General features: G+C 40.2%; 3 protein-coding genes across 3 annotated transcripts; all 3 read left to right on the top strand.

Annotated features, from left to right (window-relative positions):
* Window positions 1–25,433: 25,433 nt before the first annotated feature.
* On the top strand, window positions 25,434–31,376 carry LOC107777394 (putative galacturonosyltransferase 14). The gene is made up of 6 exons (XM_016597403.2): window positions 25,434–26,425; window positions 27,435–27,490; window positions 27,618–27,773; window positions 28,001–28,591; window positions 29,668–29,970; window positions 30,419–31,376. The coding sequence occupies exons 1-6, from the start codon at window positions 26,197–26,199 to the stop codon at window positions 30,698–30,700; spliced, it is 1,617 nt and encodes a 538-aa protein (XP_016452889.1). The 5' UTR covers window positions 25,434–26,196; the 3' UTR covers window positions 30,701–31,376.
* An 859-nt stretch (window positions 31,377–32,235) lies between these two features.
* LOC107777393 (membrane-anchored ubiquitin-fold protein 2) lies at window positions 32,236–35,130 on the top strand. The gene is made up of 5 exons (XM_016597402.2): window positions 32,236–32,617; window positions 33,022–33,316; window positions 34,221–34,385; window positions 34,591–34,681; window positions 34,767–35,130. Exons 2-4 carry the CDS (start codon window positions 33,184–33,186, stop codon window positions 34,644–34,646), a joined length of 354 nt encoding a protein of 117 aa, XP_016452888.1. The 5' UTR covers window positions 32,236–32,617; window positions 33,022–33,183; the 3' UTR covers window positions 34,647–34,681; window positions 34,767–35,130.
* An 18,533-nt stretch (window positions 35,131–53,663) lies between these two features.
* LOC107777392 (chaperone protein ClpB3, chloroplastic-like) lies at window positions 53,664–60,904 on the top strand. The gene is made up of 10 exons (XM_016597401.2): window positions 53,664–54,267; window positions 54,851–55,069; window positions 56,509–56,746; window positions 57,026–57,221; window positions 57,379–57,433; window positions 57,524–57,674; window positions 57,932–58,240; window positions 58,752–59,017; window positions 59,181–60,107; window positions 60,279–60,904. Exons 1-10 carry the CDS (start codon window positions 54,031–54,033, stop codon window positions 60,603–60,605), a joined length of 2,925 nt encoding a protein of 974 aa, XP_016452887.1. The 5' UTR covers window positions 53,664–54,030; the 3' UTR covers window positions 60,606–60,904.
* Window positions 60,905–72,089: the final 11,185 nt, after the last annotated feature.

Genomic DNA, 72,089 nt, shown 5'->3' with positions numbered 1-72,089 from the left:
CTCTTTTTTTCATCACATTTCTCTTCTATTTATAGAATTTTTTTTTGGAATTTTCAGGTTTTTATTTTTTATTTTTTATTTATTGTTTTATTTTTAATTAAAAAGAATTTCCACTTCCAATTTTTCTTATTTTTTTTAAAAAATAATTCCCCACTTTCCTTTACTTTTATTTTTTAATATCTCACCTTTTTTTACTTTTAATATATTTAAAATCCCACTTTTTTACTTTTCTTTTTTTATTTCCCACTTATTTTACTTTTCTTTTTTTATTTCCCACTTACTTTTACTTTTTTTAAATAAAAAAAATCAGATACCCTTACTTTTATTTTTTAATTCCAACTTTATTTTACTTTTTATTTTTTAAATTTCCACATTCTTTTACTTTTATTTTTTTAATTTTTCACTTTTTTTTACTTTTTTTATTAAACAAGTTCTACCTACTTTTACTTTTATTTTTTAATTTTATACTTCTACTTTTCCTATTTTTTAATTCCCATCCAAAATTTAATAATAATAATAATTAATTTTTATTTATTTTCGGTTTTTAATTCATTTTATTTAAAAATAAAGATAAAAATAATAATAAAAATAATACTAATAGTAATAATTGACCTTTTAAATTATTAATAATTTTTCTATATATATAAGTGTAACAAAGGTAAAAAATATATATTAAATATATATATATATATATATATATATATGTAACAAAGCTAAAAAATATATATATATTAAATTTCTGGAAATATTTACATAGTAGAAGGTGATAAAAATTCAAATATAGTCAAAAATTAGGTGCTCACGGGGAGTTCTTGGAGGGAGGGAGCCGAGGGTCTATTGGAAACAACCTCTCTACCCCAGGGTAGGGGTAAGGTTTGCGTACACACTACTCTCCCCAGGCCAACCTAGTGGGATTATACTGGATTGTTGTTGTTGTTGTTTATTTCAATTTCAATCTGATTTATCATTTTGTATCAAGCTAGATCACGTATCCTTAAAACAACGTAAAAATTTAATTGTTATTCGATTTTGAGGGTAAACAGTTTGGTGCCCACCGTGGGGCTAAAGATAACAATGGTTATTTGATACAAATCTCCATAACACATATTACTTTACGCTTGCTCTTTGAAATGTCTCTGATTTCAGGTTAAAACACAAAATGTCGAACTCTCAATCAGCACCCCTACATGTTGACAACGAGTCCGGTTACCACGGTGAAAATAACAACGTAGCACCCGGTAATGAGGTACCGCCCGCTGATCCCTTTGAGATTCTGGTCGTAGACCCAATTGACGCTAATTCACATATGGCTATCGACTCAAACTTGCCAACTGACCCCGAGAATTACGTCCATGGTAGAGCCCGATCGGCAACTCAAAATACATAAAACATTGGAGGGGACATGATCAGTTTACGGGTGATCTTCAAAATGTTGCAGGTTTAATAGGCGGTGATAGCTCAGTTACAGAACCAAAGCCGAGCACCGAGCAGAGTTGAACCCGATCCACTCGGAAAGTCACCCGCATGGATGAACCGATCGCAGAAAGGTCGAATGAACATGAATCAGAGGCTAACCCTGAGATCATAAAGATTCTCGAAGACTTGACAAAATGGATGGAATCAGGGGAGAAGAAAATCGAAGCTAATGGCAAGAAGGTAGAAACCTACAATTCCACGGTAGACCAGATTCCAGGAGCACCACCGATATTGAAAGGCCTGAATTCCAAGAAGTTCGTGCAGAAACCTTTTCCTCCGAGCGCGGCTCCGAAGCTGATCCTTAAGAAATTCTGCATGCCCGAGATTACTAAGTATAACGAAATGACCGACCCAAATGAGCGTGTGACCTCTTACACATGTGCCATCAAAGGGAACGATTTGGAGGATAATGAGATCGAGTTTGTCCTATTGAAGAAGTTCAGAGAGACCTTGTCAAAAAGGGCTATGATATAGTATCACAACTTACCTCCTAATTCTATTGATTCATTTGCTATGCTTGCGGATTCTTTCGTGAAAGCACACGCCAGGGCTATTAAGGTTGAAACCAGGAAATCGGACCTTTTCAAAGTAAGTCAGAAGGACAACGAGATGCTTAGGGAGTTCGTGTCCCAGTTTCAGATGGAACGGATGGACTTACCGCCGGTTGCTGATGCTTGGGCTGTTCAAGCTTTCACTCAGGGACTCAATATTCGAAGCTCGGTGGCTTCACAGCAGTTGAAGCAGAACCTGATAGAATATCCGATCGTTACTTGGACCGACGTGTATAACCAGTATCAATCGAAAATCAAAGTCAAAGATGATCAATTTGGGGGCCCTTCGTTGTTCGTTTATCCTGTCATAACTGTTGATAGAACCAAGAGAGACATCGACCATGAACCAAGATCGAGTAGGGATCGCTAATAACCGTGCAATATGGACCGAAGAGGTAACAGATCTAGGAGAAATCTCATAAGAGGCGAAAGGAGAAACGATCGAGATCAACACAGTCGGGGACTCATGAGTGAAAATGGCTTCGACAGGCCTGTCGGGTCTAAGGAAGCACCGAGATTATCAGAATACAACTTTAACATTGATGTTGGCGCCATCGTATCAGCCATCGGACGTATCAAGGACACCAAATGGCCTCGACCATTACAGTCCGATCCGTCCCAGTGGGATCCTAATCAGATGTGTAAATATCACGGCACTCACGGCCATAGAACAGAGGATTGCCGAAAATTGAGAGAGGAAGTAGCCCGATTATTCAACAACGTGCATCTTCGATAATTCCTGAGTGACCGAGCAAAAAAAAATTATTTTAGCAATAGGGATTCTAACAAGCAGGACGAGCAAGAAGAACCTCAACACGTCATTAACATGATTATTGGTGGGGTCGATATTCCTCAGGGGCCGATTTTGAAATGCACCAAAGTATCCATTAGAAGAGAGAAACAGACTCGAGATTACATACCGGAAGGAACCTTCTCTTTCAACGACGATGATGCGGAAGAAATCGTGCAGCCCCACAATGATGCACTGGTAATATCTGTACTCATGAATAAATCTCGAGTTAAATGTGTGTTAATTGACCCAGGTAGCTCCGCCAATATCATCCGATCGAGGGTTGTGGAGCAACTCGGTCTATAAGACCAAATCGTGCCTGCAGTCTGAGTTCTAAACGGGCTCAACATGGCGTGTGAAACCACTAAGGGCGAGATAACTTTACCAGTAAACACCGCCGGGACCATCTAGGAAACTAAATTTTATGTGATCGAAGGAGACATGAGGTACAACGCTTTATTCAGAAGTCCATGGATCCACAACATGAGGGCAGTGCCCTTGACACTGCACTAGGCACTGAAATTCTCAACACCTAACGGAGTCAAAACAGTAAATGGTGAACAACCGGCTGCCAAGGAAATATTCGCGGTTGAGGAGGTGATACCGGCATCTACAATCTCAACATCGAAGGATCTGAACCAAATGGTAAAAAATAGGGCCAAATAGCAATCACTGATACCAACCTCGGCAGATTCGGACAAACGAGGGAAAGGCGAGGATGATGATTATGGGGTTCCTAGAGCTTTCATAGCCCCCGATGATTCCGACGCCACTAAATCAACGGTCGAGGAGCTGGAACAAGTCATATGAAGAGAACACTTGCCCGATCGAAAGGTATACCTGGGCACGGGGTTAAGCTCCGAGCTCAGGATAAAACTCATTCAATTTTTTATAACTAATGAAGATTGTTTTGCTTGGTCCCATCTTGATATGACAGGGATCCCATCGGAGATAACCACTCACAAGCTAAGCCTGGACCCAAAATTCCATCCGGTCAAATAGACGATGAGGCCCCAGTCCTAGGTCAAACATGCTTTCATCATGGACGAGGTATCTAAAGTTCTTAAAATAGGGTCCATTCAGGAAGTTAAATACCCAGATTTGTTAGCGAACATAGTGGTAGTCCCTAAAAAAGGGGACAAATTAAGAATGTGTGTAGACTATAAGGATTTGAACAAGGCGTGTCCCAAGGACTCTTTTCCTATGCCCAACATCGATCGCATGATCAATGCCACGACTGATAATGAGATCCTCAGTTTTCTCGATGCCTATTCCGGGTACAACCAAATACGGATGGACTCGGATGATCAGGAAAAAACCTCCTTCATCACAAAGTACGTCACATACTGTTATAACGTGATGCCATTCGGATTAAAAAATACGGTGCCACTTATCAACGCCTAGTAAACCGGATGTTCGAGGAACAAATAGAAAAATTAATGGAAGTTTACTTGTCAATGAGTTTTGGAGGAACTTAAACGGTACTTATCGAGCCCACCGCTGCTTCACACACCAAAGGTAGACGAACAACTATACTTGTACTTGGTAGTTTCGAAGATAGCGGTAAGTGGAGTCCTGGTCCGGGAAGAGCAAGGTACGTAATTTCCAATTTACTATGTTAGCAGGACCCTAGGTGAGGCCGAAAGTAGGTATCCTCACCTACAAAGACTGGCGCTCGCTTTGCTAAGCACCTCTAGGAAGCTAAAACCATACTTTCAGTGTCACCCAATATGTGTCGTAACTACTTACCCGTTGAGGAACGTTATGCATAAGCCCGAGCTCTCGGGCCGGTTGGCCAAATGGGTCGTGGAAATAAGTAGGTACAATATTGAATACCGACCGGACCACCATTAAGTCTCAAATTTTGGCAGACTTTGTGGTCGACTTTACGCCGACCCTAATACCCGAGGTCGAAAGAGAGTTATTAATTAACTCAAGGACCTCCTCGGGAATCTGGACCCTCTTTACGGACGGCGCCTCAAACACAAAAGGGTTCGGACTTGGCATCGTATTGAAGCCACCAATATGCAATGTAGTTAGACAATCTATTAAAACTGTGAAATTGACTAACAACGAGGCCGAATATGAGGCCATGATTGCAGGCCTTGAACTAGCCAAAAGCTTGGGGGCAGAAGTGATCGAAGCCAAGTGCGACTCCCTCCTTGTGGTAAACCAAGCTAATGGAACATTCGAGGTCAGAGAAGAATGAATGCAAAGATACTTGGACAAGTTGCAGGTAACATTGCATCGGTTCAAAGAATGGACTTAGCAACACGTACCCCGGGATCAAAGTAGTGAGGCTGATGCCCTCGCTAACTTAGGGTCATCAGTCAAAGACGAAGTTCAATTTGGGGGCAGTCATACAACTTATGAGATCGGTAGTGGAAGAAGGTCGTGCCGAGATTAACTCAACTAGCCTAACTTGGGACTGGAGAAATAAATATATAGAATACCTGAAGACCAGAAAACTGTCGTCAGATCCAAAGGAATCGAGGGCCCTACATACAAAGGCAGCCTGGTTTAACCTATCCGAAGACAGAGTGTCACGCCCCAAAATCGAGAAGCGTGACCGGCGCTCAACCGAGTGAACCCGACCGAGCAAACCTCTTAAATTTCCTTATACCCAAACTCATCCATGAATAAAGAGGAGATGCACTCCGTTAATTAAACACTGAAGAGATATTATTAACGACTCTCATTTCATTTTCATTAGCACCTTCATTCATAACTTCCAAAATATTACAAGTTTATAGATATAATGAAAACCATGTTTGCCAAATACCAACATTTCTAGTTCAATTCCCCACATCAAACACCACCCACAACCTATCTACGGAGCCTCGAAGTACAACAGAAGAGAAGTATGGAAGTGCCGGCAACAAGGCCCCGGCTATACCTCAAAACACAATGTACAACTCAAATGACATCAGGCCCGGAATAGAGTAGAGCTCACCAAAACCTGCTGAATAGAGAGTGACTGCGAACGAGGACCAAAGCTGGCCGCTGATGAACCACCTGCATCCATTAAAGATGCAGTGCCCCCGGCAAAAGGGACATTAGTACTGTCATGGGCGGCTTTCTAGCCATGCCCCATGACCCCTTGGACGCGTCCCGTGGTGTCCTGGCAAGCTTCCCAATGCCCATCGCCACGGTCGGCCCTGTGGTCTCGGCAGCTCCAAGTGACAAGTGCGCATATGCCTCTGTCGCCCCACCGATAGCCATCGCCAGCGCCCAGCTACAGGCAGATGCCAACAACACCGCGCACGCAGACAATGCTGCGCGTGCAGACCCTGATGCTAAAGACAAAGTTGCTGCCAACGGACTTGTTTCTGCTTTGTAGAATACTAAGTCTTTTTCATTGTAAATATAGAGTAGTTTTACTGCATTTATTTTAAGTGTGATTTTCCAGCTTTCATAGGTCTAGTCATGTAACTTTGTTTTTTTTAAGCATTATTAAGGGGGACCAAGCAATCAAACTTTCAAGCAAGCAAACAATTCTCTGTACTGGTGTCCCTCCCCTCCCCCCCCGACACCGTATTGTTTTTCTGTAATAGTTTTGATTCAATGCAATCAAACTTTCTTTCATTCTCAATTCTCTTTTGTGCTCTCTCTCTCTCAATTGATCACGACATTGGTTTTCCCGTATGGTACTGACAATCTAGTCTAGCGTACGGAGGGGACCTCAGTTGGCGAACAGCAATCGCACTGACATCGGTTGCTTAGCCTTACGTCGCCCTTCCAAGGAACTTCAGGAAGGCGCCGCGTAATAGTACATATGGAATAGTACTAGTATGTAAAGCTAATTGTCCTCTTTCAAAATAGAATGCCAATGTAAGAAAGAGAAAACCATGAAAACAACAATCAACAATCAATAATATTCAAATGCCAAGTTAAAACATAATAATTTCCAAAATATAAAGATAACACTGTGAAGTGATAATCAAAATATGATGATAATATTATTTTTGGTTGCGAGATCTTTAGCACCGATATACCACTGTTCATAATACCAATACCACTGTACTTTTAGCACGGAGTCTGATCACGACCCGATCGGCTAGGTCATCTCATCCAAGGCATCAACCACAATCACAGTTTCAATTACAATTTCCAGCACAATCACCACCATGTATGCGGCATGGAATCCGATCACGACCCGATCGTCTAGGCCATCTCACCACAATGTCGTATGGATCGACATCATCCTTTTTTATCAATTATCTCATCCCAATTAAGGGGAATAATTTTATTACGTGAATCTCATTCTAAATAAGGGGAATAATTCTATCACATCAATCTCATCCTTAAGGTGAATAATTCTATCACATCAATCTCATCGCAAATAAGGAGAATAATTCTATCACATCAATCTCATCCTAAATAAGGGGAATGATCACAATCCACTCCTACGCCGGCATGTGTAGTTTCGGGGCTAGGTTATTTCAACCTACCCTTCCTCGGTGACTATCGATATACCCAAAAATATTTTTGATTTGCATATAAAGGAAACAACAATACAAATGCATTTACCTCATAACTTTTCATACCGTATATAGCCTCATTGGTACTTTCAACCACTTACAATATCATTATTTCATTGGCTCTCTTGTCCATACATATGATTCATCATTCATGGCACGATAACCATATTTCATATTCCACACTTTTATTTTTTTCTTTCATGGATCATCATCATAAATATCAACAAATAGAATATTCCGAAAATCACAACTTTAGATTCATTAGTAATGAAGACTTTAAACACAATGGATTTCATTCCACAAAATGGAGTAAAATGATTGGCAATCAAAGCACAAGTTAAAATCATAAACGAGTAACACATCATTTATTCTTGAGATACTTTTCCCCAAAAAAGGGACAATACACAATTTCAACTCATGAATATATAGGAGTTCAAAACACGTTGGAAATATACAAAGCATAGCATTAATTGAAACAACCACATTTGGGCATGATTTGAGTACATAAGCTTTTAGGCATATCTATTTTCGAAGTCAATTTGGAACAGTTGAATCAAGACTCATTTATTAACCTTTCTCACGTCATTTCATTTCATTGGCACCATTGGCCACAAGTATAACTTTCATTCTTGGCACGGTGGCCACACTTTATATCACCAACTCTCTTCTTTCACTTTCGAGCTTCTTTATATATTATCAACAACAAGGCATTTCAAATCAAGACTTTAGGTACACACCACATATGAGCAATTTAGAGTCTTAAGCATATCGAGTTTTTCTCATACAATTTGGCATACTAGCTTTCATTTGGAACACGACTCCAAGCCATAACATTTTAATACACAAACCATACTTTGAACATATATCTTTCGACATAAGGCTCATTAAGAATAGTCAAATTTATAAGATATAACTCGGAACATAGAAATTAGGAACTTGAGCCAACCATACTTGAAACTCACGGGAACATCATGGAATTCAATCCTAAGAGAGTAGTTTAGCCAACATACCTCAAATTCGTCCCTTAATGATACTACAACGATCCACTACACTAAGCAACTTCAATCTACAATAACAACATCCAATGGGACCAATATTAGTAACAAATTTCATAATTTAGGCCATTTAGGCACTTTATCAAACACCTAGTAGGCATGAATCTCTACATCTCTTAACCATAGAATTAGTTCATCCAACTACTACCATTTACCAACAATTTATCCCACCATTATTCTTAAACAATTCTTAACTTCCAACATCACATACATGACCATCCACACCCAACCAACAAAATTCTATCAAATAATCACCATAGATTAGTTGGAGATGGTAGACATACCTCTTGTAGTGAGACTCTTAAAAATCCTAACTTGTAGGGTTCTTGACCAATTTGGGGATTTGAATGGAAATCTATGGATCTTCAAGATTAATCCTTGTTAATATAGGTGTTTAGGAGTAGTAATCAACTCAAAATACTCCAAAAACATTACCTTGGTTCATGGGAGGGAAGTGTTGGACGGATTTCCCTTGATATGCAAGCCCTATCTCAAAGAAATGACTTAGACCCTCTCTCTACCCGGCCTTGGGGGTATTTAATGGGATCCTATGTGCGCGATCGCACACATGGACAAGTGACCGCACATCTGGTCGCGCACCTGAGGCAGAATACCCTCTAATATGTACGGCCGCACATCTAGGCGCGCATATGGCATAGGTCTGGTAAAATAGCCATAACTTTCTGTAGAAATATCCAAATGACGAACAATTTATGCGTTGAAAACTAGACTCAAAGGGCTTTAATTTGATATGTAGATCACCTCCTAAGTCTTTATAGTTTGGTAGCAACATGCGTTAGAAGTAGGATCTTGTACGAATTGAGACATCCTTTCCGCTTAATGTATCCAACTTGTTCCACACAAATTCTTTCCATTCACAAAACTCCTTAGTATGTTCCAATACACCTTAAACATATATTTTCATTTCAAAATGATGTGGTTCTATCCCATGGGTCTCCTTTAATACTCGAATACGTTATTCCCGAATATCGTTGGATCACTTTAAAATCTTAAATCATTAGGAAATTTGTAACGGGGCCTTACACGGAGCCTTGTTCAGAAGGACATTCGATGGCCCACTCGCGACATTTCTAAGACCAGGGTACACCGAGTACGTTTTGAGGGAAATCTATAAAGGCACCTGTGGAAACCATTCATGTGCCGAATCATTGGTTTGAAAAGTTATCAGAGCCGGCTATTACTGGATCGATATGGAAAGGGATGCAAAGGAGTTTGTACGAAAATGTGATGAATGTCAAAGACACACTCCGATGATTCATTAGCCCCGGGAGCTGCTGCATTCGGTTTTGTCACCATGGCCGTTCATGAAGTGGGGAATAGATATTGTCGGCCCCTTTCATGGGCACCTGGTAAGGCTCAATTTATATTATTTATGACTGACTACTTTTCTAAATGGGTGGAATCCCAGGCATACGAAAAGGTCAGGGATAAAGAAGTCATCGACTTCATTTGAGACCATATCATATGCCGATTTGGAGTGCTGGCCGAGATTGTGTGCGACAACGGGAAACAATTCATCAACGGCAAGGTAAACAAGTTTCTCGAAGATCATAAGATCAAAAAGATCCTATCAACACCCTACCACCCCAGTGGGAACGGTCAAGCAGAATCTACCAACAAAACCATACTCTAAAACCCCAGAAAGAGGTTAACTGATGCCAAAGGAAGATAGAAGCGAATCCTGCCCGAAGTCTTATGAGCATACCGAACGACCTCGAAGTCCAGTACCGAGGGCACCATGTTCTCACTAGTATATGGCGTCGAAGCTCTAATACCGATCGAAGTCGGAGAACCAAGTCTCAGGTTCCTATATGGAACCAAGAAATCATACGACGAGGCTATGAACGCGAGCCTAAGTTTAATGGATGAAAGGCACGAAGCAGCCCTTGTCCGATTGGCCGCCCAAAAGTAGTGAATCGAAAAGTATTATAATGACGGGCCAACCTTCAACACTTCAATGTCAGGGACATGGTACTAAGGAAGGTTACACAAAACACCTGAACCCCAACGAAGGGAAGTTGGGTCCGAACTGGGAAGGCCCTTATCAGATTATTGAGATTACCGGTAAAGGATCATACAAACTCGGAACGATGAACGGTGAGCAACTACCGAACAACTGGAAAATAGCTCACTTGAAGCGATACTACTGCTAAGGTACGACCCCATTCATTTCCTTTTATTTATTTACATTATGAACTAACACTTGCAGGGAATCATCAAAGAACGATACAACCTTTAGGCATGAAAGCACGCATTGCACTCCTTTTCCCTTGAACCGGTTTTTGTCCCAAATGGATTTTTCGGCAAGGTTTTTAATGAGGCAACAAGTAAATCGTGCTAACTTAGAATTGAAGGTCGATTACGAACAAGTATCGAAGAACACAACAGTATTCGAGGCCTCTCTTCAATAGGCCCCGAACACTGGGGGGATCACCCTCGGTTAACGACTTTAGAAAGGAAGAAAACTTTATGATTGAAGGTCACGACTTGATTGATAGGATTTACTATAAGGGCCAAACGGTCACATGAACCGTGCCCGCATAGACTACTCGAGCCCTGGCACAAAATTTGTACACATGTGTAACTATCACGCATAAGAATAAAAGTTTCTACCTTGCAGATAAATATCTTGTCCTTTAAAAGTTTCTCTTTTTTATCTTAAGGAATTTCTTACATTCGATCCCCTAAAGGTATCGAGCCCAAGGGATGCCTTTATCCGGGTTTAAACGATTACTCCCAATCAGAGGCTGCCGTCCGAAAACAAACTCGGACGACTCGGATTATCGGAGCCCGGGGGCACAAAGCCTATTTGGCGTTGCCCGAATTATAAGGCTACGGCCATTCTGGGAAATCGAAACCCGAGGACACGAAGTATATTTGTCATTGCCCAAACTCTAAAAAGCGACGACTAACCCCGTTCGGGGATCGTTATCTAAGGCAAGTCCGGATAAATCGAGGTGACAAACCCATTGGGAAATACCCGAACTAAAAAGGCTACAGCCATACTAAAACGGCTCAGAGACGTCCGAGACCCGTAACAAAAAATAAGGCCTTCAAAATTTTATAACCGGTTCTAAAGGCTACCCTCGGCAAATTATAATCTAAACTACTTTGCAAAAAGGTTTTCGGTAATACCGAACCCTCACGATGCCTTAAAATGAAATAATGTTGAAGGCAAGGTTTGTTCGAACCTCTGAACGTAACCTAACTATTTCATGCTAAGGCATTTCGATCTTTGCAAAGATAAGTAATAAAGCAAAGGGAAAATTCAAAAGTCGTTGAAGGGAAAAAGCCTTATATACATATCAAAAATTCTTTTTACAAGGGCCAAACAGCCCCGATGCAAATTTTTACAAAGGCCGAACGACCTCAACAAAAAGGTAATACAAAAAGCAAAAAACAAAAACATCTAAAAAGGGCCTAAGTGGCCTAGTCTTTGTCGGGGACTGCATCATCACCTTCGGGGTCTCTGCCACCCTCGGACTCGCCCAATTCTTCAGACTCCTCGGAATCTTCCTCCTCGTGATAGGCCAACTTCCTGGCCTCAACTTCGAGCACCTTGGCATTCTCGATCTCAGCCGATAAATCAAAACTCTAAGCGTGAACTTCCTCGAGGGCCTCCCTTCGGGATTGCCGCTTCATGTCGTTTCTCGTAATCTACTCTCCGAAAAATGAGGGGACTATCTGTATACGATCGAAATCGAGATCGCCTACGACTTGGTAGATTAGGTTTGGAACGTGGATGTCACGACCCAGAATTACCACCTTCGGGACCGTGATGACGCCTAACATTTCACTTGCTAGGCAAGCCAATGCTAGAGGATTCTTTAAACCAATTTTTAGTCAATTTCAATAGCAAAATCAATTAAGATAAATAGATGCTAAAACTGAAATGCGGAATAACATAAAGCCCATCATATTTGATACAATACAGAGCTGGAGTCACAACTCATGAACTTCTAAAATTTACTACAAACAAAGTCTGAAAGAAAATACAACTGTTTTGAATGAAAAGAAACAGTAAAATAAGGAAACTAGGAAGGGACTCCAAGGTCTGCAGACGCCAGCATATCTACCTTGAGTCTTCGATAAGCAAGTCCGGACTACCGAGTCTCACGATCTGCTAGGGCCGGTACCAAAATCTGCACAAGAAATGCATAGTGTAGTATGAGTACAACCTTCGTGAAAACATGCTTTTAACCAGTGAAAACAACTAAACACAATGAAGAAAATTATACGGCATCACCCTTCGTGCTTTTATTCTCAACCTAACAATGAAATAATAATACTGCACGACATCACCTTTCGTGCTTTTACTCTCAGCCTCACAATATAAATCAATAGATACGACACGGCATCACCCTTCGTGCATTAACTCTCATAACATGGCACGACATCACCCTTCGTGCATTAACACTCACAATATGGCACGACATCACCCTTCGTGCATTAACACTCATAATATGGCACGGCATCACCCTTCGTGCATTAACCCTCTCCCTTACCACATAACAATGAACAAGTAATAGTAGGGAGATAGAATCAATAAGAACAAGTCTTACTTCAACAATGGTTCCACAATACCAATCTCAACTTTGGAATCAATACTAAATTATCATAAAAGCCCGTAAACACGATAAGAACGATCAATTTAGTAAGTAACTAGTCTAAGCATGGATAACAAGATCAAAGTAAGCAATAAACTACAAGGAACAAGTCCCCACCTGCATGCTTAAACTCGACAAAAATGCATAAGTACTCGTCACCTCACATATACATTGTACCCAACATCTAAACATGTAGCAAATAGACAAACAAGTCCTAATCCCTTAAGTCAAGGTTAACCACGACACTTACCTCGCTCCCAAGGTCCACTTCAAAGCTCAATCACAACTTTGCCTTTCAAACAAGCCTTCGAACCAATAGAATCTAGAAAATTACCAACCAAACGATTCAAATTAAGCCTTAGGAACTACCCACGATTGCAAAGGATTCAATTTAGGTAATTATTGAAAAAGTCAACAAAAGTCAACTCCCGGACCTGGTTGGTCCCAACCCGAAATTCGGACCAAAACCCGATTACCATTTCAACCCCGAGCCCGGTTATATAATTTGTTTTGAAATTCGACCTCAATTTGAGGTCTAAATCCCCATTTTACAAAAATCCCTAATTCTACCCAAAACCCCCAATTTCCACCATGAAAACAGAAGATTTTTGGTTGAAATATTAGGAAGCATAGTGAAAGATTGAAATAAATTAGTATAGAATCACTTACCAATGATTTGGGGAAGAAAGGTTCTTCGAAAAATCGCCTCTAGGGTTTCTTGTTTTGAAAATTTGAGAGAATGAACCAAAATCCCGTCTAAGTCCCATTTTGATCAGCTGCACATGTCGCATTTGCAACCCGGGGTTCGCAAAATGCGAACCCCGCAAATGGGAAGAATCAATTCGCAAAAGCGAAGTCCTCCTATCTCTGCTTTCATCGCATTTGCGATGACTTGTTCGCAAGTGCTAACATTGATCTTCCGTATTTGCGACCAAGCCTGCCCCAGCCCCACTTCGCAAATGCGAAGTATTGTTCGCAAATGCGAACTTTCGCATCCCCGCAATTGCGACCTCTTGATCGCAAATGTGAACTAATGCTGACCCAGGTACTCTTCACAAATGCGAAGAATTTGCTCGCAAATGCGAGCGTGTAAGGATTGGGGAATAACACTGATCTCGCAATTGCGAGATCAGACACCAATTACCAGAGATTGCAGAACCAGTTGAGTTTTCTAAGTCCAAACCACTCCGTAGCCTATCCGAAACTCACCCGAGCCCTAGGGGCTCCAAACCAAACATGCACACAAGTCTAAAAATATCATACGAACTTGCTCGCGCGATCAAATCGCCAAAATAACACCTAGAACTATGAATTTAGCATCAAATCAAAGAAAATTTTCAAGAAAACTCATGAACTTCTAATTTCACAACCGGACATCTGAATCACGTCAAAATAACTCTGTTCTCAACAAATTTGATAGACAAGTCATAAATATAGTATTGGACCTCTACCGGGTTTCGGAACCAAAATACGGACCCGATATCCAAAAAGTCAAACATTGGTCAAACATTTCAAAGTCATTAAGCCTTTAACTTTCAAATTTTAACAAAGTGCGATAACTCGAGCTAGGGACTTCCGAATTCGATTCCGAGCATACGCCCAAGTCCCAAATCACGATACGGGCCCACTGGGACCGTAAAAATATGAATCCGAGTCCGTTTGCTGAAAGCGTTGATCAAGGTCAACTCAAATAGATTTTAAGGCAAAATTTCCATATCTTTTCAATTTTTAACATAAAAGCTTTCCGGAAAAACACCTAGACTGCGCATGTAAATCGAGAAAGGCTAGAACGAGGTATTTAAGGCTTCATAGCGCAGAATTAGGTTCTAAAACATAAGATGACCTATCGGGTCATCACATTCTCCACCTCTAAAATAATCGTTCGTCCTCGAACGGACATAGAAAAGTACTTGGGCTGGTGAAAAGGTGGGAATATCTACATTGCATGTCCGACTCGGACTCCCAAGTAGTTGCCTCAATGGGCTGACCTCTCTACTACACTCGGACTGAAGGATAACTCTTCGACCTCAACTGACGAACCTGCTGGGCTAGGATAGCCACCGGCTCCTCCTCGTAAGTCAAATCCTTGTCCAACTGGACAGAGCTGAAATCTAACACGTGGGATGGGTCGCCGTGATACTTCCCGAGCATGGACACATGGAACACCGGATGAACTGCTGATAAACTCGGTGGCAACGCAAGCCTGTAAGCCACCTCTCCCACTCTCTCAAGAATCTCAAAAGGCACGATATACCTAGGGCTCAACTTGCCCTTCTTTCCGAACCTTATCACACCCTTCATGGGTGATACCCGAAGTAACACACTCTCTCCGACCATGAATGCAATATCACGAACTCTACGGTCGACATAACTCTTCTGCCTGGACTGAGCTGTGCAAAGTCGATCCTAAATAATCTTGACCTTATCCAAGGCATACTGTACTAAATCTGTACCCAACGATTGAGCCTCCCCCGGCTCGAACCATCCAACTGGCGATCGACATCGCCTACCATATAATGCCTCATAGGGAGCCATTTGAATGCTCGACTGGTAGTTATTGTTGTAAGCAAACTCCGCAAGTGGCAAGAACTGATCCCAAGAACTTTCGAAGTCTATAACACAAGCGCGGAGCATATCCTCCAATATCTGAATAGTGCGCTTGGACTGTCCGTCCGTCTGAGGATGAAATGACATGCTCAACTCAACCTGCGTGCCCAACTCACGCTGTACTGCCCTCCAAAAGTACGAGGTGAACTGCGTACCTCGATTAGAAATGATAAACACATGCACACCGTGAAGATGGACGATCTCGCGAATGTAAATCTCTGCCAACTGCTCCGAAGAATAGGTAACTGCCACAGGAATGAAGTGCGCTGACTCGGTCAACCTGCCCACAATGACCCAAACTGCATCGAACTTCCTCTGAATCCATGGGAGTCCAACAACGAAATCCTTAGTGATACGCTCCCACTTCCACTCAGGAATCTCTAACTTCTAAAGCAAACCACCAAGGCTTTGATGCTCACACTTTACCTGCTGACAATTTAGAAACCGAGCTACATATGCAGCTTTGTCCTTCTTCATTCTCCTCCACCAATAATGCTACCGCAAGTCCTGATACATCTTGGCGGCGCCTGGATGTATAGAATATCGAGAACTGTGTGTCTCCTCAAGAATCAACTCACAAAGTTCATCCACATCAGGCACACAAACACGACCCTACATCCTCAAAACTACATCATCTCCAATAGTAACCTACTTGGCACCACTGTGACGCACTGTGTCCCTAAGGACAAGCAAATGAGGGTCATCATACTACCGCTCCCTGATGCGCTCAAATAAGGAAGACCGAGCAATTGTACAAGCTAGGACACGGCTGGGCTCCGAAATATCCATCCTCACAAACTGATTGGCCAAAGTCTAAACATTTGATGCAAGCGGTCTCTCTTCGACTGGAATGTACGCAAGGCTGCCCATACTCGTTGCCTTTCTACTTAAGGCGTCGACCACCACATTGGCCTTCCTGGGATGATACAAGATGGTGATATCATAGTCTTTCAATAGCTCTAACCACCTCATCTGTCTCAAATTGAGATCTTTTTGCTTGAACAAATACTGTAGGCTCCGATGATCCATGAAAACCTCACACGACACGCCGTAAAGATAGTGCCTCCAAATCTTCAGCGCATGAACAATGGCTGCCAACTCTAAGTCATGGACAGGGTAATTCTTCTCATGAACCTTCAACTGCTGCAACGCATATGCAATCACCCTGCTATCCTACATCAATACTGCACCGAGCCCAACACGGGATACATCATAATATACCATATAAGATCTTGAACCCGTGGGCAACACCAACACCGATGTTGTAGTCAAAGCAGTCTTGAGCTTCTGAAAGCTCTCCTCACACTCGTCTGACTATATGAACGGGGCACCCTTCTTGGTCAACCTGGTCAATGGGGCTGCTATAGATGAGAACCCCTCCACAAATCGACGGTAATAGCCTGCCAAACCCAAGAAACTCTGGATCTCCGTGGCTGAACTGGGTCTAGGACAGTTCTGAACTGCCTCAATATTCGTAAGGTCCACCTGAATGCCCTCTTCTAATACAACGTGCCCCAAAAAAGTGACCGAATCCAACTAAAACTCGCACTTTGAAAACTTAGCATATAACTGGCTATCTCTTAGAGTCTGAAGTACAATCCGAAGATGTTGCTCGTGCTCCCCTCGACTGCAGGAGTAGATCAAGATATCATCAATAAACACAATCACCAAGAAGTCCAAGTAGGGATTAAACACTCGGTTCATCAAATCCATAAATGCTGCTGGGGCATTTGTCAACCCAAAGGACATCACCTAAAACTCATAATGCCCGTACCGAGTTCGAAAAGCTGTCTTAGGGACATCGGATGCCCTAATCCTCAACTGATGGTAGCCAGACCTCAAATCAATCTTCGAGAATACTTTGGCACCCTGAAGCTGATCAAATAAGTCATCAATCCTCGGCAATGGATACTTGTTGTTGATGGTGACCTTGTTCAACTTCCAATAATCTATGCACATCCTCATCGATCCATCCTTCTTCTTCACGAACAACACAGGCGCACCCCAGGGCGAGACACTAGGTTTAATGAAGCCCTTATCAAGCAAATCTTGCAATTGCTCCTTCAATTCTTTCAACTCTGGCGGGGCCATACGGTACGACGGAATAGAAATGGGCTGAGTGCCTGGAACCAAGTCAATACAGAAGTCGATATCCCTGTCGGGTGGCATCCTCGGCAGGTCTGCAGGAAATACCTCTGGAAACTCGCGGATAACTTGTACTGAATCCATGGAAGGAACCCCCGCGCTAGAATCACGAACATAAGCCAGATAAGCTAGACACCCCTTCTCGACTATACGACGAGCCTTCATATAAGAGATAGCCCTTCTGGTAGAATGGCCAGGTGTCCCTCTCCACTCTAATCGAGGCAACCCCGGCAAGGCTAAGGTTATCATCTTAGCGTGACAATCCAATATAGCGTGATAAGGTGACAGCCAATCCATACCCAAGATTATATCGAAATCTACCATATTGAGAAGTAGAAGATCTACACTAGTCTCAAGATTCCCAATGGTGACCACACATGAACGATAAACGCGGTCTACAACAATAACATCTCCCACATGCGTGGACACATACATAGGAGCACTCAAATAATCACGAGGCACAACCAAATATGAAGTAAAATAGGATGACACGTAGGAATAAGTAGAACCCGGATCAAATAGAACTGAAGCATCTCTACTGCAAACTGAAACAGTACCTGTGATAACAGCGTCAGATGACTCAGCCTCAGGCCTGGCTGGAAAAGCATAGCATCGGGGTTGAGCCCTACCACTCCGAACTACATCTCTAGGACGGCCCCTAGTTGGCTGGCCTCCACCTTTAGCGGCCTAACCTCTACCTCTAATGGCCTGACCTCCACCTCTAGCTGCCTGACCCCTACCTCTAGCTGGCTGAGCGGGCGGTGGAGCACCCGCTGTCGGGACCATGGCACGAGAACCCTGATGCTGTGAACTGCTCGATGCACGAGGGAAAATTTTTAGCAATGTGCCTCAGATCACCACAAGTATAACAGGACCTCGGCTGCTGTGAGTGCTGACCCTGAAAATGACCCTGTCGACCCGAATAACCACCCTGAAAACTCTGGAGCGGAGGTGCACTAATAGGAGCTGGTGGTGCACTGTAGGATAGCTGGTCGGAATAAGGCATATGAGGGCCACGACCACCTGAAGCACTGTGGGATGCTTGGAGTGCTGAATGAAATGGCATGGGAGGATGGCCTCTACCAAAAGTACCCATGCCTCCAGACGAGGCACCGCTAAACCCACCAAAATGACGAGGTCTCTTGTCAGACCCCTGACCTCCCCCATGTGCAAGAACCATCTCGACTCGCCTGGCAACATTGGCAGCCATTTGAAAATAAATATCACTCCCGGTCTCCTTAGCCATCTGCAACTTGATAGGCTGAACAAGTCCCTCAATAAACCTCCTCACCCTCTCTCGCTCAGTAGGAAGCAGAAGAATAGCATGACGGGCTAGATATACAAAACGGGTCTCATACTGAGTGACAGACATACTGTCCTGCTGGAGACGCTCGAACTGCCTGCGAAAATCCCCTCTCAGTGTGACAAGAAGGAACTTCTCAAGAAATATCTGAGAGAACTGGTCTCAAGTAAGAGCAGGCGACCCAACTGGTCTGGTCGATACAAATCCTTCCACCATCTCTTGGTGGAACCCGTCATCTGAAATACAACAAAATCGACCCCATTGGTCTCAACTATCCCCATGTTCCACAGAACCTCATGGCAGCGGTCAAGATAATTCTATGGGTCCTCAGAAGTTGCACCACTGAAGTGAACTGGAAAGAGCTTGGTGAACTTGTCCAACCTCAATAAGCCCTCAGAAGACATAGCTGGTCCATCGCCGGCCTGTGCCGCAACAACCGGCTGATCTACTCTAACTGGCGGGCCCTGATATTGGGGAGCCATCTGCTCCGGAGCGGGAGTAGTGAGGGTTTGTGCTCCTCCCCCAGCCTGAGAGACGGTTGGTGCCATGGGAAATGTACCGGCCTGGGCCACACTCTCCGTAAGGCCCACCAAACGGACCAAAGTGTCCTGAAGTACTGGGGTGGCGATGAACCATTCCGGGACCTGAGCTGGTCCTACAGGAACAGTCTGGGCTGGAACCTCCTCGTTAAACTCTACATGAGGCTCCACTCTTGGTGTTGCTGCTCGAGCTCTGGGCTGAGCTCTGCCCCTGCCTCCGCCTCTGGCACGGTCTCGACCTCGACCTCTGCCCTCGTAGGAGCTGCCACTGGGGGCTCTAGCTGCTGCTCAGCTGAAGATGCAGTACGTGTTCTCTCCATCCATGAGAGAACAAGAGTAGAAGAGTTCAATTAGCAATGAGAGAACAAAATCGCACGACATAGAAGAATAGAAGTGAAATTTGTTCCTAAATTTCATAGCCTCTGGGAGATAACTACAGGCGTCTCCGTACCAATCCTCCAAACTCTACTAAGCCTTCTCGTGACTTGTGAGACCTAGGCAACCTAGTGCTCTGATACCAACTTGTCACGACCCAGAATTCCCACCTTCGGGACCGTGATGACGCCTAACATTTCACTTGCTAGGCAAGCCAACGTTAGAGGATTCTTTAAACCAATTTTTAGTCAATTTCAATAGCATAATCAATTGAGCTAAATAGATGCTAAAACTAAAATGCGGAATAACATAAAGCCTATCATATTTGATACAATACAGATCTTGAGTCACAACTCACGAGCTTCTAAAATTTACTACAAACAGAGTCTGAAAGAAAATACAACTGTTTTGAATTAAAAGAAATAGTAAAATAAGGAAACTAGGAAGGGACTCCAAGGTTTGCAGACGCCAGCAGATCTACCTTGAGTCTCCGATAAGCAAGTCCGTACTGTCGAGTCTCGCGATCAGCTAGGGCCGGTACCAAAATCTGCACAAAAAGTGCAGAGTGTAGTATGAGTACAACCGACCCCATGTACTCGTTAGTGTCGAACCTAACCTCGACGAAGTAGTGACGAGGCTATGACATGACACCTACATAATAAACTTGTGCAGATAATAATATATGTACAAGAAAATAACAATAACAGCTAAACATGTACTATTGGGAGGGGGACATGCTAAAAGGGCACAAGATGTAAGAGATATAACGGAAATGATAACCCGAACAGGCAACATGCTTTTAACCAGTGAAAACAACTAAACACAATGAATAAAATTGCACGGCATCACCCTTCATGCTTTTACTCTCAACCTCACAATGAAACAATAATACTGCACGACATTACCCTTCGTGCTTTTTCTCTTAGCCTCACAATATAAATCAATAGATAAGGCACGACATCACCCTTCGTGCATTAACTCTCATAATATGGCACAACATCACCCTTCGTGCATTAACACTCACAATATGGCACGACATCACCCTTCGTGCATTAACACTCACAATATGGCACGACATTACCCTTCGTGCATTAACACTCACAATATGGCACGACATCACCCTTCGTGCATTAACACTCACAATATGGCACGGCATCACCCTTCGTGCATTAACACTCTCCCTTACCACATAATAATAATAGCAGGGAGATAGAATCAACAAGAACAAGACTTACTTCAACAATGGTTCCACAATACCAATCTCAACTTTGGAATCAATACTCAATTATCACAAAGGCCCGTAAACACGATAAGAATGATTAATTTAGTAAGTAACTAGTCTAAGCATGGATAACAAGATCAAAGTAAGTAATAAACTACAAGGAATAAGTCCCCACCCGCATGCTTTAACCCGACAACAACGCATAAGTACTCGTCACCTCACATATACGTTGTACCTAATATCTAAACATGTATCAAATAGACAAACAAGTCCTAATCCCTCAAGTCAAGGTTAACCACGACACTTACCTCCCTCCCAAGGTCTACTTCAAAGCTCAATCACAACTTTGCCTTTCAAACAAGTCTTTGAACCAATAAAATCTATAAAATTACCAACCAATCGATTCAAATTAAGCCTTATGAACTACCTACGATTGCAAAGGATTCAATTTAGGTCATTATTGAAAAAGTCAACAAAAGTGAACTCCCGGGCCCGCTTGGTCCAAACCCGAAATTCGGACCAAAATCCGATTACCCATTTACCCCCGAGCCCGGTTATATAATTTATTTTGGAATCCAACCTCAATTTGAGGTCTAAATCCCCATTTTACAAAAATCTCTAATTCTACCCCAAACCCCCAATTTCCACCATGAAAACACAAGATTTTTAGTTAAAATCTTAGGAAATGTAGTGAAAGATTGAAATAAACTAGTTTAGAATTACTTACCAATGATTTGGGGAAGAAAGGTTCTTCGAAAAATCGGCTATAGGGTTTCTTGTTTTGAAAATTTGAGAGAATGAACCAAAATCCCGTCTAAGTCCATTTTGATCAATTGCAGATGTCGCATTTGCGACCTGGGGTTCACAAATGCGAACCCTGCAAATGCGAAGAATCAATTCGCAAAAGCGAAGTCCTCCCATCTCTGCTTTCATCGCATTTGCGATGGCTTGTTCGCAAATGCGAACATTGATCTTCTGCATTTGCAATCAAATTGATTGCAAATGCGACCAAGCCTGCCCCACTTCGCAAATGCGAACTCTGGCCTCCCCGCAATTGCGACCTCTTGATCGCAAATGCAAACTCATGCTGAGTCAGGTACTCTTCGCAAATGCGAAGAATTTGCTTGCAAATGCAAGCCTGTCAGGATTGGGGAATGTTCGCAAATGCGAACACTGATCTCGCAATTGTGAGATCAGACACCAGTTACCAGAGATTGCAGAACCAATTGAGTTTTCTAAGTCCAAATCACTCCGTAGCCTATCCGAAACTCACCCAAGCCCTCGGAGCTCCAAACCAAACTTGCACACAAGTCTAAAAATATCATACGAACTTGCTCGCGCGATCAAATCTCCAAAATAACACCTAGAACTATGAATTTAGCATCAAATCAAAGGAAATTTTCAAGAAAACTCATGAACTTCTAATTTCACAATCGGACGTCCGAATCACGTCAAACCAACTCCGTTTCTCACCAAATTCGACAGACAAGTCATAAATATAGTATTGGACCTGTACCGAGTTCTGAAACCAAAATATGGACCCGATATCTAAAATGTCAGACATTGGTCAAACATTTCAAAGTCATTAAGCCTTTAACTTTCAAATTTTAACAAAGTGTGATAACTCGAGTTAGGGACTTACGAATTCGATTCCGGGCATACGCCCAAGTCCCAAATCACGATACGGATCCACGTGACCGTCAAAATATGAATCCGGGTCCGTTTGCTCAAAATATTGACCAAAGTCAACTCAAATGGATTTTAAGGCAAAAATTTCATATTTTTTCAGTTTTTAACATAAAAGCTTTCCGAAAAAATACTCGGACTGTACACGTAAATCGAGAAAGGTTAGAACAAGGTAATTAAGGCTTCATAGTGCAGAATTAGGTTCTAAAACATAAGATGACCTACCGGGTCATCACAGTGGAAACCAAGGAATGAAGATCGACCTCGAGTCCCACCGAGCTAGGACCCGAGGTCGGAACGCCTGCCTTCGACTAGCGGTGAGTCCGATGTCGACCTTAGCCTCGAACGAGCTTGGAGAGACATTGTTGAGATAACTAACAAAAGACTGAAATATCCGTGACCGGTCGGATATTGCGGCAGGAATCTCGGGATGTATCAATAAGGAACCGGCAATCAGCAAATTAAGAGATTTTTTTACCTTCTATAGAATTGTACCTAAAGTAGGACTCCTCTACTATATAAATGTGGTGTGATAATTCATTGAACACATTGTAACATACATCCCAAAGTAATATATTGTTATTTTTAGTTCTTATTATTATCTGATCATTCTGTTCTAATATCGATAAAAACACTTTTGGCTCGAGGGCGGCTAACCTTCTAAGGCTCAGACTGTTCAACTTGTGCGGTTTGCATTTACTTTCCCATTGTTTATTTCAATTTTAATCTGATTTATCATTTTATATCAAGTTAGATCATGTATCCTTAAAACCATGTACAAATTTAATTGTTATCCGATTTTGAGGGTAAACAATAATGTAATTTAATCAATTATAACAGTTTAGTTATTCTATTTTTATTATATTATCAATTATTAATATTTATTTTATCTTATAAGCGACATAATTATATAAAATATTTTTACATTAGTCATAAGTTAGAAAATGATAAACGATCCTCAAGATGCCGCTTAGCGCTGCATTATTGACATAAAGATTGCCGACACAAAAATTCAATGGCAAGAGTCCTATTAATGCATCGTGCCTTACACGACTAATTCTTCTTCTACGTTCAAGGTTGCATCACTGAATAGTACAGAATGGACTACTACCGCCAAATAAATAAATAAATTTAATAACAGAAAAACGCCGTTTAGTTTTTACGTCATTTGTTGGGGGTGCCGAAAAATTGAATTAGGCCGACTTAGTTTTCGTTTGATATAGTTTTATATTGAACATAAAACAAACAAATGACATATAAATATATTTATTCTTATAAATAATTTTTTAAAAATTTATTCTAGACATATTCATGATCCTTACTTGAAACATAATGCTCTATTTAATATGACTATTATATTGGATTATTTTTTCTTTATTAATATGTTTAATTCTGACATGTATGGTCACTTGACTCTTAGCAAGTGTTGTTTAAATACTTTACTCTAATTGTTCTTTTGTATTTGCAAGCCAAAATTTATTAATCCTCGTATAGCTTTTCCAATTTTGAGTACTATATTATAGACCTTCCTAAATTCGAAACATAAGACAGAGAAGGAATAAAAATATTGATTCTTCTTCCCGTCCTTAACCTATGTTTAAGTTTCATACTGAGTTCCCGTCTATATTAAAAAAAATATACTCCGTAGTTATTTTATTTATTCTTTACAATTATTAAAATGTGGTCTAGGCTTGAAAGAGTACATGAATATTTTACTGTGGAGAGATTTTTTCACGTTAAAATATTTCAATAGATCATAAATTAAATAGTCAATTCTCTCAAATTTTGCTACACATGCATTTACTTATGAAAAGTTTATCCATACTTTTAGTAGACTGCAACTATATTTACGTGGCAAGATTTTTTAAAAAGAAAATTAACAGAAACAAAGAGGTCGAACAAATCGAGTTATGAGCACCCCATCAATTGAAAAGTAAATACAGAGTATAGGCATTCGAGAAAGAAAAAGAATAATAATTAACATATACTCGATGTACGTAGAATATAGTATGCTTTGCCAATCATTTTCTTAGCTTAGTGCCTCGTATTATTCAGATCCACATGAAAAAAGCGAAAAAGTGAGCATCTCTTATTAATCATCTTAAAATACAACTCCAAGTAAGCAACCCTACTACGCACTCCGTTCAAGTTTATTATAACTCGTTCCAAAATGAATGATCATAAATTTTAAATTTTTTTATTTTTTCTTAAATTCCGTGCTCAATCAAATAAATAAATTAGAATGAAAAAAATAATAAAAAGGTTAATAGGCCCATCTGAAGCAAAGCTTACTAATTGTGTTACTATTATCGCAGAGACTATAGTAGCCAAGTTGTTGGCTTGTTGCAAACAGCAGAGACTATACTGATTTAACAATTTTTTAAAATGTATATTTATAGTAATACCTACTGTCACAAAATTTTAAAAACTGCATTTGGATATTTATTAAACTCCATCTATGAAATTTTCATATTATAAAAAAAATTAAAGCGATCATAATATACTCCATCCCATAATTTTAGGACAAGCTCATAATTTAGCTTCCATTTAACCACACCATCAGCAACCTGATGCTACACACTCTCTCTCCAGCTCAGCATATTCTCTATCTTAGATTTTCACTCAGCATTTTTTCTCTCTAGCCCACACGGTTTTGACTCAAAATATACACGTTATTTCAATTTTATTCTCTCACTTTTTTTTTAACTCACTAATTCGAGTCACTCTTTTATTTTCTCAGCTGAAAAATTGAATTAGTATTAATAATAATAACAATAATCAATTTTAGAAAGGAAGAACACAGGCAACACAATACACGTACTCTTTCTCTCTCACGCTTTTCCTTTTTCTTTTTTTCCTCTCTCTACATTCAATCTTCCGATCTCAGGAAGAGAATACCAAATCCTCTTTCAACGTTACAACAATTTCCCAAATTTGTTTTAAATTTATTCCATTCGATTGATTAATTGATTCATACAACAAAAAAATCAATAGATACATACCTTAACATATCCAGATTCATTGCACGCACATTCATACACACACATTTGTGTAGTTTTGTGGGAGTTTGGGTGCAGAGCTGAAATTTTGATAATATCCAAATGCATTGGTCTCGGAAGAGACCAGTTTCGATATCATTTGATTGCTGTGTTGTTGGATCTGATGGTGAGAAAAAGAATTTTTTATTTAGATTGTTTAAGAATTTCCAAAGAGAATAATATTAAAAATATTAATCCAACAAGCCCTAGGGGGGGTGGAGTTGTGGTGGATTGGAATTGGGATTGGGTAGTGAGGGGTGCAGAGAAAGTTACGGTGGAGAAGCAGGGAGGGAGGAAGAGATGCAGCTGCACTTCTCACCTAGTATGAGAAGTATAACAATATCGAGCAGCAGCAATAGTGGAAATGGAGGGTATGTTGGGGATTTGATGAAGATCAAGGTCGCAGCTCGCCACTTCTCCTACCGAACACTTTTTCATACCATTCTTATCTTAGATTTCTTGTTGCCCTTTGTCTTCATTCTCACTGCTCTTGTTACCCTTGAAGGTGTCAACAAGTGCTCCTCTTTTGGTACGTTTTTTCCTCTCTCCCTTTATTTTCATTTAATTATTAATCTATAAGATACTTCCCGGATCCTAATGTGTTTCTATGCAATTACTTAATTCTTTTGCTTAATGTTGCAATGTTGGTGGTTTGTTTTGCGGAATATTATTGGGTATCATAGGTGTTGTTTGAGTTGAGTTGGAAATTATTGTTTTTCACTCTAATTAGAAATGCTGTTGTAGCTGTATTTATCTTAAGATTGTGTGGGATTAGGGGAAAATTAAGGCTGAACTTACTTTTCTTTCATTAACTTGCCCAAGGATTTGAATTTGATGACAAATACTCCTCAAAAAGGAAAGAAGGGATAGAGGGATACATGATTTTGCAATCCTTACATATTCTTTTAATTTTACTCTACACTTTTCCACCATTCATATTAAAGAGCCGTTTATGCATTTTTTGTCCACATTAGGAAGCAAAGTGTGGATTCTGTCCGAATTGTAAGTGCATGGTGTTTTTGTGGGGAGGGGGCAGGGGGATGAAATTGCTTAGCGTTATTTGTAGTAATTTGCACGTATGGTAATTAGTAAGTGCTTCTCATTTATGTAGCTTACTACTATTTATCTTAAGTATGTAACCAATGCGTATGCTCGAGTCTGGTTAACGTTTGTTTCTTATGCATGTAGCATTAAGCTATCCTGAATAACAAGTTCCTGTTGGATCACGTGTTATGATCACATCTGTTAGTTGTTATTGGATGCCTTCTAATGTTATTTTTTTGTTCCGTGGGATGAAAAAGGAAGGCGGGACCTTTTTCGATTTGTGGGTGGGGGAATTTTTGAAGTACCAGTGTGCCAAGAACCCTGTTTGGTAGTGTTGGTCTTGGTTATGATGCTCCTAGTTAATGTTTCCTTTTGTCACCCAATCTTACTTCAAATATTGTTGCTTATGACTTATGAGGGTTCCCTTCCAATATTTTTTATCCCTCCATTTTTCTTGCAAAATATCATTTCATTTTCTTCTCCTTGGTATTCAGATTGTTTAGGTAGACGATTAGGACCAAAGCTTCTTGGACGAACTGATGATTCAGGGGTGAGTAAATTTCATTCTACATTGTTTGTTGCTGTTGTTGTATTCCAATCTGTTGCTAAGTTTTTACGTGGAATTCTGTTTCTTAACCCAACTCTATGTCATTGCTTCTCTGTTGCTCTTTAAGCAGAGGCTGGTCAAGGATTTTGTTAAGATCCTCAATCAAGTGAACTCTGAGGAAGTGCCTACTGGCTTGAAGCTCCCAGAGTCATTTAATCAACTTGTTGTTGAAATGAAAAACAACAAGTACAGCGCAAAAGAATTTGCTTTGATGCTAAAGGGAATGGTATGTACACGTAACTCTTCTCTAGCTTTCTTTCAAGATATATTTACTTGGTGTGTGCATGTCCAGTAGCCTTATTTTGCTCTTGCCTTCCTGTTGGGCATTCTACACTCGGGCCAGGGATTAGGTTGAGTTACTTCCTGACCCCCACTTTGGTTTTTAGTGTGCACAGGCGCAGAAAGATATAGTCCTTCTCAGCTCAACTTTGTGTTGAATTTGTTATTTTGCAGATGGAGAAATCTGAAAAGGATATTAAGGAATCAAAATTTGCAGAGCTGATGAATAAACACTTTGCTGCAAGTGCAATTCCTAAAGGCATTCACTGTCTTTCACTGCGGTTGACTGATGAGTACTCCTCAAATGCTCATGCACGCAGACAGTTGCCGTCACCAGAGCTACTCCCTCTGCTATCTGACAATTCATTGCATCACCTTGTAGTGTCCACTGATAACATCTTGGCTGCCTCAGTTGTTGTCAATTCTGCTCTGCAGTCATCTCTGAAGCCTGAAAAGATTGTTTTCCATGTTATCACTGATAAGAAAACATATGCTGGCATGCACTCATGGTTTGCTTTGAATCCTGTCACTCCTGCTCTTGTGGAGGTTAAAGGTGTTCATCAGTTTGACTGGTTGACAAGAGAAAATGTTCCAGTGCTTGAAGCAGTTGAGAGCCATCATGGTATTCGGAAATACTACCATGGAAATCATGTTACGGGTGCCAATCTCAGTGACACAACTCCGCGGTCTTTTGCCTCCAAATTGCAGTCTCGAAGTCCAAAGTATATATCTTTGCTCAATCATCTTCGCATATATTTGCCAGAGGTACCTCTTTCTCATGTCCTGTAAACTTTCTTCTGTTTCTCTTAAGTATGTTTTTGAGGGTGCAATTCCAATGTCTTTTCTACTTCCATTCCTCTCTCACAGGCACATGGACATTCTTGTACTCTATTGAAGTAATGCCTGGCGAGAAAAAGTTTCCAATATATAAATAGAGTCAATCAGTAGGCTTAAGCATGTGAATGAGAAACTTTGGATAGCTTAAGGAACATGCACAAGGCCTGGTTTAGTGAATGTTCTTTGCATTATTGTTCTAAACCTAAAATAAGTTGATCAAATTTCTCTTGACACAAAGTTTAGCCAATTTTATATGACATCGAGACTTCTTGCTTAAAATGTTGTGTAGACATATATATAAGCAGAGCCTATAGGTTTGACTGTTCCAATGCTTATGCAGATAGTATTTTTTCATTTTGCTAAGCCTAAGATTTTTTTTTCCGCTCCAGAGATCATTTGCTTTACACATACATGCCCATAAAATGGAATAGCCAACTCTTCTTTGTGACTGTCCTGAACCACATTGGCCAGTCAAAGTTCCAATATCATCTTTCCATCCAAGACGAGACCTTAGCACCCCAGATTCTTATATAGTTCTCTAATTACTCATTATGGAGAGTGAAGCACAGTTTTAATCAGATTTTGCTTTTGTTATTATCTTCTTCTTGTTCTGATAAAATTGAAAATGTCTTTGCCAATACTCCGAGTTTGGCATCCCCAAGCACTTCTTTCTTTTCAGTAAGAATTTTATGCAGCAATACTTTTCGGTTTCCTTTTCTTTACTCCCAACAATACTTGGAGCAACGGACCTATAGGCCACGGGTTCGAGCCATGGAACTAGCCGTTGATGCTTGTATCAAGGTAGGCTGCCTGCTCCTTGGGGTGCGGCTCTTCTCCGGACCCTGCATGGATGCGGGATGCTTTGTCACTGGACTGCGTTTTTTTGTTTGTAGTTTTCCCCTTTAGATCTTACATGTAATTCGCTCCCCGGTCCTGCATTTGTGTGGATATCCACTCACTTTTCAAATAGCAATGTGAGATTTCTCTGGTGTTGTACTTTGCAGCTCTTCCCAAACCTTGACAAAGTGGTTTTCTTAGATGATGATGTTGTAATTCAGCGAGATTTATCTCCCTTGTGGGACATTGACCTTCATGGTAAGGTCAACGGAGCAGTTGAGACTTGTAAAGGTGAAGATAAGTGGGTGATGTCTAAGCGATTCAGAAATTACTTCAATTTTTCTCATCCTCTAATAGCAAAGCATTTGAACCCGGATGACTGTGCATGGGCTTATGGGATGAATATCTTCGATTTGCGTGCATGGAGAAAGAAGAACATCACGGATACTTATCATGCATGGCTTAAAGAGGTATGCAGATCTCTTATGCTTTGTGATTTAAAAGAAGAATCTTTAGTTATAAATAAATAAAAAAGAATCTTCGGTCATCTGAGTTCCAGCATCGATGTGATTAGATTTTTGATCTTGCTAGAGTGTTGTAATTCTTCTGTCAATCCTGTTTGTGTCTGTCTCTTAGTTGTCCACTTTGTTGCTCATATAGCCTTTTCTACTGACATGTTTGTCTAGGACTGAGTTTGTCTTGAACTTCAGTATTTCTACTACTTAGTTTTATGTAATTACGTTGCTACTTTTATTTCCGGTTTGTGACATAAAAATATAGTGATTAAGGATTTGAAGTCCTACATTTTTTAGGTCAAAGGGTCTTCATTTGCTATTGCTGTTCTAATTATTAAAGATTTGATCTCATCAAATATCTCTAGATTCTGAGTAGATATTGTTAAACTTTTAATCATTGTAGAATCTGAAGTCAAACTTGACAATGTGGAAGCTTGGAACGCTACCTCCTGCTTTGATTGCATTCAAGGGTCATGTTCACCCAATTGAACTCTCGTGGCACATGCTTGGCTTGGGCTATCAGAAGAAGACCAATGTCAATAATGTGAAGAAGGCTGCCGTAATCCATTACAATGGCCAGGCTAAACCTTGGCTTGAGATAGGCTTTGAGCATCTCCGTCCTTTTTGGACCAAGTTCGTTAACAGCTCCAACGATTTTATCAGGAATTGCCACATATTGGAGTAGTCAATGGTTTCAAGGACAACACAGGAGAATTTTAAAAGCCACAGGCTTTGCAAACTTTCTTTGGTGCTAGGGAACTTCAAATCCAGATGACAAGGAGATTCTGACACTTGGCTAATTGCCCGGATATATTCAGGTTTTCAGATTTGCTGCTTTGAGTCCTACAAAAGAGAACTTGCATCTCTAGCATGGGCATGAGATTCATTCTTTCAGTCTGTAAAATAGAAGTTGGTCGCCTAATAATATTGGTTGGACAAAGGACAGTATTTTTGGCCTCTTATCTGGGGTGTAGCCTACCCTTTATTATATTATAGCTTAAGAGGCAATGACGGGGCGTCCAGGAAAATGCTTATTATTGCCATCAGTGATGCATGTTGGTGCATTGGAAGAAGAAAAGCTAGGCGCTGACCCTGTTTAGAGGCTCCCGCATTGCCCCCATTTAGCCATAGAGATGATTCTTTTAACCTATAAATTTCATTTTCCCTTGTTAGTTTTGCTGTCATTACTCCACGTTTCTACCGTTTTCTTGATTCAATCATCTTGGTCATATTAGACTGTAGGCTATGGAAATTTGGTTCATATAGTTGGGAAACTCCCTTGGTTATTATTTATGTACTTGTTTTGTATGATTCATGAATCATGATATACAATTGATATGTGCAGATTCTTTTTAAGAAAAGTTTTCTACTCTTTACCTTATTGCTTCTGTTAACGTGGGTTGGCAACTTGGCATGTCTTGGGGTTTGATATTTCAAGACATTTCATTTGCATATATGTCCTCAAGGGAGTTGATTGCTAGCAGGTAATAATCGACATACAGATTGAGGATCACTATTTTAATTCCGTGCACTAATATTGTGTAGCCTGATTTTTACTGTACTGCTAGTATCATAATTATTTGCTCTATTATTGTATATAACTTTGAATATTCTGTTATTGATCATGTTTGTGTTCGTGAGAGGAATTGTAATACCTGTCAATTCTACTCCAATAAGCAACGCGTTTTGTACACGGATGGAAGAATTCCACCTTGGGGGCGGGGGGGATGTTCTTTTATAATGAATTCTTAAGGTGGGATTAGCTCGTAAACAGTGATAAAGGAAAGATTAGAAAATGAAGGGTATTATCCTAATCATCGGATATGATTAATTAGTGAAACCAAAATTTGGGGGAAAAAGGTTTTAATGTAGTTATTATGGGTTTGATAAGTAACAGTGAGAATCACTAGGTGGTCAAAGTAGAAATTGATAAATAAATCCTGCCGAGGAAAGTAATATGCTACTTAACACTAATGGTGCATCGTACCAGCCTTGTTTTTGTGTAACTTTCAATATTAAATAAACTAAATTAGATAAGAATCCCTTTAAATGCACTCAAAGGATAAAAAGAAGCAATAAAGATTCCTATGTAAAGAAAGGCTTCAGAAAATAACCAATTTTCATACTCTTGAATTGCCATATTAACTTACCTTTTAAAAACAAAAAGTGAGAATAATTGTACTACTAATAATAAAGAGAAAAATAAAAGGGGGAAAGTTCGAAGAAGAAAAGATGTCGATAATTCCATAGAGTGAGGAAGAGAAGGTGAAGGGAACAAAGAAGAGAGTAACTTCATTGACCGAAGATGTAGAGAGAGAAGAAGACTTTGAAAACTCCGAAACTGCCGATTTTTCTTCATCTCCTCCCTCTTCTTTTCCCCCCCACCACTTTCCTTTCTTTTTTTTCCCTTTAATAATAAAAAATAATACTATTTTATTTTCTTATTTTAAATTCTTAATGCATTACACGTATTACCTACCCTTTCTTTTTCTTCTTACCTAGACTAGTTTTTGTAGCTCCTCTCTTGCCTTGAGAGGAAAATCATATGAAATTAATCTGTTGGTTAAAAAGAGGACAGTTTACAGATCAGTTTTTCCTATCAGTAAGTACAACCATGCATAAATTTTCTTCTTTTTTCCTATTGAAGATCCAATCATTTTTTTGCAGAATTAAAACTTTGATGATTACTTGATGAATCCAGTCTGTAGTTTGAGTAAATATTGTAGCTATTTTCTAGTTTTAAATGCTTATTTGACTTTTGAGGTGCCTAAATTTAGTGATTAATTGGTTAATTTTACCTCACAGTATTGATTATTGAATTTCTTTTGTTGGTTGTATAGCATATTGTTGTTTAAATTCTATTTTGACTCTGTTTTTTCTTCTTCTTGATATTCTAATCTAAGAAGGTTTTATGATTTATTTGATTTTGCTTGCTTTTATGTATATATTGTCAATATTGGCATCTGATAGTCTCTTATGAATTTATATAATTTGTTTTTTCTGAAGATTTAAGGCTGGGATTTGGAAGTTTGATGAGATCCATAGAGTGTCAAGAACCAAAGACTAAATTCTTTGGTCCTGTGAGCTCCTGCAATTGTGTTAATTAAGGCTGAACAGCTTTTAGGAAGATTCCTTATATTGGGGTTTGTTTTGTAATTTGGAACAAGGATGTCTGCAGCTCAAGATCAACTGGAGATCAAGTTTAGATTGATTGATGGAACGGACATTGGTCCGAAGAGTTTTTCTGTGGCTACAAGCGTTGCGACTTTAAAGGAGAACATCCTTGCTCAGTGGCCTAAAGGTTAGTTTAGTCTTTCAATAGCTGTTAATTGTGTGTGAGTTTTTCAATTACCCAAGATTTCTGTTGGATGCTTGATTGCTCTGAGAACCATAATCGTGGTTGTTAAGACTCCAAAATTACTTTGGAGCTTTCAGCTAATTGATGTCAATTGCCTAGATTCTTTTAGTCTATGATCTGTAGTTGTGACTTATGTTGGATATCCAGTTCTGTCGATAGTTCCTTTACTTATGCCTCTATGGAGAAATTTTGTTAGGACTCTGAATGAATTTTTTTTGACACGTTGTTATTCAGATAGTTGAGGCGATTTGCAGCTTCAATCAAACAGTGGCATACTTGCTCTTGAGATTGTTCTAGGCTTCTCTAAAGAGATACTATTAGTTAAGAAAGTTGGCATAATGAACCTCTGGCTAATCAAGCCTTTCAAGTTCAAATTGTCTGAGCATGCCGGTTCTGTTATTCAATTACTGGGTATCCATTTCTTTCATTTAATAACAACCAACATTTTCAAAGCACCAAGTTCCGATGGCAGTATGTTCATTCATATGGTTTAGAATGATCTATTAAATTCGCACTTTGCTAAGTACGTCAAAACCTTGACTGAACTTTATGCTTTGCTCAGTTCAACAGAGCAAGTATAGAGTAAATCCTGTTTCTCAGCTTTAGAGAGGAAGCATTAGGCTGCAATGCAAAAAAGGCAAGAGAGAAATCTAGCAATTTAGAAAATTGAGCAATTTTCTCAAATTGCATTTTATATTTTTAAGATTATCTGCGTAAATGTTGTGCACTTTCTCTGCTGTCAAAGAATATCTGCTATTATCATCTATTCTTGGATGATTTCTTGGTTTCAATCTTGAATTTCAAGTCATGTTTCCCTGAAACGTGTATTGTACTTTTTTTTTAACAGAGAAGGATAATGGTCCGCGGACGGTAAAAGATGTCAAGTTAATCAGTGCTGGAAGAATACTGGAAAATAACAGAACAGTGGGTGAGTGCAGGAGCCCATTATGTGATATTCCAGGAGGAGTTACAACCATGCATGTGGTTGTTCAACCACCAGCTCAAGAGAAAGGTCAGCTAAATTCACTAAACATATCAATAGGCATATACATGAATCGAAACAGAAAGCAGTATACATTGAATTGCCTATAATATGTTTGATTCATTTTGTTTTTTCCTGTCTTTTGCCATTTTCCTTTCTAGGATATGTGCTCTTTTGTTGTCTCGTTGTTTCTGAACTAACGTTTGTTGTTTGAATTCTACCATTGGTTTAACAGAGAAAAAAGCATCAGATGACATGAAGCAGAATAAGTGCCTCTGTGTTATACTATGATATGCAGTTCCAACAGAGGGATGGCTCTATGCAAGGTAGGTGCTAGTTTTTTATGTTTTGTTTTTGTCATTGACAGATATCAAATTCTGTAAACCGACGTTTTGGACCCTCTACTTTCAGATAAAGACTGGTGGTTGTTCATGATACTGAAATTGGTGATTAGTGACAAACATGAGTTGCTGGCAGGGCGTCCATTCTCAAGATCGTGTATGGTCTGGTCTCATTTTCTTTTGTATTTGCTGCTGTTTTTTTTTAAGTGATTGATGGGCGCAAAGTCCATTCTGCATTGATTGAAAATTTGTGTTGCTGTCAAGTATACCATTTCATATCTGTAGGACTCGGTTGTCTGTACAAAATACAAATTAACTCGTTCGTGAAATTCATAAATCTTGAATATCTTCTTACCTTGGTCGATGTAATATAGATACGAAAAAGGATTTGGAATATATTGCATTTGAAATCCAAGGATTTCTCTACTCCAGCATCTGTATTCTCAGCTGTACGCGACTTACTTTTGCAGTTTTTTTTTTTCAAAGACACCTTCCATTTGTTTCTTTTGCTCCCAATTTGGCCCCCACAATCAGCCAGTGGGTCATTTGTCATATTCTCTGGTCGCTGATCTCTATATTGTGGATATTCTTGGACATATGTATGTGCGTATATATAATGGAAGGGGAGTTTGGCGTAACTGGTAAAGTTGTTTCTGGTCACGGGTTTAAGCCGCGGAGACAGCCTCTTGCAGAAATGCAGGGTAAAGCTGCGTACAATAGACCCTTGTGGCTCGCCCTTACAAAGACCCCGCACATAGCGGGATCTTTGTGCACTGGATTGCCTCATATATGGGATCTCAGCTTAAAGCAATGTTAGTGAATTCGTTGAACCTGCTCTTGCTCTAGATTTGTCTCTGGTTATGGTCGTGTTTTGGAAGTCTAGAGTTGTCTAGAGTTGACTACTCTTCGTTCAGAAAATGAACCAAACTTTAGACTTACTACATTCTTGCTATGTATACGTACATCATCATGCAAGAATATTGCAATTTTGGACAGGTAAGAAAGGTCTAAATGAATAGCGTGTAGTTATAAAAAGTTATAATTCAATTCGCAATTAAACTACTCCATTATTCTTGGAGTAGCTACTCCATTATTCTTGGAAATCTTTTGTTTAGAGGAACGTTTAAACGACTCATCCATTCGATAACTTCTTTCTTTATGAAATCAAAATGTGAAAAAGTTTTATTATAAATCTCTAGAACTATCCTAAGTATATGTTGCTTTCTTGTATGAGTCAAAAATTATCCCTGATATGATCAAACCATGTTAACATTAAGGAGGCACTCACAGACTGCCACGTGTCATCAGTACAACTTCAACAAAGATCCGCCCAAGGTCGAAGTGGTTCTTGAAGCGATGAAGGGTGTGGTCGAAGAGTCAGCGAAGATCAAGGTCGAGAAGTCGTCGTAGAGCAAGGTCGAGGTCGAGCATCTTAGACAGAGTTATAAAGACTAGTTTTAGGATAGGACACAAAAGAGAATATTCAAGTGGATATTTTCTATACCTGTACTATTAGGGTTTTTAGGAATATGTTTCCTATAAATAGAAAGAGACATAATGATAGGGGGAGATAAGATATTCACTTGTAAGAAAAGTAGAAAACATATTGACTTTATAGAGAGGAAATCTGGCCATATTGCAAGCATACAAAAATAACCTTTTTACTAAAAATTTTGTAACTTTTCCACTTGATCCAAGAACAACCTAAATGTTCAAAGGCTCATCAATCATTCATCATTGTCCAAAGAATATCCACAGAGTGACTCACACGTTCTTATTTACTTAATGACATTCATTGTTATTTAGTACTATTTAATGCTATCTTCCACCTTTTTGGATTATTGAATATTGTTAGTGTTGCTCATATTTATTTCCATTCGGTTAAAATATATATACTATCTACCACAAAATCGATAATCTTGTCTTTCGTATATTAATATTAGCTAAGATTGACTCGATTTTACTTAAACATAATTGGTTGAACCCGGATCTAAATTTTGGATCAAATAGTTTGACGTCGTATGTGGGGATTTTTTAGCTAGAATTTTAGTTTCCTTTAGATCTACAACTCACGTGAGTCATGAACCTAACAAACCACAAGATCTTTCTCTTTCTTTGCACATACGGAAACCTACATGGCAGGTAACTAAGGAGATAGGACTCAAGTGATAGGTGACTTCCCTGGCAACCTCATGAACGTTATTAACGAGAGTTGCGAAACGATAGGCGATGACGTGACACCCATTACCTCCCCCAGGCGCGAGAGGTTGCCTCCCCACCATTGCAGCATAACAAAACCAAATGAAAAAGTGGCCTCTACGTCCACAGGAGAGGGTACGCCACTGGTCATGAAAAAGCTCATCAAAGCATGGCGGACCGATACGCTAGTAAGCGTGCTCAACAAACCTGCTCCATGCACGATCATAGAAACTGCAAGAGCCCATACAATGCAACGAGCAGACGAGCATGCCGACCAACCAACACTAGATATAACTCACAATATTGCTAACAATGCAGGTGACATCGTCCTCGCCGTCGTTCTAAAGAGGATGGAAGAAATGGAGAATGAAAATAAAATGCTCAGAGATCAAATAAAAGAACACCAAGAACGAGTCGACAAGATACCGAGTGCCCCTAAGCTACTTCCAAAGAGGGACGCCAGTAGATTCGTAGAACAACCGTACAATAAGGAAGCAACCCTACATGCCATACCAAAGACCTTCAAAATGCCGTCATATCTCAGGATATACGACGGAACGACTGACCCCAAAGATCACGTGACTCATTACGTCACCGTCGTAAAGGGCAACGACCTCACCAGGAACAAGTATCCTCTATTTTGCTGAAGAAATTTGGCGAAACCCTCACGGGAGGAGCATTAACATGTATTCACAGTTACCAGCCCATTCTATAGAAACCTTCGAAGAAATGGACGATAAATTAGTAACGGCGCATGCCGTGCCAAGAAAGCCGAAACAAGAGTAAACGACATCTTCGCCATCAAGCAGTCCTTGGGAGAGGGACTGAGGGACTTCCTTGCCCTATTCAACAGGGTAAGGATGACCCTACCAAATGTGTCCAAAGGGATGACAGTCGCGGTCTTTTAGAATAGATAGAAGTTAGGATTTGCACATCAATCCTCGAGCATCAAAATCAACTGAGGATGCCCGGTTGAGTCAAGGTGACGACTATAACTCAGAATTACCTCTGACCTTTCTGCTAGTTAGATTTTTCTTTTCTTTCTACTTCACATTTGTTCACAGCATATAATAGATAGAAGTTAGTTTGTACTATGACATGGTAGGTATTAATCGGGAAAAAAAAATGCAAACGTGCGCGGCCGCGCATTGACCGCGCACTTTCGGGCCCTCACTGCCAAACATGTGCGACCGCGCACCTAGCCGTGCATTTTTGGCCCCTCACTGTCACACGTGCGCATCCGCGCACAGATAAATTTTTTTTTATTTTATTTTTTATTTATTTTTTCGTTCTTGTTTAAACCGTCCGCCCCACCTTTTCTTTCTTTCACAAAATTCGACCCCCCTTCTAAAAACCCCCCAATCTCAAATCCCCCCACCCCCACCCCCCCTTTTCCCTTCTTCTAAAGAACCCTTACCCAACCTTCTTCTCTCATCTCTTTCCTACATAGACCCCCACCATCAATTGAAGTATGTTACTCCTTCTTCTCCTCAACCCAAAGCCTCACAAGCTCCCCTCAGGTAAGTGAGATGTTTTCCCCTCTTGATTTTATTTATTTTCTTTTCTTAGCCTAGTAGATTTTTGTTAGTTTTTTTTTGTTTCTTTTTTTTTCTCTCGCTGTTTAGTTATACCTTTTTTGTGTTGGAGTACTAGTTAAATTTCACCATGATGGGTTGGTTGTGACATTGGTGGATTTTTTTTGTCAAATTTGGGGCTAAAGATTTATTGATTGGGAGCTTGGGTGAACTGGGCACATCAGGTGTTTGTTTAAATGCCCCAATGAACTTGAGAATCTAATTTCGTGACCAAGTGTGCTGGTGAAGTCTGAGTAGCCACTCTTAGGTCATATATCGTGTTTTTAGCTGATGTTGGTGTTTGTTTCAGGTATGACACTATCCAAGAAACGAAGAGCCACAAGTGCTTCCTCCAGTGGTCAAGCTGGCTCGTCCCTGCCGCGAGTTTCTGCTAATGCTCGCCCGTTTGATAGTAACAAGTTCGTATCCAGTGCCGCCCAGGATCGCTTCTGTAAAAATTCACTCAAGAAACCTATACCGGAGATGGGAATTGATATGGGGTCCCTCCAAAATGACTGCCCAAATATGTATCGTGAATTGGTCCGGCGAGGACTGGGGATGTTTTTTGAAGAACCAGACGAAGCAAATTTAATGGTTGTTCGGGAGTTTTATGCAAACTGCTCGGAACATGTTAACCACGTCTGCACGGTTTGAAAGAAGGATGTGGACGCGTCTATAGAGGCCATTCGGAGGGCCTATCAGTTGCCACTGTTTGGGGAAAATCTTGATGCAGAAGACTACTATGACACATATAGCAGAGAACCACCCATGTGGCAATTGTTCTTCAGAACAATTTGTGTGCCCAACAAGGAGGTAGTGTGGCTTACGCCGGGGCAGAAGTTTCATTCGGCGTAGCTGACCTTTGAAGGGAAGTGTTGGCTCCACATCATAAATAGCCGCCTGCTGCCTTCCTCCAATACCGCTGAGGTAAATGGTCCCCGTGCTGCACTGATCTGGTATTTTCTAAATGGTCGCGATTTCGATGTGGCTAAGGTTATTTATGGTGAGATGTTCATTCGTTGTCCTGTGCAAAGGTATGGGTTCTTCTTTCCATCTTTAATCACAAGGTTGTGCCGTCAGGCACGTGTACCGGAATACATGGACTTGGATGGGAAAGTGAAAAGGGAACAAAAGTTTCGGGCTGATAAATTAATAATTGGGAAGGACCCTGTTGGACCTGTTGAGGCGAATAGTGATGAGTCTGATGCACCAGAAGAGGGTAACAAAGTGCAAGCTGAGGATGTGGCTGTTTTACCCTCGCATGAGCAGGTTGTTGAGGGAACCTCAGTCGTCAGATGGGATACAAGAATGAGCGCCTTAGAGCAGGAAATGGCGGGGATGCGTACTTCTGTCACAGATTTGGGAGCTCGAGTGGATGCCCTTGCTACCCAAAATGCCAAGTCTGAGCGAAAGATCATGGCATGGTTGCGTGTGCTTGGCTGGGCTTGCCATCTGGATCCCGGCACTGTCTCCGACACGGACTGACTCTATCAGGAAAGTTTTCTTTGCCTTATATTTTTATTTGTGTGACATGGGGACATGCCACCATATTAAAGTGTGGGGTGGGGATATGTTGTATATATCTTGTATGTATGTAGTAATATATATTAGTTTTTGTTTTTTTGGTTAGTTGAGTCTTGTTAGTTTGAAAAGAAAAAAACATATTTAAAAATTTTGAATTTTTCCGACGATGGATATCATTCGACGGGTTTCTTGAGGGATTAAAGTCGAAAGAAAAAAAAATCTTGCAAAAAGATTTTCTTGTGTAGTTAGTGTAGTAATTCCCCCTTGGTTTTTCTTTGTGCCGCAGTTCTTTTCCAAGAATTTCATTTGAATCGGGTGTAGTTAGTTTAGTTTTTTTTAGAAATGGGAACCCTTGTGCTATGAGTTGGAATGAAAACAAGGTCTCTTGATTTCGTTACGCCTTGAGAATAGTGAGTGCTTTAGTGTGACGCTTAGGCTCAGGTTTTTGACTTTTGTATAAGTGCCTTAAATTGTTTGTTGCTTAACTGCTTTGACTAGAGTGTCTTGACAGTCCGATCCTGAGTGAGTATGTGCCATGTGTGTGTGAGTTTTTTCGTATGATTCTGTGCACTGCATTTGATGTATAGAACTTGTCCCGTGTGTCTGCAAAGCGAAATAATAGTCTTGTTCAGTCTTGAAAGTGATATAGGCATTTTTTTGTTGAGCCAGTAATATACTTTTACCACCTAATTGTTATGTATCTTAGTTAACCCCTTTGAGCCTGTAATCCTATTTTATTGGCAACCACATTATAAGCCTTACCTTTTTGTTGGAATCAACCATCTATTTGAACCTTTCACCTCCCATGAGCACGTAAAATTATGACGAACTGTGTAAAAGTTAAAGTGTGGGGTGGTTAGGTTGGCTTTTGAGTGGAACTATTGAAACAAGGAGAAAGGTGCAATATTTTGAAAAAGGAAAGGTCACCTGAACTGGAAAAAAAAAGGAGAGTTGTATAGTTGAAAAACTAGTGGTGACTCTTGATGCAAATGTGCTTAAATAGTGGGAGTTAATACATGTTGATGTAAAGGTGGAGTATGGTGTGATATAAGTGTAGGGTTTCAACTGTTAAAGTGTATGTATTAAAGTGCTTAGGGAGGTGTAGTCACTCTTATATCTAAATGTATCCTACCCCTCCCGCAGCCTACATTACAACTAGTTAAAAGTCCTACTTGATCCTTGACTGAATGAGCTCAATTAGTAGAGTAGTATACTACGGGCAAGCCTATGGTGCATCTTTTGTGGCACATGAATGTCGTTTCTGAGAGTGAGTGAATTTTTTCTATCTTGAGTTCCTAATTGTTCTTGAATTTCATTTATGTGGAACTACTCTCTTTTGTTGTGTGAGGGAACTTGTTTCACGAAGGAAAGGTAAGTCTTGATCTCTATGTTAGAGTAAGTGAGTAAGTTGTGAATAATACGTGGTGCTTGGGAGTCAATTTTTGAGGTGAAGATGTTACACTATTGTGCTTAATCTATTTTAAATATTCTTGGTATAATGAGTGAGGGAAGTCGCTTAGTGAGGTTGCATTTATGTAAAGTGTGGTTTGATTGCTCGAGGACGAGCAATGGTTCAAGTGTGGGGTGTTGATGGTAGGTTATAACTATGTATTTTGGCCACTATTTTCATTCTAATTTGCTGCACTTTACTGATGTTTGAGTGCTAAATGGTAGTAAATTGCTCTAACTAATTGCTTTATGCTTTGCAGGAGAAATTTCGGGTTACAATAGGGTTAGGAATCGTTTTGAGCTAATATGGAATGTTGGGGCCAAGTAAAAGATTATGGAGTACATTGGGAGCTCGTTCGAGGATCAACGGAGGTTCGCGCACTTAAAAAGAAGAAATAAAACAAGAGCAGAAAATGGCCCAGGTGCGCGGCCGTGCACTGACCGCGCACCGGGCCACGCAAGTCAAGTAGAAACTTTCAAATATGCGCGGCTAGATGCGCGGTCACTTGCCTAGTTGTGCGGCCACGCACGTCCCTCCGAGGAAATATTTTGCAGGGCTAAAATTATAATTCCGGGGGAGACTTTCCTTGACCTATATAAAGCCCAACTCGTCTAAAAAGAGGGGATTTTTTATTTTTAGAAGGAACTTTTGAGAGAGAAGAAGACGGAAGCGACAGGAAATCGAGATACTTGATCAAATTCACTCAATACGAAAGTTTGGGTGGAATTTGGGAATTGTAATATCTTCTTGTTCTTCTAGTACTCTCGTTTTGAATAATTTTTTCGTTATGGAGTAATTCTCCTTAGGGTTGTTGACGAATGTTGTAAATTAATCAATGTTTTGGGTTTTACTCTATGTTAATTGCCCGACTTTCCTGAATGAGTTCTTAATTGAATTGCAAGGTTTATTGTAGTCTTACTTTAATCGAAAGAGAAGTTTACTGCTATTAGCTTTGTGTTATCTTAATTGGGTTGATTTTACGCCTCTTCTAGGTAATCGAAAGAGCTTAAGGAGTTATTGATTTACCTAGTTCAGGAGAATAATCGAGAGGTGTTCTCCGAAGGATCATTCATTCACTATTTTTATGCATACATTCATAGGTCCTTCTATTGGGCTATCTAAGGGAATCAAATTCATTCAGAATAAGATTTGAAATCTTTGAAGTAGCCCAATCATCTGTTGAAATCGAGAGAATCAATAGAAGCTAAGAGTGACTTTAGCATAGAGTTACCTGAAACAATAGTTGATCACATATCTTGTCATCACCCTTGCCTCTCTCATCCATATTCCTTTATTTTTACTAATCATTCGGGTATCATCAGTTTCTTACAGCTAATAATCGCAGTTTATTTGTAGTCAATAAGAAAATAAATCAAAAGATTGATTATCCTGGATAGTGTTAAGCTGAAGAATTAATAGAACATTATTGAAACCAATCTCTGTGGAGACGATTTAATACTATACTATCTTTGATTAGCGAGCCTAAGTTTATACGCCGGTTTTGCGCTCGTCAACGACCCAACTGAAGAAAGACAAGGAAAAAGAGGCATAGCAATCAACAAGGTCGAGGTCGACACAAGAAGAGACCACGGACGTCATCATGGATTCCAAAACGGTTGAAGCCACGAACTCAACTATAGAGGATCTCGACCCCATTCAATTAGACCCAAACCAATCCAGCAAAAAGGCCTACATCGGCTGCAAACTCTGAGAACCAGGTAAATTTAGTCAATTCCTAATAACTAATGCGGAATTATTTGCCTTCAGCCATGTAGATATGTCAGGCATCCCTAAGGATATCGCCACACACAAATTAAACGTCGATTCGTTCTACTCCCCGGTAAGGCAGGTCAAACAAAAATTCAACCTCGTCATCAACGATTCCGTCCACGAGGAGGTGGAGAAGCTATTAGAAAATGGCTTTATCAGGGAGTCGAAATACCCCAAGTGGATCGCCAACGTAGTGATGGTCAAAAAGAAAAATGGGAAGTGTAGGATGTGTGTAGACTTCACAGACTTAAACAAAGCATGCCCGAAGGATTCGTTCCCATTACTACATATCGACCAACTCATCAACGCGACAGCCGGGCACGAACTGCTGAGTTTTCTGGACGCATACTCGGGCTATAACCAGATACTTATGGAAGAAGAGAACCAGGAGAAAACCACATTCATCACCTACCGATGAACATATTGTTATAGGATCATGCCATTCGGGCTGAAGAACACATGAGCTACCTATCAAAGATTGGTCACAAAAATGTTCAAAGATCAGCTTGGCAAGACCATAGAGGTATATATCGACGACATGCTGGTCAAATTCGTAAGGGCGGAGGACCATATCGACCATTTGAAAGAGGTTTTCGACATACTAAGACGGTACAGAATGAAACTAAACCGAGAGAAGTGCGCGTTTGGTGTAGCCTCGGGGAAGTTTTCGGGATCCTTAGTGTCACAACAGGGGATCAAAGTCAACCCAGACCAAATCAAAGCCATCGAAGGGATACCAGAGCAACTGACTATTAAGAAGCAAGTCCAAAGGTTGACTGGTCGAATCGCCGCCTTATCAAGATTTATCTCGCGGTCTTCCGACAGATGTCACAGGTTTCTCGGCGTAGTAAAAAAGGATAACGGCCTTGAGTGGACACCTGAGTGAGTACAAGCTCTGCGAGAGCTAAAGGCGTATCTGTCATCACCATCCCTGCTCTCGAAGCCCGATCCCGGAGAACATTTGCTTGTTTACCTCGCCGTCTCCGAAGTGGCAGTAAGTGCAGTCTTGATCCAAGTAAGTAAAGTTATGCAATCTCCCATTTATTACATTAGCAAAACACTCGTCGACGCCGAAACGAGGTACCCACACCTCGAGAAGCTAGTCCTAGCACTAGTCATAGCTTCACGAAAGCTTAGACCCTATTTTTAGTGACACCTTATCTCGATCGTTACCACCTTTCCTTTGAGAAGCACTTTACATAAACCCAAATTATCGAGGAGGCTGGCCAAATAGGCTATCGAGCTAAGCGAGAATGATATCACATATCAGCCACGAACAACGATAAAGTCGCAAGTGCTCGCCGACTTTGTCGCAGACTTCAGCGCAAAGATAATGCCTGAGGTCGAGAAGGAAGCCATCCAAGCTTCTCTCCAAACACAAGACCTCTGGGTCCTATACACCGAAGGTGCGTCCAACGCTTCTGGATCCGGACTGGGACTCGTACTCGAGGTCCCTACCGGCGAAGTAATTTGCCAGTCCATAAGATGGCCAGACATGACTAACAATAAGGCCGAGTATGATGCTGTAATTGCAGGATTAAGGCTAGCACTCAAGTATAGGGCGAAGTGGTTGAAGCTCCGTTGTGATTCACAACTTGTAGTCAACCAAGTCACAGGGACTTTCCAAATCAAAGAACAATAGTTGCAAACATATCATACCGAGATCTGTAAGTTGCTGCCCAAGTTCGACGAATGTCATCTCGACCAGATCCCGCGTGCTCAGAATGTCGAAGCGAACGGCCTTGCCAAATTGGCCGCAGCCACCAAAAGCATCACGACTGGGGATAAAAGTTTAGTCCACCTCCTAAACTCGTCGCTAGACCAAATCGAGGTAAGATCTGTAAGTTTAACTTGGGATTGGCGCAATCGTATTATCGCCTACTTGCAGGACGGCACACTCCCAAATGACAAAAAAGAAGCCAAACACCTAAGAATGCAGCCAGCCAGATACAACCTCCTTCATAGCGACCTATACAATAGGACATACGGTGGCCCTCTCGAAAAATGTCTGGGCCCAAACCAAACCCAGAGCGTCTTCCATGAAGGCCATTGCAACGCTCATTCGGGCGATCAAGTGCTTGTTAGGTGTCTCATACATACAAGATACTTTTGGCCTACCATGAAAAAAGACGCCTCGGTGTTTGTGAAGAAATGCGAACAATGTCAAAAATATGCCCTAATAATTCACCAAGCAGGCGAGCATCTCCACCCAGTCACCACTCCATGGTCGTTCATCAAGTGGGGAATGGACATCATGGGCCCCCTCCCAGCGGGGCGAGGTAATATACGATTTGTTTTGGTTTTAACTAACTATTTCTCTAAATGGGTGGAAGCAGGAGCGTTCGCCCAGATACGGTAACAATAGGTAATCACCTTCATATGGAAAAACATCATCTGTCGATTCGGCCTACCTAAAGAGATCATCTGCGACAACGGACCCTAGTTTACGGGAAAGAAAACCGTTGAATTCTTCGAGAAATGGCATATTAAGAGGATACTTTCAACCCCGTATCAACCAGCGGGTAACGGGCAGGCAGAATCCTCCAACAAATCCATATTAAACATCATGAAAAAAAAGCTCGAAGACTCCAAGGGACTGTGGCCGGAAATACTCCCAGAAGTATTGTGGGTGTATAGAACCACCCCGAAGACAAGCACAGGAGAGACGCCCTACACTCTAGCCTACGGAACCGAAGCAGTCATACTAGTAGAAGTAGGAGAGCCCAGCCTAAGGTGCTCCCACGAAAGCGGAACTAGCAATGACGAGAGTAGAAGGCAAAAGCTCGATGAGATCGACGAACGAAGAGATATGGCGTACATAAGAATGGTAGCCCAAAATCAGCAAGCGAAACATTACTACAACAAGAAGGCAAAGGTTCGGTCGCTCAAAGTCAGGGAACTCCGTACTCAAAGCCAAAATCCAAGAAAGCAGAGATCCACAAGAAGGCAAACTGGGAACAAACTGGGACGACCCATACAAAATTACAGCCAAAGCAAACAAGGGTTCATTTCAACTAGAGACAATGGAAGGAAAACAATTACCAAACAATTGAAATATCAGCCAACTCAAATACTTCAACTTCTAAAGGAAGAAGCGCCCCCAAGTCGTACTCTTTTTCCATCAATTGAGTTTTGTCCCATTAGGGTTTTCTCAAGAAGATTTTTAACGAGGCGACAAAAGGAACACTTCGAGTTGAAGTATGCGAAGAAAGAACTGGTTTCTCTTTCATTGCCCACCTCCTCAATACTCTCCAAGTCGGACAACGAAAGGACTAGATAGGCAGGGACTGGGACGCCAGCCAATGCCCAAAGTTTGTAACTTTCTCCAATTATGGAATCAGAGCAACAACGTCAAAGTAATAGAAATTTATGTTTATCAAAATCACCTTAACAAAAGGTTAAGTTTGACCAAGTTCGAACAACACCTATTAGCCCTCGACCGCGAGTTAACATAAGGTTAAGTTCGACTAAGTTCGAACAACACCTGTCGGCCCTCGGCCGCGATTTAACATAAGGTTAAGTTCGACCAAGATCGAACAACACTTATCGGCCCTCGGCCGCGATTTAATAAAAGGATAAGTTCGACCAAGTTCGAACAATACCTATCGTCCCTCAGCCGCGAGTTAATAAAAGGATAAGTTCAACCAAGTTCAAACAACACCTATCGGCCCTTGGCCGCGAGTTAATAAAAGGTTAAGTTCGACCAAGTTCGAACAACATCTATCGGTCCTCGGCAGCGATTTAATAAAAGGTTAAGTTTGACCAAATTTGAACAACACCTATCGGCCCTCGGCCACGATTTAATAAAAGGTTAAGTACGACCAAGTTCGAACAATAGCCATCGTCCTTCGGCCGCGATTCAACAAAAGGTTAAAATTTTGACCAAGTTCGAATAACACCTATCGACCCTCAGTCGCGACTTAATGAAAGGTTAAGTTCGACCAAGTTCAAACAACATCAACCGTCCCTCATCCACATCTTAATGGAAGGCTAAATACTAAACGAGAGGCTAAATCTGACCAAGTTCAAACTTAACCGATCGATCCTCAACTAAGGATACATACTCGATCTATACAGACAAAAGGATGATTCAACCTATGGCTATTCAACCCAAGGACTACGATCAAATAGAGGATGACAACAAAAATATGAAGGAGCAAAACACGCAATTACAAAAACAAATCACAGCAAATAAGAAAGGCACGAACGAAAGCAAAAATCAACTTTGATATTTATAGACAAAGGTTTTTTACAAAGGCTCTTGGAGACGCCAGCAAAAGTACACAAAATGATAAAAACAAACTACTATTGGCCATCGCCATCACGACCCACGACGTCCTCACTGGTCTGACCCTCAGCAACATCGCCTCCCTGATCGTCAACACCATCACCGCCCAAAATGTCAGCACCATCTCCATCCTCGCCCTGAGGGTAAATAGAATTATACCAGGCATCATACTTAAGATGATCCATAGCATCCTCCCCGTTCTCATCTTCTTCGCCAGGGCGAGGCGTAGCATGGTCATAGACATAAGCAATCCGAGCCTCGCGAGCCTTGACCCGAGCATCCTCAAGAGCCACCCCAGAAATGGAGCCCGTCGCATGCAACTCACAAAGCACATCCAGTCGGGCCTCAGCATGAATCTATTCTTCATAAAGTTCATAGGGAACGTTGGGGAAGCCAGAAGCAGTAGACAAAGAAGCTCGTGCAAGAACGTTTTCCAACTCGATCATAAAGATCGGAAGTTTCTTTTTCTAACTCCCCAATCCTCTCATCAAACCGTTCCTCCTTAGCTCTCACAGTCGACATGTCATTTTCTCGTTTAGAACGAAGGTTTCGGTTCGCCAACTCAAGGAACTCCACCCTCTTTCGAGACTCCGACCGAGCAGACTCCACCTTATCGAGCTCCTACTGCTTCTCGGCGACCTCGCCACTGAGAGCCTCTATCTTGAATTGGCACTCTTCAAGTTCACCTCGCAGCTAGATCGCTGCATTGGGTCTCTACGCCCCTACTAAGCTCGAGCTCCTCCTCTTTGCTCCTTAACGTCCCTTCAAGGATGCTACATTTATCCACATCCTACATCAGCTCATCGTCCCTCTTCTTTAAGTCCTCCCTCAGGACCCGCACATTGCCGCCTGATAAGTGGGGTTTTTGATGGCTTATTAGCACCTTTTAGCTTTTGTTTTAGTCTAAAAGCATTGAATTGTGTTCCCGAAACTAATAAAATTGTGCAAAATTGCAGGAATGCTGGAAGTTGGTCTCCCGAGATGAAATCCGACTCAAAAAAGAGTAATCCGAAGCACAAGGAAATAAAGGGCACAGAAGCACAAATGTGCGGTCCGCAGAAGAAATTGCGAATCGCAGAATTCCATAGGCGGCCGCAAACCAGGAGGAAGAATTTAGCATACATTTGCGCAAAGTGCGGACCGTATATGAATTGTGCGGCCGCAAAGCTGGGCTAAGCGTTGAAGATCAGAGAGTATTGAAAAAGACCAAGTCCAGGAGCCTCTGTGAATTGCGGACAACACAAGAATTATGCAGTCGCTGAAGAGTGCTTTACGGCCGCAGTCCTAATTGTGCAGACCGCAGAAGAGTTGCCTTGCGGCTGCAGTCCAGAAATGTGCGGCCGTAGAAGAATACCTCACGACTGCAGTTTAGAAAAGTGCGGCCGTAGAACTCCAGTTCGTGCCAGATGAAGAAATATGCGGACTGCACATGGAATTGTGCGGCCGCAGAACCTCCTGATGAGCATTTTTGTCTGAGATTTTTAGCCTTATATAAATAGACGAGTTTCACAAAATTAGGTCAAGTTTGAACCTCTGAAGTTGCTGTAGCCGTTTTTCTTTACTACTTTAGGAAGTTTTCCATTGCTTTGGTGTATTTACAATAGATTTAATTATTTTAAGCTTCCATTATGAGTTTAATTAGTTTTTCTTCCTTATTTTTAAACCCCATTATGAGTAGCTAGACTTTTACTAGGGTTGTGACCCAACCCTAGTGTGTAAACCTTATGGGTATCTAATTTAATGTTTGTTTATAATTAGGTATTGATTATTTAGCTTAGTTCATGCTTTAATTGTAGAATTAATGGTTGCAAACATTAATTCATGCCTATTTAACTTTGTCTCTACTTGAGAAAGAGGGACCTAGTCTAGGATAACTAGGCTAACAAGGAATTGGGTCAATTGAGAGATTGATTAACCCAATTAAAGGGTTTAACCTAGAGATAGTAATAATTCGACTTGAGCTCTTATCAACCATTTTGGGTGATACTCATTTGGTCTTGAGAAAGCCAAATGGGACAAAACCACTCTCTTACCGAGAGGTATTGAGTGGGTAATTTAGAGTTGAGAGCCATAATATACCCCAATCGACAAAAAAAACATTAAAGACTTTAGTCCATTAGGCAAACACCTAGGTCATGGTCATACCCTTAGGCTTTTTATCCATTTGGAAAAACCTTGAAAATAATTATCTCTAGTCTTCTTTCTTTATTTTGCAATCATTAGAGTAACATTAGAAATAGAAAAGAAATCCTTGTTGTGGAAGTGCAAACTAGATAATCTAATTGCTCAAATTGAAATATATATCCCTAACTCCTATCTTAGCTCCATGTGGATTAGACCCCGACTCTTACTTGGGTTTCTATTATTGTATACGATCGTTTCATATCTCTTTTGAGGTGTGCTTTGGACGTGATCACCGCCTTCGCAAAGCCGACACCAGAGCTCCCGGTACTTTCTAAGGCACGTTGTATACTTGCCTTTTAGCTTCACATAAATTTCTTTACGTCTCCTCTCCCATTGAGCACTCTTAATCTCTATAATAACCGTCTACGAAAAAAAGAAAAGGTGTTAGAACTTACAGAGAAACTAAGGCATTAGGAAAAGAACAAACGATAGGCGTACTTACCCTGAGAGCAAGACCAACAATGTTATTTGACAGAGTACTGTCGTTTATCGTCTCGAGGGTCGTACCCTCAATCTCAGAACAAAGAGGACCGAGGGCAGGGACTACTCCCTCGGTATGTATAAGTAGATTACGATCCATTGGGATCGTAATAGTCTAGGATCCCCCTTCCAACCTCACCTCGAGTTGAGTAAGTCCCTCATCGATCATCCTCAACTCGTCCAGATCCATATCAGAATCAGACCCGGCATCCTCCTCAGCAACGATTTTCCCTCGGTCACCACCAGAAGAGGTGACATCTACTACATCCCTAGAGGATGAAGTCTCCTTTTGCCTTGGAAGGGCGAGACCGTCATTAGGTATCTTTCCTTCGATCGTCTTCCCCGCAGGACGTACCGATGCATCCACACTCATCTCCTCTAGGTGCGGGTCCTCGGAGTCCATCTCAGTGCCTTATACAACATACAATGCGGTCGTCTTTCGAAGAGCGAAGTCGCCCTCCTTCAAGTCGACGACTATCAGCCTTTTTCCTCTCGCATCTATGACTCTCCTTTTACGGGGCATTAGACCACCATCTTTAGGAGAGATATCGTCGTCCTCATCAATCAGTGAAAAAAGTTGAGGAGCGGAAGAAGCGGACAGAACAGAGGCAGGATCTTGGACTGCGGTAGCTAAGGGAGGGGCCGGTACAGAAGGGGCAATAGTCGTAATAGGGGCAGAAGCCAAAGGCGCAACGGCCTTCCTCCGAAAGGATGACACCGGTGCCCGGCTCCTTCGAGAAGACCCCCTGCCTAGGATAAAGACAAGCGTTGAAGTTAATAAAACGAAATGGCATATAACGGAAAATGAAACGACCACGGCCAAATAGAAGAAGTTACATGTCAAAGGAAGAGCCGGTCTGAACTTCTAGATGAAGCTCGACCAGTCGTGGATTCCTACGAAGTGGGGGAGGATTTGATTGACCCAGTCAGAAATGTGCGTGACTAGAAAGGGAGGTTGACTGTTGGCTGCAAGAAAAGAAAAGTCCTTCAACTAATTCCGAAGCAAGTAAAAGAATGCAAATAAAAACTGGATAGTTACGCGTGTAATTCCAAGCCTCATGAAAGCCATCGGCGTTTGCCACCACGTCCCCGGTCCCGACGTAGAAGAAATTGAGCCAGAACTGGCGACTGGCCTTATCATCCATCTTCACTATCAAGCATTTGCCTCCGCGGTGGCGAAGATTCAACATTGTTTCCCTATAAAAGCTAGGGCGAAGAGATATACCAAGTGCTGCAGCATCTTTTCGACCCCGCCCAGCTCGGCAAATTTGGTTAGCATTTGAATAATCTTGTAGATGTATGGCGCAAGCTGAGCAGGACAGACGCCGTAATGATGGCAAAATTCCTCCACCAATGGAAGGAGGGGGAAAGAATAGCCGATAAAAAAGGGATATGCGTACATAGCATAGTATCCAGGGTGATGAACCTGTACCACGTCCCCACCAACCGGGATCAGTTCGACGTGATTTGGAAGGCCGAACTTGGACTTGAGTTCCGCCAATTCTTTAGGCGTTATCATCGATAAGAAAATCTCAGGTGCAACTTCCGATGATCGGGTGAGATCAGACCTAACGTCGGGATTGACGTGGATTATTTCCTCCACTAACGGGAATGCTTCATCCTCAACAATGGTAGAAACACCCTCCCCATGGGAAGGAAACACAACTGCCAAGGGAGCAATGTGACTCCCTTCTCCGGCATGTGAGGGTAAGTTGGACATGATGCAAAGTGATAAAGAAGAACAACAAAATGAGGAAAGGAAGTTCAGAGAAGAAAAATGCAGAGAAGAAGGTTGGTGCTCTGAAAATTTAGAAGAAACAAACTTCAAATTCAAGTTCAAGAGCCTCTATTTATAGAGATCATGGAACTAGACCCGAAAATGACTCGTCATAATTGGCACTGGAATCGAAACAGCAGATCCAATCAAGGGTCACGCACTAATCGAAGCAACGTATCGGGAATATGCATCATATTGATGCATAATGTCATGACGTTACTCTAACCCTTGGACATGATAACTCCAACAAATCGCCCATGTAACCTGATGTATTTGAAATATGAGGCCCACAGAGGGCCACGTTGCCTGTTCGACACGATGTTTACGGCTCTTGCAGCTTACTCTATAAGTTCGACCGAAAATAACATTATCTGCTCATTAAGCTCACCTGCGAGGACAACCTCAATAAGCGGATGGGCTAACTGTATGGGTCAAAAATTATCTCTGATATGATCAAACCATGTTAACAAATGAGGCACTCACAAACTGCCACGTGTCATCATTACGACTTCAACAAAGATCCACCCAAGGTCGAAGTGGTCCTTGAAGCAATGCGGTCGAAGAGTCAGCGAAGATCAAGGTCGAGAAGTCATCGCATATCAAGGTCGAGGTCGAGCATCTTAGACAAAGTTATAACGGCTAACTTTAGGATATGACACAAAAGAGAATATTCAAGTAGATATTCTCTGTACTTGTACTATTAGGGTTTTTAGGAATATGTTTCCTATAAATAGAAAGAGATACAATGATAAGGGGCATAAGATATTCACTTGTAAGAAAACACATTGACTTTATAGAGAAAATCTTGCCATATTGCAAGCATACGAAAATAACCTTTTTACTAAGATTCCTGTCTAACCTTTCTACTTGATCCAAGAACAACCTGAATGTTCAAAGGCTCATCAATCATTCATCATTGTCAGAAAGAATATTCACAGATCCCACCCCTTTTCGGGTGACTCACACGTTCTTATTTACTTAAATGTCATTCATTGTTATTTATTACTTATTTAATGTTATCTTCCACCTTTTTGGATCATTGAATATTGTTAGTGTTGCTCACATCTATTGACATTCGGTTAAATATATATACTATCTGCCACAAAATTGATAATCTTGTCTTTCAGATATTAATATTAGTTAAGATCGACTCTATTTTACTTAAATATAATTGGTTAAACCTGAATCTTAATTGTGGGTCAAACATTTCTCTCTAGTAAAAATTATACTAAATTATCGTGATTAAGTTATGAACTAATGTTTAGAATAACAATTGAATTTAAAAACACGTGTCATGTATTTATTAGGTTGATGGATGCGGATAAATTTTTGTACTTTCTCTTCCTCATTAGAGCCCGTATGAATTTTTTTTTTCTCCACAACCACTAATTAACTCTAATTAGTTCCAATTTTATCCCATTTCTTAATAGAGTGTTTGGACCGAGGAGATCTTTAAAAAATTCTGAAAAACTTTCTTTTAAAAAAAGAGAACTTGTTGGGTTAGAGCTTTTTTAATCACGATGGAGAATTGTCTTAAACTCTTGATCACAATAGCTGTACACAGTCAATATTTCTTTCACAAACAATTCTCCAAGAAAATCTTTTTTCAGAAATTATCGCATTTTTTATTTCTTATAAAACTAGAAATTGGTACACCGTACACTTTTTCTTCTTTTTTCATAAATTCATATATAAAAATTGGTAGACTAGAACAGTGTAGTTGAACGGAGAAGCTGATGACTGGATCCTACATGTCACCCGTGGGCCCCCCGGATTACCATCAAATGTGCCAGGTGTATGAACATAACTGACGCGCTCTCTCTCGCACGTTCCTGAACGCTCTAGCTTCAAAACTTCAGTCCTCTCCACATACTTCTCTTTTATAATTTTGTTGCTGGAACCTACGAGAACACTCGACATCGGCTCCCTACCACGGCTCCACTCTATTATATTCTCACGCAAAGTCCCTCACTTTTTCCTTAATTACCATAAACTCCCCCTATCCACTGCAAACTTCTCGTCTTCTCGTGACGTTGAGTGAATAAAATCACCGGTGCAGCAGATTTTGTTTACCGGAATTGAACGATAATGTCAACAGTGACGTCAATTTCCGGCGTTCAACTTTGCGTTCCTTCTTCTTCCAATTCTTCAAGCCGAATAACTCTTTTTTCTTCTCCGTCGGTGAACTTCTCTGGCAAATCTCGAGTTCCCAAGCAGTTTAATTCGTTGAAATTGAAGAGAAAAGATGTGTTCTTCACTAGAAAAACTGAGAAGCTGTCCAAAAGCTCCAGGTTTACCGTACGTTGTGATGCTTCGAGTGGAAAGGTAACCAACTTATTCCTGTACTTGTGCATTTTTACTTCTAGTTCTATTTTGAATTTTACCTCGATGATTAAAAGCTACTAATTTTTTTATATACAAAGTAATGTCAAAGTGTGAAAAAAGTGGCACTTATGGTATGAGCTATATGTTTAGAGTTTTGAACTAAATTTATGTGAATGTGAGCTGTTTGCGTTTGCTCTTTTTTCTATCTGGGAGCCTCTGCGTGTGTGTGTTGTGTGTTTGGGCCTTTTGGGAATGAAGAGTGAGAAACTTGTTTGGAAAATGTGTGCGACATATCCATATAGCCATATAGACCTATTCCCCCTAAAATCTCTTGGAATCAATGAGCTGTAAGCAAAGGATTCATATAGCAATACCAGTCAGTTGAGATTAAACTATGTAAGGCTATTTACAGAACCCTTAATTGAGACAGGCAATTATTTGATTTGGAATGGAATGGACCTAAATAAAGCGGAATGGTATGAAGGATTATATAGCTGACCTTGACTGATTTGAATTGAGGTGTAATTGTTTGATTTGAGTATTATTCTGGACTCGATCCAATTAATTGGTTACATGATGGCAGATTACTCAGCAAGAATTTACTGAAATGGCATGGCAAGCAATTGTTTCATCGCCAGAAATAGCGAAGGAGAACAAGCATCAAATAGTAGAGACTGAGCACTTGATGAAGGCACTGTTGGAGCAGAAGAATGGACTGGCTCGTCGTATATTCTCCAAGGCAGGTGTAGATAATACCCGGCTTTTAGAGGCTACCGACAGATTTATTCAACGCCAACCAAAGGTATGCTTTAGATCAACTCAATATTCTGCTAATCATATGCCATGTCCACCACTCCTGCTTAGAAATTATTTAATGTATAAGTATCAATAGCAATTAGTCTTTTCAGGATTGAAGTGGAAATGTGTCAGAATATGTCGCTTTGCGTCTTCTTCGTTTGCCATCCATGTAGAGTTTAGCTCAGAGTCTTGCTCTTACAAGCTGCCATTGTCATGTTAATAGCAGTCATTCTATCTTAAATAGACTGAGAACCTTTTAGTTCTACGTGCCCGTTTTCAAGCATGCTAGGTTTTTATGGCAAAATTTTAGTTAATGATATACTTTGTGCACGTTAATTTCTTTTCCAACTCAATTCAGTATGGGACACATTGTTATTGTAATTAGTGTTAATTCTAAAGAGAATGGATTCAGGGGAGAAGTAAAAAAAGAATCAAATGAAGTTAGTGGAGGACGTCCCTTTTTTGCTTTTTAATTATCTTGCCCCTATCACTCTCTAAATGTTCTGAATGTGTCATTGCCTACTTTTGGAGCTAAAATGAATCGAAAAGCTTGAGAAGAAAGCTTACGTAATTGTTAGACTAGCTGAGTTGAGCTCTCTTTGTAGCTCGATTATGTAAAGAAATGAGCTTAGAGACCTCACCGTTGCTCATTTAAGAGACGAACTTAGAAGAGCTTATAACCAAGAAATTCTCGAGGGCCATTAGTGCATGGTTCGAAACTTGATGGATAATGGATCTACACCTCTATCCTTTTCCACTTAAATACCAGACTTATGTCTGCTGCAGGGTCTGACTTTGTGACGTGAGCCTAATCTATACATCACATATTGCGCTCTTACCACTGGACCAAAGCCCCGGGAGCCAAAAAAGAGCCCTCATTTTTTCTCCAACTTAATTGATTCAATGGAAAATGATTATTTCCATTTAGTTGAAAAATTAACAGAAGGAGCCTAACTGGCTATAAATGAGTTTGCGTGATATCAACTTCCTTTGTTCTATTTTATGTGGCATTATAGTCAAAGAGGTTTTTCTTTGACCACGATTTTCTTAAATACTTTTTAAATACTTTAAATTATTAACTGTTGTGACTTAAGTTCGAACACCTAGAACCTCGGATCTCTACCTTTTCGTCCTACAAAAAAGAATAATTTGGACTCTGTTCAGCTCGGTTGTTTTACAGCTTTACCCATGTGATTCTGATGGATGTAGAACGTATGGAAATTTACTTCGTGATATGCAGTTAAAATTAGATTCTATCGTAGCTTGGTCAACTGACTTTTCATATCATTGGTCAAATATGTTGGAGGAGGTTCCCGACAACCATTGATGCCGAATCACCCGAATTAAATCTTTTAAGATATTACTTTACGTCTTTTGAGATCTCTTCTAATAGAAGTCGAATAACAAGCTGAATCTTTCTTCTTGGCTTTGAAATCTTGCCAGGTTCTTGGTGAGTCAGCTGGTTCTATGTTAGGCCGGGATTTGGAAGCTCTGATACAGAGAGCCAGAGAGTTCAAGAAAGAGTACAATGATTCCTTTGTGTCAGTTGAGCATTTGGTGCTTGGCTTCGCACAAGATAAACGATTTGGGAAGCAATTGTTTATTGATTTCCAGATTACCCAGAAGACACTGAAAGATGCCATCCAATCCATAAGGGGGCGCCAAAATGTTATTGATCAAGGTAATGAGATCATTCCACAATTAGCAGAGAACTTCAACTAATTGCTTAAGTGAAACTCGTAGTAATTGTAAGAGAAAATGTAGTTAACTCATTCATGGACCATTACACTTGGGTGTTCTCCCTTGGATGTGATACATGGAGCTGCTTCCTAGTGTAGTCCTGAATGTTTATACGAAGGTTTGACTGGGTTTACACTATTAGCTTCTTAGTTGACTACAATCCTAGTTTCCCAGTACATTTCCATTTCCCACAATAAATCTCGTGTACACACTCTTGCAGATCCTGAGGGGAAGTATGAAGCACTAGAAAAATATGGAAAAGATCTAACTGCAATGGCAAGAGCAGGAAAGCTTGACCCAGTTATAGGCAGAGATGATGAGATTCGTAGATGCATACAAATTCTCTCCAGGAGAACAAAGAATAACCCAGTGTTAATTGGTGAGCCTGGAGTTGGGAAAACTGCAATCTCTGAAGGGTAAGTTTATACTTCTTACCGAATACATAGAAGAGGGAATCTAAGCATCTGATTTAAAACTCCGATTTACACGGTCTGTTGGTCTTTATTTGCTATATCTTTCAAGAATACTGCAGCCATTGCTTATAACTTACGTTCTCCTCTTCCTGCTTGATAGGCTTGCGCAGAGAATTGTGCAAGGAGATGTACCTCAAGCTTTAATGAATCGACGGGTTAGTGATCAAGAAATCTGCTTTTGCATTCACCTGAACTCATGAAAGGAAATATCTTGATTTATTAACCTATCTGGTTCCTCTGTGCAGTTGATATCTCTTGATATGGGTGCGCTGATAGCTGGTGCAAAATACCGTGGCGAATTCGAAGACAGACTAAAGGCTGTGCTTAAGGAAGTGACAGACTCCGAAGGGCAGATCATCCTTTTCATTGATGAGATACATACTGTTGTTGGGGCAGGTATGTTCTCAGGAAACGTCACCCGATGAAAAAATGCTACTACATATGTTATGTGATTGAAAATTAATATTTGTTGTCTTTCTCCTTCCCTTGAGTCCTTGTATTGCTATTTTCCATTGTGGTAGTGGAAGCATGAATGTCTATCAGCCCATGTCGAATGGCCTATATATCGTGCTACATTATTGAGATCTTTATGACTTCTTCGTTCTGTATTTGGAGCTCATCCAAATCTAAACAAAATTATTTGGTTATTTCAGGTGCCACTAATGGTGCAATGGATGCTGGGAATCTCTTGAAACCGATGCTTGGTCGAGGAGAATTACGATGTATTGGTGCAACTACCTTGGATGAATACCGTAAATATATTGAGAAAGATCCTGCCCTGGAGCGTCGTTTTCAGCAAGTTTATGTTGACCAGCCTACGGTTGAAAATACCATCTCTATACTTCGTGGACTGCGTGAAAGATATGAGCTGCATCATGGGGTCCGCATTTCAGACACTGCACTTGTTGATGCTGCAGTTCTCTCAGACCGTTATATTAGTGGACGCTTTCTACCTGACAAAGGTGAGAACTAGATCCGACTTCTGAGAAACTGCTCTCCTAAGAGCTAGCTGTTATTCCCTTTAATAGTATAACTACTTTATTATGGCATGGTACCTAGAAAATTGAAGCTCCAATAACTTTATTGTGTAGTTTTGATTTCAATTATACGAGAAAGGGAACGTCTTTGAATTTGCATGATTTAACTTGCAATATGCAGGTTTTGGTCCTGCCTGTGGATTTTGAATCCTATTTCCTGTCTAACTACTGATTATCACTTATTTCAAGAGTAAAATACTGCCCTTATATCAAATTAAAAAAATAAAATAAAGCTTTTACATCAATTAACGACATTTGAACATAGCCTCTTGAAAATACTATAGGAACAGATACAATTTGAGCAGCTTTATTTTCCTTGCTGCAATAAGCATACACCAAGTGCACGCAATTGACCTGCAAAAATGTGGTGTCCAATATACTTGTGCTTCTTGTTCTTACTATTGGTGCTAAAAGTGCTGATGTTCTCAAAATGCAGCTATTGATCTAGTTGATGAGGCAGCTGCAAAACTGAAAATGGAGATTACCTCAAAACCTACAGCCCTTGATGAGATCAATCGTTCAGTTTTAAAGTTGGAGATGGAGAGGCTATCTCTAACTAATGATACAGATAAAGCATCAAAAGATCGGTTAAACCGCCTGGAGGCTGAATTGTCTCTTTTAAAGGAGAAACAAGCAGAGCTGACTGAGCAGTGGGAGCATGAAAAAACTGTCATGACTCGCATACAGTCGGTTAAGGAAGAGGTATGCAACTGAAGTCTCTTTATGTAGCAAGTGCGTCTTTTACTTGTTATGCTTTTGATTGGAAATGCACTCATATTCTGATCCATCAATTGAATAAGCTGTACGAGCAGTTTGTAAATGAATTAGATTCAGGGTGGTGCTTGATTAACCTTCTTGAAAACAGATTGACAGGGTAAATCTGGAGATCCAGCAAGCAGAGCGGGAATATGATCTTAACCGTGCTGCCGAACTGAAGTATGGGAGTCTAAACTCCTTGCAGCGTCAACTTGCAGCTGCAGAAAAAGAACTAGATGAGTATATGAAGTCTGGAAAATCGATGCTGAGAGAAGAAGTTACTGGGAATGATATTGCGGAGATTGTCAGTAAGTGGACTGGAATTCCGGTTTCTAAGTTACAACAGTCAGAGCGGGAAAAGCTGCTGCATCTGGAGGAAGAGCTACACAAACGTGTTGTTGGTCAAGATCCAGCAGTAAGAGCCGTAGCAGAGGCAATTCAGCGCTCGCGCGCTGGACTTTCAGATCCTCATCGTCCTATTGCCAGCTTTATGTTCATGGGTCCCACTGGAGTTGGAAAGACGGAGCTAGCTAAGGCGCTTGCTAACTATTTGTTCAATACTGAAGAAGCACTTGTGCGCATTGATATGAGTGAATACATGGAGAAGCATGCAGTTTCAAGATTGATCGGAGCTCCACCTGGTTATGTCGGGTATGAGGAAGGAGGGCAGTTGACGGAGATTGTTCGCAGGAGACCATATGCGGTCATATTGTTTGATGAAATCGAAAAAGCCCATGCAGATGTATTTAATGTGTTCCTCCAAATCTTGGATGATGGTAGGGTGACTGACTCACAAGGACGGACTGTGAGTTTCACCAATACTGTTATCATCATGACATCGAATGTTGGTTCACAATATATCCTCAATACGGATGATGACGATTTGCCGAAGGAAACAACTTATCAAACTATAAAGCAAAGGGTGATGGAGGCTGCGCGTGCAGTATTCCGTCCTGAATTCATGAATCGGGTTGATGAATATATAGTATTCCAGCCTCTTGATCGCAACCAGATCAGTAGCATTGTGCGATTACAGGTAACCTACTCTTTAAAATCTTGAAATATGATTGCTTCAGTTTGCACATACTTACTTGGCTTGCCAATGCTGAAAAAAGATGATTGAATCTCATAGTAGAGTACGTAATTGATGCTGTTTCTGAATGAATCCATGGGATATTAATGAGTCAAGTTTTTTGGGTTCTTGCAGCTTGAGAGAGTACAGCAGAGATTAGCTGATCGCAAAATGAAGATTCAAGTGAGCGATGCTGCTATTCAACTGCTTGGAAGTCTTGGTTATGATCCCAACTATGGAGCACGGCCAGTGAAGCGGGTGATCCAGCAGAATATTGAGAATGAATTGGCCAAAGGAATCTTAAGAGGAGATTTCAAGGATGAGGACACTGTTTTAATAGACACTGAGGTCACAGCATTCTCCAATGGACAACTTCCCCAGCAAAAGCTAGTGTTTAGAAGATCAGGATCTGGTTCAGATTCTCCAGCAGAGAACGAAGAAGCTTTCTCTCGGAAACTATGAGGCTGCGCATAAGAATCTTTCACTCGGAAACTAGACGATGCACACTACGATCTGCTTGCTTGTATTATAGATTTTGGATATAGGTCTTTCACGGCTTTGAATAGCTAATACATCTACTTGAATAATATTGAGTTTTTGTCTTTTATATAACATCTTAGCTTGAAGAAATTTGAGGGCGGTTTACCCGTGCATTGTGCAATCTTTAGCTAAAGAGTGGAGGTGACCTCAAAAGTGAGATAATAGGAGGTTTTATGTATTAATTTCAAGATGAATTAACAAATGAGGAAGTTACCATGTCACTCTCTCTTATCTTGTATGCATGTACTGTGTTCTTAGTACCATCATAACATGCAGCTGCTTGCTCGTGCCATTTCTAATGCGAAAGATGATATAGCTAATGAGTTCGGGAGCTGAGCATTTAGCTTCAAAGGTTGTTTGGTCGGAGGGATGAGGAGAAATAATTTTTAGTATAAGATTTCGCATAAATGATAAAACATTTAGTTGAAGGGATTAGGAAAAAATAGTAAATGCAATTTTTGATTTGTTCTATATATAAAATAATCTTCGGATAACTTTAGGAAATTTTACCTTCTATAGCAAACTATTACACCCTATTTATTATAATCCAAAACAATTTCAAAATATTATTTCTCATAGCTACCTTTTCTATTTTAAAGGAAAATAGGTATTTATTTATACCTACCATTGAGGCATGTGTATGCAGGTAAAATCGAGGATAATGCATACGCCGATTTCTCGGTGAAGAAAACAGAAGAAGGGCATGAACGCACGAGATTGAAACTGAGGCTGGGAGCCCTTCGTATCGAGATCCATGAAAGGTGAACGATGTGTTCATCATCGGGCATAATAAAGCGACGCTCCCCGAACCCAAAACGAGTTCTAAGACCTCGGGAAACATGGTGAACAGTTACACATGACGAATAGAGGGCCGTGATATTCGTGTTGGGTTTTTTAACTTAAATGTAGCTTAAAAGATGGTGAATGAGAAATGGAGGGAAATTGAAAATATTTGAGTTTCCCTCCTTGACAAAGGGATATTGTCCCATATTGGAAGAGGAAAAGATTTTGATGGGTATATATATACAATTGCACTTCTTATAGCTCTTAAAGAGTTAAGAAGAAGGCAAGCCTCGCGCCGTCGTCGTCGCTCGCTCGCTCGGCTTCGGCTTCGATTTCGGCTTCGGATTCAGTCAAATGATTAATTGATTAATTTTTTGGACCAAATTTATTTGTTAATAGTAAATATTAACAGAATTATTATTAAATATCCGATTTTTTGTAAACGGAATATTAACAGAGTTGCACCTCTTCAGATTGAGCTCAACATTGGCTATAAATACCAGTCCATTCTCTCAGATTTTCCATACGAATTTTTTATTTTTCCTCCTTTCTTCTGCATTGTTTTAACTACAAACAAAGCATCAGTAAGTGTGATTTTTTACCGATCTTTGTGTTCGCTAAAACATTGGTGTTTGAAGTATCGCTACACCAGTGTGTAATTCGTTCTATCCTGGGAGGAAATAATCCAAAACCTTGGGTACTAGGAGGGGATTAAATTCCTTAAGAAAACATTGTGAATTCAGTGGGCTCGGATTAAATTCTGTTTCTTTTACATTTATGTTATTTTATCTTCTCCGTAATTATTTTACAAATACAGATAGATAACAAGTTTAAGGAATTTAATATTTTTTGTATTTGTGTTATATTCACTGTTTCTGGAGACTAAAACCTGTGTGGTTTTCTACTCCAGTGGAGATTAAAATCTACGTGATTTTAACGTTTGTTTGTGTCATTCTTTTATAGAAATGACGAATGACAACGTGAACCAGACTGTTCCTATGGTAACTGCCAACGTATCGACAAGCCGAACAACACCGGCATTGGCACCGGCAGAAAAACCCAAAAAAATTTTCGGGATTGACTTCAAGCGCTGGCAGCAGATGATGTTCTTCTACTTGACGACTTTAAGTCTGCAGAAGTTCATTACGGAAGATGTTCCTATTCTGCCCGACGAAACTCCAGAAAATGAACGCTTTCTCGTGACTGAGTCGTGGAAGCATTCTGATTTTCTATGCAAGAATTACATTCTTAGTGGACTAGAGGACAATCTGTATAACGTCTATAGTGATATGGAGACGTCAAAACAACTGTGGATAGCGCTTGAAAGGAAATACAAAACGGAAGATGCCGGGTTAAAGAAATTCATTGCCGCTAAATTTTTGGACTATAAAATGGTAGATAGCAAGTCTGTTATTACCCAAGTCCAAGAATTGCAAGTGATTATTCACGATCTCCTTGCTGAAGGTATAAGTCAAATTAATACTAATGTTGAAAGTATTAATTATATTGTTTCTAATAACAGAATTTTCATTGAAGGTCTTGTCATCAATGAAGCGTTCCAAGTTGCAGCAATGATTGAAAAGTTGCCTCCTTTGTGGAAGGACTTCAAAAATTACTTGAAACACAAACGAAAGGAGATGTCCCTTGAAGATCTCATTGTTCGGTTGAGAATCGAAGAGGACAATAAAGCTGCTGAAAAGAAAGGACGTGGAAACTCAACAATAATGGGAGCAAACATTATTGAGGATAGAAAGAGGAAGAAGGCTTATGGACCGAAAAGCAACCCAAGCAAGAAGCGGTTCAACGAAAATTGCTACAACTGTGGAAAAGCTGGACACAGATCTGCAGATTGTCGTGCTCCAAAGAAAGACAAGAAGAAGGGTCAAGCAAACATGGTTGAAAAGCACGAAGATATCGATGACTTGTGTGCTATGCTTTCTGAATGCAACCTGGTAGGAAATCCTAAGGGGTGGTGGATTGATTCTGGAGCCACTCGCCATGTTTGTGCTGTTAGAGAAACATTTGCTACATATGCTCTTGTTGGACCCGAAGAGACGCTTTCTATGGGAAATTCTGCAACGGCAAAAATTGAAGGATCTGGAAAGATATTTATGAAAATGACTTCTGGTAAGGTGGTGACCTTGAACAACGTCCTTCATGTTTCCGAGATTAGAAAGAACTTAGTCTCTGCTGGACTTCTTGTTAAGAATGGGTTTAAGTGTGTCTTTGTATCCGATAAGGTTGTAATAAGTAAGAATGAAATGTTTGTAGGAAAAAGTTACCTCACTGAAGGCCTTTTCAAGCTGAATGTAATGGTTATTGAGAATAATAATAAAATTTCAGCTTCTTCTTACTTACTTGAGTCAAATGAATTATGGCATATACGTTTGGGTCATGTCAATTATAAAACCTTGCAAAAAATGATTAATTTAGAAGTATTGCCTATGTTTGAATGCGACAAATCAAAATTTAAAATATGTGTGGAATCTAAGTATGTTAAACATCCTTATAAGTCAGTTGAAAGGAATTCAAATCCTTTAGACTTAATTCACACAGATATTTGCGACATGAAGTCAATACCATCTCGCGGTGGAAAGAAGTATTTCATAACTTTTATTGACGACAATACTCGATATTGCTATGTTTACTTACTTAATAGTAAAGATGAAGCAATAGATGCATTCAGGCAATACAAAAATAAAGTTGAAACGCAACTTAACAAGAAAATTAAAATGATAAGAAGTGATAGGGGTGGCAAATATGAATCTCCTTTTGAAGAAATATGTCTAGAATATGGAATAATTCATCAAACAACTTCCCCTTACACGCCCCAATCCAATGGGATTGCGGAAAGAAAGAATCGCTCATTAAAGGAGATGATGAACTCATTGTTGATAAGTTCTGGTTTGCCACAGAACTTGTGGGGGGAAACCGTTCTTACGGCTAACCGGACACTAAATCGTGTACCCCATAGCAAAACACAATCCATTCCATATGAAAAATGGAAAGGAAGAAAACCCAACTTGAATTATTTTAAAGTGTGGGGGTGTTTGGCAAAAGTGCAAATTCCTAAACCCAAAAGAGTAAAAATAGGACCGAAAACCATTGATTGTGTTTTTATAGGATATGCGACCAAGAGTAAAGCATAACAATTTCTGGTTCATAAATCAGAAAATCCCGACATTCATAATAATACGGTTATAGAATCAGATAATGCTGAATTCTTTAAAAATATATACCCGTATAACAAGAAATGTGAGTCGATTGGTGAAGGATCTAAACGACCTCGGAAAGAAACAAAAGAAAGTATATTTAATCAGGAGGATCCAAGACGTAGTAAACGTCAAAGAACGTCTACTTCATTTGGACCAGATTTTGTGACTTTCTTATTGGAAAATGAGCCTCGAACATTTAAAGAAGCTATGTCTTCTTCGGAATCATTGTTTTGGAAAGAGACAGTCAATAGTGAAATAGAATCCATATTGAATAACCATACATGGGAATTGGTTGATCTTCCTCCTGGAAATAAACCTTTGGGTTCTAAATGGATTTTTAAGAGGAAAATGAAAGATGATGGCACTATTGATAAATATAAGGCAAGACTTGTAGTCAAAGAGTATAGACAGCGAGAAGGTCTTGATTATTTTGATACATACTCTCCGGTTACAAGAATTACGTCTATACGAATGTTAGTGGCATTAGCTGCAGTTTATGGTCTTGAAATTCATCAAATGGACGTTAAGACAGCCTTCTTAAATGGAGACTTGGAGGAAGAAATCTACATGGAATAACCTGAAGGGTTTGTGGTTCCTGGTAAAGAAAAGAAGGCATGTAGACTTGTTAAGTCTCTTTACGGACTAAAACAAGCACCCAAATAATGGCATGCGAAATTTGACCAAACAATGTTGTCAAATGGTTTTAAGATAAATGAATGTGATAAATGTGTGTACATTAAAAATGTTCCAAATCACATAGTCATTATTTGCTTATATGTGGATGATATGTTGATAATGAGTAATGACATTGCCAACATAAATGTGACTAAGCGTATGCTAACTAGCAAGTTTGATATGAAGGACTTGGGAGTTGCTGATTTAATTCTGGGGATTAAGATCAATAAGACTCCTCAAGGTCTGGCATTGTCAGAATCTCATTATCTTAAGACAGTACTTGGAAAATTCAAGCACTTAGGGTTTAAAGTTGCAAAGACTCCAATTGACGTGAATCTTGCATTAGCAAAGAACAAAGGCCAAAGCATATCACAATTGGATTATGCTCGTGTGTTGGGATGCTTAATGTATATCATGAATTGTACACGACCAGATATAGCTTGTGCTATAAGCAAATTGAGTCGATACACGAGCAATCCAGGTCAATCTCATTGGATGGCAATGAAACGAGTTTTGGGATATTTAGAACATACCCAGGACTTTGCTTTGCACTACAGTAAATATCCTGCGGTGATTGAGGGATATTATGATGCAAATTGGATCACCGGTTCAACTGATTCTAAGTCCACAAGTGGATATGTATTCACTATTGGTGGAGGAGCGGTATCTTGGAAGTCGTCCAAGCAAACTTGTATTGCCCGCTCTACAATGGAAGCTGAATTCATAGCCTTAGATAAAGCCGGTGAAGAAGCTGAATGGCTCCGAAATTTTTTGGAAGACATTCTATTTTGGCCCAAACCGTTGGCACCAATATGCATACATTGCGATATTCAAGCTGCAATTGGAAGGGCTAGGAGCGTGATGTATAATGGTAAATCTCGTCATATATACGATGAAGACATAAAACCATTAGGCAATTACTCTCTAGAGGAATTATCACGATTGACTATGTAAAGTCAAGCGATAATGTATCGGATCCACCTACAAAAGGCCTAACTAGAGAGGTAGTTGAGAAATCATCAAGAGGAATGGGACTATGGCCGAGAACAAGCCATTGTGGAGGTAACTCTACCTAGAAGACTGGAGATCCCAAGATCTAGGTTCAAGGAGATCAAACAAAGTCATTATTGATGGTTCAACATTGTCAACTAAAAGTTTGGTCCATTCTCGTGATGAGATAATGTTCAGTACCAAGGATAAAGCATTAAGGCTTTTTAATGATTTCTAAATTTGATACGGGGTATATCAAATAGTGTAGCTACGGGATGACACGTTTAGGAATCACCTATGTAAGTGTGAAGTGTTAGCCGCTTCAAGGAGAATTTTGTAAGTCCAATTCTCTACGCACTTATTAAACCAGGCGGTGTTCATAGCTAAAACGAACACAACAATGAGAGCTAAAGACGGTTAAGGGTTGGTTGTGTGACTTATGGTTGTCTAGGTATACACCAAAGTTCGACGGTTTAACGATATCAAATCTACCGATTGACCGAGTATATCCGACATAAGTTCACTACGGAAAGTTCAAAGGGAAACCTACTTATCCTGATACAATTAATCCTTGCTTGCGAATCACACAGTTTTTCATGCATATTTCCCTGATATAGCCATTCCCCATTCATGTGGGGGATTTTTGGGGTTTTTAAGCTTAAATGTAGCTTAAAAGAGGATGAATGGGAAATGGAGGGAAATTAAAAATATTTGAGTTTTCCTCCTTGACAAAGAGATATTGTCCCATATTGGAAGAGGAAAAGATTTTAATGAGTATATATACAATTGCACTTCTTATAGCTCTTAAAGAGTTAAGAAGAAGGCAAGCCTCACACCGTCGTCGTAGCTCGCTCGCTCGGCTCGGCTTCGGATTCGGTCAAATGATCGATTGATTGATTAATTTTTTGGACCAAATTTATTTGTTAATAGTATATATTAACAGAATTGTTATTAAATATCCGATTTTTTATTAACGGAATATTAATATTAAATCCAAACGTAATAGTATATGCCCTTCACTTTTTGTAAAAGACATTTACAAAATAGTTTGCACATTTTCAGAAGAACAGTTTGCACCTCTTCAAATCTGAAGAGTTGAAGAACAGTTTGCACCTATTCAGATTTGAAGAAACATCTGGCACCTCTTCGGATTTGAAGAGTTGCACCTCTTCATATTGAACTCAACATTGGCTATAAATACCAGTCCATTCTCTCAGATTTTCCATACGAATTTCTTATTTCTCCTCCTTTCTTCTGCATTGTTTTAACTACAAACAAAGCATCAGTAAGTGTGATTTTCTACCGATCTTTGTGTTCGCTGAAACATTGGTGTTTGAAGTATCGCTACACCAGTGTGTAATTCGTTCTATCCTAGGAGGAAATAATCCAAAACCTTGGGTACTAGGAGAAGATTAAATTTCTTAAGGAAACACTGTGAATTCAGTGGGCTCGGATTAAATTCTGTTTCTTTTACATTTATGTTATTTTATCTTCTCCGTAATTATTTTACAAATACAGATAGATAACAATCCGTACCTAACCGGATATCACGACGCAGATCTCGCTTGGTGTCGGTTACGAATCAGTAATTAACGAGAAAGGAAGATTTTTACCTTTTTTAGACTTGTACTAGGGATGAAACTCTCCAACTATATAAATGGGAAGTTTTTCTTTTGTAACACACATTGTAACACGCAAATCAAAGCAATACAAATTCATTTTCTGCCTTTTAGCTACCGCTAAAGTTCTTGTTTACTTAACTTGTTCTTCATTCACGACTGAGCTCGAATCGAGGGTCCGATCGAGGACGAGGTCATTGTTTGATCTAAGTTCAGGTTAGACCATAACATTACAACTGGCCTAGGGGTGGAGGATTCTCTATTCTTTCTATAGTATTATATTAGTATATTGTTTGTTTCTTATCTTTTTATTGTTAGCTAGATTCTTATTTTTAATAGCATAGTTAGTAGAATTAATGGCGTAGTATAGTAGTAGTTTTAGTAGCTTAATTTAAAAAGATAGAAAAAAAAATTGAAATTTTGTTTTTGGACTTTTTCCGATGATGGATCTCCTAGACAATTTTCTTGCTAGTGGGTATGAATTAAAGTAGTGCTTAAAGAAAGAGTGGGGTGGAGGATTCTCTATTCTTTCTATAGTATTATATTAGTATATTGTTAGTTTCTTATCTTTTTATTGTTAGCTAGATTCTTATTTTTAATAGCATAGTTAGTAGAATTAATGGCGCAGTATAGTAGTAGTTTTAGTAGCTTAATTTAAAAAGATTAAAAAAAATTGAAATTTTATTTTTGGACTTTTCCCGACGATGGATTTCCTAGACAATTTTCTTGCTAGTGGGTATGAATTAAAGTAGTGGTTAAAGAAAGAGAAAATATTGTTGGGGGTGATATTATTTGTGAAATTGAAGTGGGGTTGAAGAATTTGCGCTTAAGTTATTTGGTGATGTGTTAAAGTGCTTAGGAGGTTGAGTCACTATTCCTAAAATATATCCTACCCGTCCCTTAGCCCACATTACAACCATGAAAAAGTCCTAATTGATTTTAGATCGAGCGAGCTTACATTAGTAGAGATTTACATTAAGGGCAAGCCTATGGTACCAATTATATGCATGTGACTTCTTTTGTGAGAGTGAGCGCTTTTTTTGATATATATGTGAGCATGAGATTCGAATGTGTGGATTGATTTTACTCTCTTTGCTTTTGTCATGAGGGCACATGATTTCATGAGGGATAGGTAACATTATTAGACTTCTTTAGGATGTTGGGTGTTCAAGCCATGAGTGCATTGTGACATTGAGTCGGTTTTTGCGGCTAGGATTGTTATGAGCATGTTGTCTTTGTTTGAATATTTTTGAAGTATGGCATAAGTTAAAAAGAAGTGTGTGGTGATTGCATACTCTAGAGTTTAATTGTTGCTATCAACCATGGTCAATGGTGTAGTGTGCTAAAAGATAGAGTTATTTGTTGGTTGACTCGAGGGCGAGCAACGTTTAAGTGTGGGGTGTTGATAATTGACTTAATGTATGCATATTTTGATGTATATTGCCTCACATTTTGCTCATGTCTCGAAGATTTGAGATGTATAATATAATAATTTGTGCTAAGTTGTGGTATTTCTATGTGTAGGAATCATTCGGATGCAATTTGGGACGAAATGGCGCGAATTGGAGCGAAATTGGGAAGAAAAGGCAAAAAGTAAAATTTGAGGGCCACAGCCAGCGTGGGGAGCTGGCTGTGGCGCAATTTACAGCAGCTAAAATATTTGAGCGCCCGGGTCAGCGCCCCACGCTGCCTTGGACGCTCAAGACGGGAAAGTGTCATATTTCGACCGGGACTCGATTATTTTGACCCCAAGACGCCCCCAATTCATATAAAAGCCAGCCTAAACCTATTTTGAAGGGAGGAGGACATTTTGAGAGAAAAACCGCAAGCACAGAGCCGCCGTGGAGGCCGGAATTCATCAAGTTCCATCTTTCTCCCACCAAACTTAGTAATTTTTATGTTTCTTTGTATGATTTGTTGTTTGGCTACCATGTCTATGTGGATCTAAACTTCACGTTCTAGGGTTGTGGTTCTTTCATGACTATTGTTATTCGGATATTGATTTTGCCATTCTTGATTTATCATATTGGTTTATTGATTCAATCCTACGCTTAATTATTTGCTTGATCACCAATTGAATACTATCTACGAATCTAGAATTGAACTCGAAAGTGGAAATTCTAGATTGCATATAGGATTGATTAGATCAAGTTCTTGAACTCGGGCATCGGGGAACGGATTCGTTGTTAGGATAGACATATACCTAATTGCCTTGCTTGGTTGATTTACAGGAATTATAAATGCGTTCTTGTTGATTCTAACTCCATAGACATATAGGCGTTAGGTTAGCTTGAATAGGCGAGTAAGAACTCGACAGATTCTTATGAGCAATATTAACTATGTCAACCAATAAGCTAGATAAATTAGTCGGTCAATTCAATTGAAGAATACAATAGGATTGTTAGATAGCCCATAACCCTAGATCGTTTTCATTACATTGATATCATAAAAATCTGCTCTTTCTCTGTTCAAAGTTCATTATTTATATTTTTTTATTTAATTAGTTTAGAATCAAATATTTTTAGGTTTAATTCTTGTTTAGATAATTAGGATAGTCTAATTTAGTTAATAGTTAATCACAAGTCCTCGTGGGTTCGACATCCGACTTTTAGTCACTTTATTACTTGACGACCGCGTATACTTGCGTGTGCGTTTGGCCGCGACATGATTCAAGTGTGCGTACCTGAATCAAAGTAATACAAATTTATTTTCTGCCTTTTAGCTACCGTTAAAGTTCTTGTTTACTTAACTTGTTCTTCATTCACGACTGAGCTCGAATCGAGGGTCCGATCGAGGACGAGGTCATTGTTTGATCTGAGTTCAGGTTAGGCCATAACATTACAACTAGTTTGATTGTTTATTTTGTCTTTAACTCATTCATCTAATATTCTTGATTATTTGTGTTGAATCAAATCACATATCCTTAAAATCGCGTACGAATTTAATTATTATAATAGTGGGGCTAAGGATAATAGTGGTGATTTGATACGAATCTCCATAACACACCCTATTTTACGCTTGTTCTTTAAAGTCTTAATTTCGGGTCAGCCCAAAAATGTTAAACTCGCAATCTGCTCACTTGAACGTTTACGCTGAGTCTGGCCAGCATGGCAAAAATAATAATTTGGTGCCAAGCAACGAGGTGCCTCCTGCTGATCCCAACGGCGTCCCAGTTGGTGATCCGATTGATGCTAAATCACAGGTGGCCATCGACGTCAATTTGCTAACTGATCCAGAAAATAATATTCGCGGGGGACCCCGACCAACAGCTCGAGAAGCGCCCGAAGGCGAAGGTGATGGGGTAAGCCTACGGCTAATCTTCGAAATGTTGCAGGCTCAACAAACGGCAATAGCACAGCTGCACAATCAAAGCCACGCTCTCAACAGGGTCGAGCCCGAACAATCCCGAAAAAGCACTCGAGAAACGAACAAATCACCGAGAGCCCGGGTGAAGCCGAGCCCGGGGTCAATCCCGAGATAATGAAAATGCTTGAATCGGGTGAGAAGAAAATTGAGGCTAATGACAAGAAGGTGGAAACATATAATTTCAGGGTCGATCAAATCCCGAGAGCACCCCCCGATATTGAAGGGGCCAGATTCCAAGAAATTTATCCAGAAGCCTTTCCCTCCGAGTGCGGCACCGAAGCCGATCCCAAAGTGGTTTCGTATGCCCGATATCCCCAAATATAATGGAATCACGGATCCAAACGAGCATGTGACCTCCTATACGTGCGCAATCAAGGGGAACCACTTGGAAGACGATAAAATCGAGTCGGTGTTACTGAAGAAATTTGGGGAGACTTTGTCCAAAGCAATGATATGGTATCACAACTTACCCCCAAATTTCATTGACTCATTTGCTATGCTTGCAGATGCTTTCGTAAAAGCCCATGTCGGGGCCATCAAGGTCGAGACCAGAAGGTGAGACCTTTTCAAGGTTAAACAAAGAGACAACGAGATGCTCATGGAGTTAATGTCAAGGTTCCAGATAGAATAGATGGACATGCCTCCGGTTACAGATGATTGGTCCATTCAGGCATTCACTCAGGGGCTTAACCCCCTAAGTTCTTTCCCTCTCAACAGCTAAAACAAAACTTGGGAGAGTACCCGGCGGTGACCTGGGC

Source organism: Nicotiana tabacum, chromosome 17 (assembly GCF_000715075.1).
Source record: "Nicotiana tabacum cultivar K326 chromosome 17, ASM71507v2, whole genome shotgun sequence".
NCBI classification, from domain to species: domain Eukaryota; kingdom Viridiplantae; phylum Streptophyta; class Magnoliopsida; order Solanales; family Solanaceae; genus Nicotiana; species Nicotiana tabacum.
This window is presented reverse-complemented; position numbering and strand designations above follow the sequence as displayed.

What these genes read in the sequence shown, in the direction of transcription:
- LOC107777394 (XM_016597403.2), top strand. Translation starts at nt 26,197, where the DNA reads ATGCAGCTGCACTTCTCACCTAGTATGAGAAGTATAACAATATCGAGC. An exon ending in CTTTGATGCTAAAGGGAATG is followed by an intron (nt 27,774 to 28,000) that starts GTATGTACACGT and finishes GTTATTTTGCAG; the next exon opens with ATGGAGAAATCTGAAAAGGA. An exon ending in ATCATGCATGGCTTAAAGAG is followed by an intron (nt 29,971 to 30,418) that starts GTATGCAGATCT and finishes TAATCATTGTAG; the next exon opens with AATCTGAAGTCAAACTTGAC.
- LOC107777392 (XM_016597401.2), top strand. Translation starts at nt 54,031, where the DNA reads ATGTCAACAGTGACGTCAATTTCCGGCGTTCAACTTTGCGTTCCTTCT. An exon ending in GTGATGCTTCGAGTGGAAAG is followed by an intron (nt 54,268 to 54,850) that starts GTAACCAACTTA and finishes ACATGATGGCAG; the next exon opens with ATTACTCAGCAAGAATTTAC. An exon ending in ACATACTGTTGTTGGGGCAG is followed by an intron (nt 57,675 to 57,931) that starts GTATGTTCTCAG and finishes TGGTTATTTCAG; the next exon opens with GTGCCACTAATGGTGCAATG.
- LOC107777393 (XM_016597402.2), top strand. Translation starts at nt 33,184, where the DNA reads ATGTCTGCAGCTCAAGATCAACTGGAGATCAAGTTTAGATTGATTGAT. An exon ending in CCTTGCTCAGTGGCCTAAAG is followed by an intron (nt 33,317 to 34,220) that starts GTTAGTTTAGTC and finishes TTTTTTTAACAG; the next exon opens with AGAAGGATAATGGTCCGCGG. An exon ending in ACCACCAGCTCAAGAGAAAG is followed by an intron (nt 34,386 to 34,590) that starts GTCAGCTAAATT and finishes TTGGTTTAACAG; the next exon opens with AGAAAAAAGCATCAGATGAC.